We start from the raw sequence: 72,089 nt of genomic DNA, 5'->3' as shown, positions 1-72,089 counted from the left end.
CCCGGCGCCCATGGAAGAGCAGGCCGTCGGTGAAGCACCACGGCTCCTCCAACTCTCCCGCTGCCAGCTGCTGCTGAAGGAGGAGGGCGTCAGCCGCGGTTGCCGTAGCCCGGTGAATGTCAGTGAAGATGCCGAAGGTCGGCCCCGAGCGGATGCACAGTACAGCCCCCGCGGAATCGACAGTGGCGGGGTCGGGGTCGGCGTCACGGCGGGACAAGGCGTCGGCCATGGTATTAAGACGACCCGGGCGATACTCGACGGAGAAGTCGAAGCTGAAGAGCTTGCTGATCCATTGGTGCTGCGGCACGGTTGAGAACCTCTGGTCCAGCAAGAACTTGAGACTGTAGTGGTCTGTGTGAATCCGGAAGGACTGGCCCCACAGATAGGGCCGCCAGTGGCGCACCGCCTGCACCAAGCCAATGAGCTCCCGCTCGTACGCCGCGAGCTTAAGATGGCGCGGAGCAAAAGGCCGGCTGAAGAAGGTGAGAGGGCCATCGCCTTGATGAAGCACGATGCCGAACCCGGTGCCCGAGGCGTCACAATCCACCACAAACGGGAGGTCAAAGTCCGGCATCTGAAGAACGGGGCCCGTCGTGAGGGCCCCCTTGAGGGCCTCGAATGCCGCCGTTGCCTCATCGTCCCTTGCGAAGGCGTCACGGCGCAACAAATGTGTGAGGGGCGTTGTGATGAGGCCGAACAACCGGATAAACTTCCGGTAGTAGACCGTGAGGCCGAGAAAACTTCGAAGAGCCCGCGGGGAGTGTGGCGTTGGCCAGGCTGCGACGGCCGTCACCTTGTCGGCATCCATAGCAACCCCGTCGGCCGAGATGATGTGGCCGAGGTAGGCGACTGAAGGTGTCCCGAACGAGCACTTCAAGCGCTTAAGATGAAGATGATGCACCCGAAGCTCGTTGAAGACGATGGCGACGTGCTGGAGGTGCTCCGCCCACGAGGCATTGTAGATAAGAATGTCATCAAAGAAAACGAGCACAAACCGACGTAAGTAAGGACAGAGGACGTCGTTCATCAGGGCCTGGAAGGTTGCCGGCGCGTTGGCGAGGCCAAAGGGCATCACGAAGAACTCGAAGTGGCCGTGGTGAGTCCGGAACGCTGTCTTGGCGATGTCATCGGGATGCATGCTCACCTGGTGGTACCCCGACCAGAGATCGAGCTTGGTGAAGAAGCATGCCCCATGTAGCTCGTCCAGGAGCTCATCGACCACCGGAATAGGAAACTTATCCTTGAGCGTGAGCGCATTAATGGCGCGGTAGTCGATGCAAAAGCGCCACGTGTCGTCCAACTTGTGGCCGAGGAGGACCGGCGCGGTGAAGGGCGACGTGGAGATCCGAATGATGCCTGCGACGAGCATGAGTGCACACTGCCGCTCAAACTCGTCCTTCTACAGCTGCAGATAGCGGTAAGGGCGAACCGCCACCGGTGGGGAGCCCGGCAGGAGATGAATACGGTGATCATACACCCGGGCCGGTGGCAGTCCCTGTGGCTCGTCGAAGAGGTCGATGTGCTGCTGCAGGAGGTGATCCAGTAGGGGATGCTCGGCCTCAGAGGTGGGCGTAGCCAGCTGGAGCTGCGGCATCGCCGGGGCGGCGCCCCCAATGCCGTCCCACCGGATGTGGCGGCCCAGTCGCCAGAAGGTCATTGCGAGAGCGTCAAAGTCCCAAAGGATGGGACGGAGGGTCCGAAGGAAGTCAACGCCAAGGATGAAGTCGAAGCAGCCCAAGTCGATGCCCGCACATGTGATAGAGAAGTGTTCGTCGCCGATGGTGATGGGGACGTCCCGGGTAAGTCCATGACACCGGAGATGATCGCCGTTGGCCACCGTGACCCGAAGTTGCTCCTCGCGCGTCGGCTGAAGTGCAAAGCGCCGCATGGTAGCCTCGGGCAGGAAGTTATGTGTGGAGCCTGTGTCCACCAAGGCCACCAAGCGCTCGCCGTGGATCATCACCGGCAACAGCATGGCCCGCTCGTCGTGGATGCCCGCGAGCGCGTGGAGAGAGACCACAAGGGCGGTCGCCGGGGAACCCGGGGGTCCGGTCTCAGCAGCCGCTGGGGGTGGCAGTGCAGCTGCCCCATCGGACGTGGCATCCTCCTCGATGTAGTCGACCGTCTCCAAGTAGAAGAGGCGCGGGGAGACATGGCTCAGCGTATAGGGCTCATCGCAGTTAAAGCAGAGGCCATGGCGCCGCCGCTCCATGTGCTTCACCGGAGAGAGACGACGGAAGGGTCGCGTCATGGCTGGTGTAGTAGTCGCGGAAGCGGTCGGAGGTGGCCGGCCTGGCGCCGGGTGTGGGTGGGTGGCTTGCCGGCCTCCTCGAGCCGGGGCGGCCGGTAGCATGGCCTGGGCGCGAGCCTCGAAGGCGTGGGCATAATACATGTCCGTCTGGAGATCCTGAGGGCCGCGAAGCTCCACGTCCACGCGGATGTGATCCGGAAGGCCACCGACAAAGAGGTCGGCCCGCTGCTGTGCCGTCACACCTGACGCATGGCATGCCAAGGCCTGGAAGCGGTCGACGAAGTCCTGCACCGTGGAGGTGAAGGGAAGGCGGCCGAGCTCCGCCAGTCGGCTCCCGCGCACCGGAGGCCCAAAGCAAAGGAGGCAAAGCTCGCGAAAACGCTCCCAAGGGGACATGGTGCCCTTGTAACATCCCGATTCTCGGAATGTTTAAGAAAAAATTCTCCAAAAATTAGGGTGAGAAAATTTTATTTGTTTTATTTGTTAATAAAGCTTAAATTGGACTTTTCTAATTTGGAGGATTTAATTTGATCTAATGCCAACCTAAATTAAAATTTGATTTTGCTTCTTTTCTTTTAGTTGGGCTTTATTTTCTTTTCATCGGCATATTAAAATGTGCGCCTTTGTTTTTCTTTGGTTTTTCTGAAATTCGTTTGATTCCTCGAGCTTCTTTTCCTTCTCTAGATTTCCTAAAAGGAAATCAATTTCTTTTCCTTTTCTCAATCTCGGGCCAAATTCCATCGGACCATTAGATACGTTCTACCATTTGAATTGTCCACCTATCTTACTCATACTTTCCATCCACGCATACATTGTTTCTGAGACAAATCCACCAATACATGCATCTGTACATCTCTCTTCTCTTCCCTGGATTCATCCAAATGTTTTTGTTTTCTTTCTCAAGTCACATGGGCCGAGCCCATCTATTTTTCCACTCTTATTTTCCTCCTGCCCTCCTTCCTTATGGGCTGGCCAAACTGGCCCATTCCTCGACCTAGCGAACCTCCTCTCCTTCCTGTACATTCACGTTCACAACTCAGGGAAGAGGAAACCCCAACAGCCACCACGCACATTGACTGATGCCTTCCTTTAATCCTTCTTGACTCATCCTTGCTTGGCCCATCACCTAGCGCCCCAAGCGTTTCTCCTTCCTCCACCCACGCACACGTTAATGCAAACCTACAGAAAAGGAAACGCTACAGGCATGATTGGTGACATTCCATAACTCCCATCAAATTTCAATCGTTTCTAGTTATGAAGATATGAGGGCCTGCCTCCCGACCTCCTCTCTCATTTCCTTCAGCGCTTCTGCCTTCTCCCTACCTCGTTCTCCCGAGAACTCTCAATAACACTCTGCAAAACGGTGCTCCATGGACACCGGTGTTCGACCCCAATGAAGGAGGCCATCCCCATCCGTTTCCTTGCGCCAGGAACTTCTCATCCATGCCATGAATCCATTCAGAGAAGAAAGAACGCGATCCGTCGACCTCACACGAAGAATTCCGCATGTCCACGTACACTGTTCATCAAGTTCGTCGCACCCTTCCATCAAACTCGGTGAGCCTCTATCAAATTCCTTTTGCACGTGTACTCGTCATCATCTACTCTATCCCGTAGACATCATCGTTCATCCTATCTATACCGTTGCTCGTGTCGATGCATGAATGGATGCAATTGACATGTCGGCGTATTTTTTTAGTTCCTCGGATGATCTTGTGTTCAAGATATGATTTGTTTCTCATGCCCATAGTAACTTCATGGTGGAGTTAGATCGCTAGTTTTATCAATAGGATTTTAGTATAAATTTTGTTATAGTGATTCTTGCCCAAGATTGAATGGGGTTTGTTAATCGGTTATTTTTTTGTATTAATTAATATGTTATTGTTCATTTATTTGCGTTATGCCTAGAAGTGTATCCTATTGGTTTCATAATTTTGTGTGTGGCAAATGATTTATTAGATTTATTTGTTTACCCATTATAGTTTTTGTTCTCGCAAGTAGATAATATTTATTTGTATTGTTATTGTCATGTGCTAGTCATGTCTATAGATTTCAATATAGTTTTGTATGGTTTCATCTATATAATTCATGCCTAATTGTAGTGTGTTGCTTGTTGTTTCGACTTGATATTTTGTTGTATTGTGTGTAGTCCTATTTTATGCACGCGTACAATATTTGGTGAACGTTTCACATGCCTAGGAATCACTCGTAGTTACTTTGCACTTTTAGTAGTAACATGTGTGTTACTAGATTTATTTGTAGGATTATTTAACTTACAAAATGTTTTACAAGTTGTTTCATGTGATATTTTTCTTTCGTGCGGTACATAGTATGATATGCATATGTATATGTTTTTGCAAAATATTACCATGAGTAGGTTTATGTAGAATTACTCTAACCTTTGCGTGATTATGCAATACCTAATGTTTTGATTATTTTCATTTTTGTTTGGAATGAACATATCTTAGATATTGATCATATATTCATTTTCGTCCATGTCGCATGTTCGTTTATTTGGTTTGAAATCATGGCATGCCTTTGATAGTTATTAGGCATCATTTGTAGGTGTTTTGCATACTTTTCTTTATGCTAGATGTCAAATACAATGTCTTGTTGTTTGGAAATGAGTGCATTATAGTTCGTTGCGTAGAATATAATTCCAAGTTGTTCCTCTTCTTTCTAAATGTTTGTTATCCACGATTTCATGGTTGGATGCTTTATGTCATTCATATTTGTATTGCTATATAGAATCATTCTGATGGAATAAAGCTAGTTTATTGCATATGATAATTATCATGTGTGTTTATTTATATCAGTCTATTACCATGCCATGTTAACAATTGCATAAAGTAGAATGTATGTTTGGTTGTTGTTGATCATTATAAATATTTGGATTCTATCTAAATATTTATTTGTGTTTAACTTTCTTTTCTTTTATCATACCATGTTCTTGGGATTGTATAAATAGATTGCATAACATGTGTGTAACGTCCCGTGTGTCTATGATGCCTAGGTTGTCCATTTATGTATTAGCAAGTCTAGGTTGTACTAGACAGAAATACATGTCTTCATGTTATTCATGCTAGTATAGCACATTGCTTGATGTGATTGATGCCATGACCTAGATGTGTACTTGCTTAGTATGCTTTTCCCTTTTGTTTATAAGTTACAACTAGCATGATAGTATTGTGTGCTAATGCCATTCTTGTTAGTTGTGTTCGTTGATATCAACTAAGTTATCTCATAGTTACACGTTGCATTTTATTAGTAGCATATTTTGGTATCTCGTGTGATGATATTCCATGCTTATGGGTATATATCTAGTCATTGCATTGTTATATGCCTAGACATCTTTCATGCAAGTGATGTTTCATGTCTTATTATACTACCATGTGTTATAGTTGTTTCAATAGTCCATCTCATGTTCAAGATATTTTACCTCTCATGTTAGTTGAGTTGTGCCTTCCAAATATGCTTAACGCGCATAGTTTGCTATGTTGTTTAAGCATGTGCGGGTAATCTTGTTACTAGTGGTCATTGGATATCTGTTCTTTCTTACTTAAAGAGCATGTACTACTTTAGTATCTTCTCATGATCAATTGTATGTTTGATGCTTGTGGTTTTAGTTAAGATCTCTTTATGATTCTTTATTCACATGCCTTGTATGATACGTGCCATATTATTGTATTGTTTATTTTCTTCCTAGTATTGTGTTGGCTCTTGATATAAGAGTACTTCTTAATATTACTTATGGATGATGTTTATACATTGCTTGTTGTTAACCATTATAAATATTTGGATTCCTCCAAATATTTATTCTTGGTTGATTACCACATTTAATCATATCATGTCTAGGATAGTTGTTCATCCACTTGTTTCATGTAGAGTTAGTCGAGTTGTGTAGTGGGCACTACTATTGGTTAGTAGCACAGTTCATACTAGAGCGTTAGTCTTGATCGCCAAGCCTTCCATAGTTGTGTCAACCTAAACCTTGTCACACGCTGATTCCTCTCTACTTACCTCCCTATCGTGCTATCTCATTTCAGAATCTCCATCTGATCGATATCTCGCTATCCATCCACTCTTAATTTGTTTTGGATGTTATTTGGATTTACTATTGTTTTGGTATTTATTTGTTTTCCATTTGCTATCGTTACGACGAGTAGGGAGTGGCGAGGCTGGACAAGGACAGAAACAGGTTACCGAAGAAGGACTCAACAACGAAGGCATGCCTCCTTATTTGATCATACTTATCCTATGTTTACAAAATTGCATTGTGTTTTATGGTTACTATATGCATGCTATTTTAATTCTCGTAGCTAGCGTGTCGATTGACACATTACCCTGATCCGCTTGTCGCCTATTCACTTGACACCCGAGTAGAATTATATAGTATTCTGGTAGAGTAGAAATGCTTAGCCATGCTTATTACCCTATAGGTGCTTTGTTGAAGGCCTTTTAGTCATTAACACTTGAAACTTATTTATTGAGCTCGCTAAGCTAGGCAAGTTGGCCTTGTTGATCTCCTCTACTCTCTTCTACTCTGGGTGAAACTTACCATCTGAATACTGGCGTGGGCGACAGCTGAATCAATGATTGAAGGAGCGATTGGCTGCCCTTCACAGGTTGAAGGGGGAAATCAGTCGTCCGTGCCGCTTAAGGCCTAATAAGTCTTGGATTTGAAGATTGTGATAACAGTACAACCACATGCTATATGGGCACTGGCTTGGTCAAGTAAGCTAGTCAGCCTTAGGTGTCGATGTCGCCGTACCGCAGATGGGATAGCTGCCTTGCGAGGAGTATCCTCGGCACAGATGGGAGGACCGGTTTGAGGACATACTCTCAGTTCCGTGCGCCAGACCCGGTGGGCATGTCACATCTTTGGGGGATCTAGTCCAAAGACCTCATCACAATCCCCCTGCCGGTACACCAAATGGAGTACTATACCAGCGGCCACTGGTGGCAACAAGTCGGGATTGTGTCGTGTGGGTAAAGTGAACGACCTCTGCAGAGTGTAAAACTATTCGAATAGCCGTGTCCACGGTCAAGGACAGCACATGAATCTTTCTCGATGTACAGGACCTGTCTTGCTTATTCCCTCTTTGCCCCTTTTCTTGGAACCTATGAAGAGTGTGAGTTGATCGAGGATCCTCACTTTGATGAAAGTTATTCTGGAGATAAAACTTGTTTTCATCAAAAACTGCTTTTATCCAACTGCTATATTTTTCAAACAAAATTAGCTTTTATGCAAATGAGCTATACAACCTTCCTTTGAAGCCACATGTAGCTATTAGGTCCTTCCCCGTGGGAGGCATGTTGAGTACGTAATGTACTCATGGCAATAATTTTGTTGACAACAGAGTTGCATGAAGGTGAAGGTGATGACTACGACTACTATGGCGATCCGTAGGAGTGAGGTCACGTGGACTACATCGACTGCCTGTGGCTGAGATGGAGTCTCTACGCATTGTACTTTTCCGTTGTTTTTCTTAATGTAATAAGTGTCATGAGACATTTATCTAGGTATGCTTTGCGGAAAGATATATTTAATATTGTAATACCTTTTATGCATTGTGCAATGATATCATTTCACTATGTTGTCAACAATGATACTGGGGTTGACAAATATACACAGGAGGGTCTGGAAGTTAATTCCAGGTTCTCACAGCCCTCGTCCTGTTCGATGGCGTAATACCAGGTCTGTGCCGCGCCGCAGAGATGGTACGAGGCAAGCCAAGTCCGCTCCGAGGCGAGGGTGCGCTGCCCGCGAAAGAACTGGTCGCACTGGTTGAGCCAGTTAAGGGGGTCCTCCGTGCCGTCATAGGTGGCGAAGTCAATCTTGGCGAACCGCGGCGGTGTCTGGGTCGGAGCGTCGTGTCGAGCTGGCTCGGAGGTGCGGAGCAGCGAGGCGGGTGGCGCCTGGTCGGGGGACTCCGGGTAGGGACCCGCGGAGCCGGACGGCCCGCCGAACTATGGAAACGGGGTCGGCTGCTCCGGAGCCGTAGTGTACACCGGCGATGGCGACGCCCCCGCCGCCCATGCTGGTAGTGGCGACGGAGAGGGCGGAAACCGGACCTGATGGATCGGTAGTCCCGCCGGTGAGGGCGCCCCTGAGTTGGGCAGGGGTGGCGCCGGTGGTTGCAGCGTCGGCTGCGGAGCGTGGGCGGCCGTGTCGGAGGGGCTATGGCCGAAGTGGACCCGCTGGGGTGCTCCGCCTGGAACGGCAGCAGCGGCAGCCGGTGCAGGTCGGCGCACCCCGGGTCGGCCATGGCAACGCCGTAGGCCCGGCCTGGAACGGCAGCAGCGGCTGCCCGCCGTATGCAGGCGTGCCCTGGGACGGCCACGACAGCGCGGGGTGGCCGTAGGCGGCGACCGGCGCAGCTGGCGGAGGTGCGTACGGCCCAGACATATACTGGTGGTACTGGTTGAGGTGGAGCCCTTGGATGGCCGTCACGAGACCCCGCAGCATGTTGGTCATCTGTTTCGGCGTGAAGACGGTGGTCGTCGGCGGCGCGGACGTGATGGGTGCTGGCGGCGGTTGATATGTCCATTTTGCGTCATGCTTTTATGTTAATATTTATTGCATTATGGGCTGTTATTTCACGTTATGTCACAATACTTATGGCTATTCTCTCTTATTTTACAAGGTTTACCATGAAGAGGGGGAATACCGGTAGCTGGAATTCTGGCTGGAAAAGGAGCAAATATTGGAGACCTATTCTGCGCAACTCCAAAAGTCCTGAAACTCCACGGAATATCTTAAAATAAATAAAGAAAAATCGTCGCCAAAGATGAAGGCCAGGGGGCCCACACCCTGCTCACGAGGGTGGGGGGCGCGCCCCTCCCCCCTGGGCGCGCCCCCCTACCTCGTGGGCCCCCTGGTGGCTCTCCGACGCCCATCTTCTCCTATATGAAGTCTTTCGATGAGAAAAAAATCATAAGCAACCTTTCGGGACGAGACTCCGCCGCCACGAGGCGGAACCTTGGCGGAACCAATCTAGGGCTCCGGCAGAGCTGTTCTGCCGGGGACACTTCCCTCTGGGAGGGGGAAATCATCACCATCGTCATCACCAACGCTCCTCTCATCGAGAGAGGGCAATCTCCATCAACATCTTCACCAGCACCATCTCATCTCCAAACCCTAGTTCATCTCTTGTATCCAATTCTTGTCTCTAAGTCCAGGATTGGTGCTAGTAGGTTGCTAGTAGTGTTGATTACTCCTTGTAGTTGATGCTAGTTGGTTTACTTGGTGGAAAATCATATGTTCAGATCCTTTATGCATACTATTACCCCTCTGATTATGAACATGAATATGCTTTGTGAGTAGTTATGTTTGTTCCTGGGGACACGGGAGAAGTCTTGCTATTAGTAGTCATGTGAATTTGGTATTCGTTCGATATTTTGATGAGATGTATGTTGTCTAACCTCTAGTGGTGTTATGTGAACGTCGACTACATAACACTTCACCATTATTTGGGCCTAGAGGAAGGCATTGGGAAGTAATAAGTAGATGATGGGTTTCTAGAGTGACAGAAGCTTAAACCCTAGTTTATGCGTTGCTTCATAAGGGGCTGATTTGGATCCATATGTTTCATGCTATGGTTAGGTTTACCTTAATACTTTTGTTGTAGTTGCGGATGCTTGCAATAGAGGTTAATCATAAGTGGGATGCTTGTTCAAGTAAGAACAACACCCAAGCACCGGTCCACCCACATATCAAATTATCAAAATACCGAACGCGAATCATATGAGCGTGATGAAAACTAGCTTGACGATATTCCCATGTGTCCTCGGGAGCTCTTTTCCTTATATAAGAATTTGTCCGGCTTGTCCTTTGCTACAAAAAGTATTGGGCCACCTTGCTGCACCTTATTTACTTTTGTTACTTGTTGCTCGTTATAATTTACCTTATCACAAAACTATCTGTTACCACTTATTTCAGTACTTGCAGAGAATACCTTGCTGAAAACCGCTTATCATTTCCTTCTACTCCTCGTTGGGTTCGACACTCTTACTTATCGAAAGGACTATGATAGATCCCCTATACTTGTGGGTCATCAGCGATGAGGAGCCCGCGGTGGTGACCGGGCCCGATAGCGTGGAGGCCCCGACGATGGTCATCGGGGCGGATGTCATCGGCGCGGAGGTGGAGACGGGCAGCAGCGGCGATGGTGTTGACGAAGGCATGATCGGACCCAAGTCTCTGGATACCAGATTGATAGAACCAGGGGTCCTACCGGACCTGCTCTGGAGGTTGTAGGGGAACGATGGAGTGGGACGAGGCGATGATCGGGCGCGCCGGCGGCTGGTGCCGTCGCGTTAGAGGGAGATGGCGGCGGCGGCTAGGGTTAGAGGCGGCTAGGATTCTGGCTTTTATGGGAGCCGGGCAATAGGGATAATAATATTCTTATTGCTTAATCTGAAAAAGAGTCTAACAACATATATTTATAACCTAGATAACTTGCACGTGAATTAAACTAAGATAACTTGTGGGCTAAGATTGCCCGGTGGGCCTTCTACGGCCATAAGCCATGCCGGTCATAACACCGCGAATATGTGATGTGTGTGATTTGAGGAGGTAATATCACTGGTAGTCACTAAACTTGCGTCGAATGTGCGGTTTAGTGCTAGATCTTTGAAAATATGTTTTTTTGGTCATACAACTTGTCATTTGGTTCAAATACAGTCACTCTGTTCCAGCGCGTGCGTATTCCGCATGCATGGGTCACACTGTCAGCGACCTGCATTGTTTCAGGGCGACAGACGCGCGGCTTTTTGCCCAAATACCCCTTGAATCCAGTTTATTTGTGGCCGCTGGTGTCTCTGTCTGTCAGGCGTACGGGCACTCGAGCAGAGAGAGATGATAGACATCGCAACAAAAGAGGTAGGTGGACAGAACTGAGCAGAATCCTCTCACTATCGAACTGGCTACAAGGTGCCTTGGGTTCGAATCCCATGCCACTATACTGAATTTTTGCATGAAACTGCAGCACAACTCTGTACTGGATTTTTGGATGAAACTACAGCACAACTCTGTACTGGATTTTTGGATGAAACTGCAGTACAGATCTACACTGAATTTTACATACAAAATGCAGTACAGTTTTGTACTGAATTTAACCATGAAATTATCACAAAGAATGCAGCTCAGTACTGAATTTTACAACAGAGATGCAGTACAGATTTGTACTGAATTTTACCAGGAACTTTCTACACACAGTGACCATCATCATGAACCAGACATATGCATACTGATTATTACCAGGCAGAGAGATAAATCCAAACAGAAAATATATAATTTGCAACAAGGAATCATCCATAATTAACAGGGAGAGATATAGCTCCAAAATACAAGTTCATTTGTCTTCCAACCCTAAACAGAACAAGGTCTTCTTTTTCATTTTTACCCCAGCAAAAGTAGTTCAGTCATGAACTATCCCAAAGAGAAATTCATTCATGAACTTCATCACTTGGTCATCTAAACTAGGGATGTGAGGCGGCACCCGACCTGTCCCGCTCCATACTCAAGATTAGGCAGACTTGGTTGTAGCTAGCCTGTGGTGGTTCTAGCTTAATTTGTGCTAACTCGGCACTCTGGCGGGCTCTGACGGGATGCCGCTCTGTACGCCTAATCTAAACTACAGAGAGAGGAAATTATGCATGTCATCTGTCCATAGGAGTTGGGTATGTAAAATTTTCCTATTTTAAGAATTGTAACAGAAACATCTTGTAAGTGAAAACAGAGTTATCATAAAAAGAGAACAAAGAGCAGCTTTGAATATAACCTGTCCACTGCAGAAATTCAGTCACCATGTTCTGCGCACAAATTCAGTTAACAAGTTAAGTGCCCAAATTCAGTTAACACTGTATCAGATAACAAATTCAGTTAATGCTAATAAAACAAATAATTATCACTTTCCCCCTAGCCATGATGTGCAGATAACATTTGAAGTTAACAAAATCAGTCACATAATGTGCAGCATATTTAGTTAACTGAATTTGCAAACATATTCAACATATGCAGTCTAACAAAAATTCAGTAAACATCTGGACCCCCAACCTTACTGAACAAATTGATCAACCACCGTCTTAAGAATATGTGCCTAAAACGATTGATCAATTGTTTTGATCTTATTTTTCACACATAAAGCTTCCTCGTTCTTAACCCCCAAAAAACCCTAGCTTGAATTGCAAAACAGGAGAACTAGATCCTACACATGTAATGCGTACGACAAAAATCGTTTACTCACAATGCGTACATGAATGAATTAATTGTGATCACGCCACCATACAGGAACCTACCTTGGCGATACACGGCACAGAAAAGACAGGGAGAGCAGAGGAGATAAGTGAGACAAAGAGAAGAGACTAACCATATGACAGCGCTGCTTCACCCGGACGTCGACGATGGTCACTGTGGCGCACCGCCTCCGACGCCTCTGTATCCGCGGAGATGAAGCGGTTAGGAGCGGCAACAAACAAATAAGATTCGAGGGGGGGTTGGACAAAAATCGCCCTGAAACAGTGCAGGTTGCTGACAGTGGACCTGTGCATGCCGAATACGCGTGCGCTGGAACAGAGTGACTGTATTTGAACCAAATGATAAGTTGTATGACAAAAAACGTATTTTCAAATATTTAGCACTAAAATGCACATTCGACACAAGTTTAGTGACTATCGATGATATTACCTCTTAGAATATTTATGTCCTCTTGCACGATTAATTTTCTAGTACCAATATAAAAGACTCAAAAAATACAGATCCAAATAACCATGTTAATCAAATATCTTGACCGCTATAATGACAAGCACTCAACATGTTTATAGTCTGTAATTAATATGTAATGCTACCTCTTGAGCACTACGTTGGTTTTTCCCGAAAAGGAAGGGATGATGCAGCAAAGTAGCGTAAGTATTTCCCTCAGTTTTTGAGAACCAAGGTATCAATCCAGTAGGAGGCTACGCGCCAGTCCCTCGTACCTGCACAAAACAAATAAATCCTCGCAACCAACGCGATAAGGGGTTGTCAATCCCTACACGGCCACTTACGAGAGTAAGATCTGATAGATATGATAAGATGATATTTTTGGTATTTTTCTGATAAATATGCAAAGTAAAATAAAAGCAAAGTAAAAAGCAAAGGAAATAACTAAGTATTGGAGATTAATATGATGAAGATAGACCCGGGGGCCATAGGTTTCACTAGTGCCTTCTCTCGAGAGCATAAGTATTCTACGGTGGGTGAACAAATTACTGTTGAGCAATTGACAGAATTGAGAATAGTTATGAGAATATCTAGGTATGATCATGTATATAGGCATCACGTCCGAGACAAGTAGACCGAATCCTGCCTGCATCTACTACTATTACTCCACTCATCGACCGCTATCCAGCATGCATCTAGACTATTAAGTAAATGAAAACAGAGTAACGCCTTAAGCAAGATGACATGATGTAGAGGGATAAACTCATGCAATATGATGAAAACCCCATCTTATTATCCTCGATGGCAACAATACAATGCGTGCCTTGCTGCCCCTACTGTCACTGGGAAAGGACACCACAAGATTGAACCCAAAGCTAAGCACTTCTCCCATTGCAAGAAAGATCAATCTAGTAGGCCAAACCAAACTGATAATTCGAAGAGACTTGCAAAGATAACCAATCATACATAAAAGAATTCAGAGAAGATTCAAATATTGTTCATAGATAGACTTGATCATAAACCCATAATTCATCGGTCTCAACAAACACACTGCAAAAGAAGATTACATCGAATAGATCTCCACAAGAGAGGGGGAGAACATTGTATTGAGATCCAAAAAGAGAGAAGAAGCCATCTAGCTACTAACTATGGACCTGTAGGTCTGAGGTAAACTACTCACACTTCATCGGAGGGGCTATGGTGATGATGTAGAAGCCCTCCGTGATCAATGCCCCCTCCGGCGGAGTTCCAGAATAGGCCCCAAGATGGGATCTCGTGGATATAGAAAGTTGCGGCGGTGGAATTAGGGTTTTGGCTCTGTATCTGATCGTTTGGGGGTACGTAGGTATATATAGGAGGAAGGAGTACGTCGGTGGAGCAACAGGGGGCCCACGAGGGTGGAGGGCGCGCCCCCTACCTCGTGGCCTCCTCTTTTGTTTCTTGACGTAGGGTCCAAGTACCCTGGATCACATTCAGTGAGAAAATCATGTTCCCGAAGGTTTCATTCTGTTTGGACTCCGTTTGATATTCCTTTTCTTCAAAACCCTGAAATAGGCAAAAAAACAGCAATTCTGGGCTAGGCCTCCGGTTAATTGGTTAGTCCCAAAAATAATATAAAAGTGGATAATAAATCCCAATAATGTCCAAAACAGTAGATAATATAGCATGGAGCAATCAAAAATATAGATACGTTGGAGACGTATCAAGCATCCCCAAGCTTAATTCCTGCTCGTCCTCGAGTAGGTAAATGATAAAAACAGAATTTTTGATGCGGAGTGCTACCTAGCATAATTTTAATGTAATTCTTCTTAATTGTGGTATGAATATTCAGATCCGAAAGATTCAATACAAAAGTTCATATTGACATAAAAATAATAATACTTCAAGCATACTAACAAAGCAATTATGTCTTCTCAAAGTAACATGGCCAAAGAAAGTTCATCCCTACAAAATCATATAGTTTAGTCATGCTCCATTTTCGTCACACAAGAATGCTCTCATCATGCACAGCCCCGATGACAAGCCAAACAATTGTTTCATACTTTAGTAATCTCAAACCTATAAACTTTCACACAATATATGAGCGCGAGCCATGGACATAGCACTATGGGTGGAATAGAATATAATGAGGGGGGTTATGTGGAGAAGACAAAAAGGAGAAAGTCTCACATCAACGAGGCTAATCAATGGGCTATGGAGATGCCCACCGATTGATATTAATGCAAGGAGTAGGGATTGCCATGCAACGGATGCACTAGAGCTATAAATGTATGAAAGCTCAACAAAAGAAACTAAGTGGGTGTGCATCCAACTTGCTTGCTCACGAATACCTAGGGCACTTGAGGAGGCCCATTGTTGGAATATACAAGCCAAGTTCTATAATGAAAATTCCCACTAGTATATGAAAGTGACAAAACAAGAGACTCTCTATCATGAAGATTACTGTGCTACTTTGAAGCACAAGTGTGGCAAAGGATAGTAGCATTGTTCCTTCTCTCTTTTTCTCTCATTTTTTATTTAGCCTTTTCTCTCTTTTTTTATATGGCCTTTCTCTTTTTTTATATAATTCCTCACTTGGGACAATGTTCTAGAAAATGATGATCATCACACTTCTATTTATTTTGCAACTCAATGATTACAATTCGATACTAGAACAAAAGATGACTCTATATGAATGCCTCCAGCGGTGTACCGAGATATGCAATGGACCAAGAGTGACATGTATGAAAAAAATTATGAACGGTGGCTTTGCCACAAATACTATGTCAACTACATGATCATGCTAAGAAATATGACAATAATGAATGTTTCATGATAAACGGAAGGGTGGAAAGTTGCATGGCAATATATCTCGGAATGGCTATGAAAATGCCATAATAGGTAGGTATGGTGGCTGTTTTGAGGAAGATATAAGGAGGTTTATGTGTGAAAGAGTGTATCATATCACGGGGTTTGGATGCACCGGCGAAGTTTGTGCCAACTCTCAATGTAAGAAAGGGCAATGCACGGTACTGAAGAGGCTAGCAAGGATGGAAGGGTGAGAGTGCGTATAATCCATGTACTCAACATTAGTCATAAAGAACTCACATACTTATTGCAAAAATCTACAAGTCATCAAAAACCTTGGCACTACGCGCATGCTCCTAGGGGGATAGATTGGTAGGAAAAGACCATCGCTCGTCCCCGACCGCCACTCATAAGGAGGACAATCAAATAACACCTCATGTTTCAAATTTGTTACATAATGTTTACCATACGTGCATGCTACGGGACTTGCAAACTTCAACACAAGCATTTCTCAATTTCACAACTACACAATTAGCACGACTTTGATATTATTACCTTCATATCTCAAAACAATCATCAAGCATCAAACTTCTCTTAGTATTCAAAACGCTCATAAGAATTTTTTTACTAATCTTGAATACCTAGCATATTAGGATTTAAAGCAAATTACCATGCTATTTAAGACTCTCAAAATAATCTAAGTGAAGCATGCGAGATCAATAGTTTCTATAAAACAAATCCACCACCGTGCTCTAAAAGATATAAGTGAAGTACTAGAGCAAAACTATATAACTCAAAAGATATAAGAAAAGCACATAGAGTATTCTAACAAATTCCTAATCATGTATGGCTCTCTCAAAAGGTGTGTACAGCTAGGATGATTGTGGTAAACTAAAAATTAAAGACTCAAATCATACAAGACACTCCAAGCAAAACACATATCATGTGGTGAATAAAAATATAGCTCCAAGTAAAGTTATCGATAGAAGTAGACGAAAGAGGGGATGCCTTCCAGGGCATCCCCAAGCTTTGGCTTTTAGGTGTCCTTAGATTATCTTGGGGGTGCCATGGGCATCCCCAAGCTTAGGGTATTGCCACTCCTTGTTCCATACTCCATCAAATCTTTACCAAAAACTTGAAAACTTCACAACACAAAACTCAAAGTAGAAAATCTCGTGAGCTCCATTAGCGAAAGAAAACAAAAGACCACTTTAAAGTACTGTAATTAACTCATTATTTATTTATATTGGTGTTAAACCTACTGTATTCCAACTTCTCTATGGTTTATAAACTATTTTACTAGCCATAGATTCATCAAAATAAGCAAACAACACACGAAAAACAGAATCTGTCAAAAACAGAACAGTCTGTAGTAATCTGTATCTAGCGCAAGATCTGGAACCCCAAAAATTCTAAAATAAATTTCTGGACGTGAGGAATTTATCTATTAATCATATGCAAAAAGAATTAACTAAATATAACTTTCCAAATAAAAATGGCAGCAGTTCTCGTGAGCGCTAAAGTTTCTGTTTTTTACAGCAAATTTAACAAGACTTTCCCCAAGTCTTCCCAACGGTTCTACTTGGCACAAACACTAATTAAACACAAAAAACACACAACCAAAACATATATTAGTTAAATTATTTATTTCTAAACAGGAGCAAAAATTAAGGAATAAAAATAAAATTGGGTTGCCTCCCAACAAGCGCTATCGTTTAACGCCCCTAGCTAGGCATAACAAGCAAGGATAGATCTAGGTATTGTCATCTTTGGTAGACAATCCATAAGTGGCTCTCATAATAGATTCATAAGGTAATTTAATTTTCTTTCTAGAAAAGTGTTCCATGCCTTTCCTTAACGGAAATTGGAATCTAATATTTCCTTCCTTCATATCAATAATTTCACCAATTGTTTTAAGGAAAGATCTACCAAGAATAATAGCACATGAAGGATTGTAATCTATGTCAAGAACAATAAAATCTATGGGCACATAATTACTATTTGCAACAATAAGAACATCATTAATTCTTCCCATATGTTTCTTAATAGTGGAATCCGCAAGGTGCAAGTTTAGAGAGCAATCATCAAAATCACGGAAACCTAACAAATCACACAAAGTCTTTGGAATCGTGGAAAAACTAGCACCCAAATCACATAAAGCATAGCATTCATGCTCTTTAATTTTAATTTTAATAGTTGGTTCCCACTCATCATAAAGTTTTCTAGGGATAGAAACTTCCAATTCAAGTTTTTCTTCATAAGATTGCATCAAGGCATCAACAATATGTTTAGTAAACGCTTTATTTTGACTATTAGAATGAGGAGAATTTAGCACGGATTGCAACAAGGAAATACAATCAATCAAAGAGCAATTTTCATAGTTAAATTTCTTAAAATCCATAATAGTGGGTTAGCAACATCTAGGGTTTTAATTTCTTCAATCCCACTTTTATCAATTTTAGCATCAAGATCAAAAAATTCCGGATTCTTGAAACACCTTCTAGGTAAAGGTGGATCATATGCAGTCCCATCATTACCAAGATTCATATTGCAAAACAAAGATTTAATAGGGGACACATCAATAACTTTTAGATCTTCATCTTTATTTTCATAGGAACTAGAAGAACACGCTCTTATAAAGGCATCTTTCTTAGCACGCATCCTAGCGGTTCTTTCTTTGCACTCATCAATGGAAATTCTCATGGCTTTGAGAGACTCATTGATATCATGCTTAGGTGGATTAGATCTTAGTTTCAAAGAATCAACATCAAGAGAAATTCTATCAACGTTCCTAGTCAACTCATCAATCTTAAGCAATTTTTCTTCCATCAAAGCATTGAAATTCTTTTGCGAGGTAATAAATTCTTGAATATTATATTCAAAATCAGAGGGCATCTTATTATAATTTCCATAAGAATTGTTGTAGGAATTACCATAATTATTAGAGGGATTACTAGGATAAGGCCCAGGATTGAAATTTCCTCTATACGCGTTGTTACCAAAATTGTTTCTACCAACAAAATTCACATCCATAGATTCATTATTATTCTCAACCAAAGTAGACAAGGGCATATCATTAGGATCGGAAGAAACACTCTTACTAGCAAATAATTTCATAAGTTCATCCATCTTTCCACACAAAACATTAATTTCTTCTATCGCATGCACCTTTTTATTACTAGATCTTTCAGTATGCCATTGAGAATAATTAACCATAATATTATCTAGGAGTTTAGTAGCTTCTCCTAAAGTGATTTCCATAAAAGTGCCTCCTGCGGCTGAATCTAAAATATTTCTAGAAGCAAAATTCAATCCGGCATAAATTTTTTGTATAATCATCCATAAATTCAAACCATGAGTAGGGCAATTATGTATCATTAATTTTATTCTCTCCCAAGCTTGTGCAACATGTTCATGATCAAGTTGCTTAAAAATCATAATATCGTTTCTAAGGGAGATGATCTTAGCGGGAGGAAAATACTTAGAGATAAAAGCATCTTTGCACTTATTCCATGAATCAATACTATTTTTAGGCAAAGACGAAAACCAAGCTTTAGCACGATCTCTAAGCGAAAAAGGAAATAGCTTCAATTTAACAATATCATTATCCATATCTTTCTTCTTTTGCATATCATACAAATCAACGAAGCTATTTAGATGGGTAGCGACATCTTCACTAGGAAGGCCGGAAAACGGATCTTTCATGACAAGATTCAGCAAAGCAGTATTAATTTCACAAGATTCAGCATTGGTAAGAGGAGCAATCAGAGTGCTAATAAAATCATTATTGTTGGTATTGGTGAAGTCACACAATTTAGTGTTATCTTGAGCCATCGTGACAAGCAAGCAAACTAACACACAAGCAAACAAAAAGCAAGCGGGCAAAAAGAGGCAAACGGGAAAGAGAAGGAGGATAGAGAGAGAGGGCGAATAAAACGGCAAGGGTGAAGTGAGGGAGAGGAAAATGAGAGGCAAATGGTAAATAATGTAATGCAGGAGATAAGGGTATGTGATGGATACTTGGTATATTGACTTTCGCGTAGACCTCCCCGGCAACGGCGCCATAAATCCTTCTTGCTACCTCTTGAGCACTGCGTTGGTTTTCCCCGAAGAGGAAGGGATGATGCAGCAAAGTAGCGTAAGTATTTCCCTCAGTTTTTGAGAACCAAGGTATCAATCCAGTAGGAGGCTACGCGTCAGTCCCTCGTACCTACACAAAACAAATAAATCCTCGCAATCAACGCGATAAGGGGTTGTCAATCCCTACACGGCCACTTACGAGGGTGAGATCTGATAGATATGATAAGATAATATTTTTGGTATTTTGTGATAAAGATGCAAAGTAAAATAAAAGCAAAGTAAAAAGCAAAGGAAATAACTAAGTATTGGGAGATTAATATGATGAAGATAGACCCGGGGGCCATAGGTTTCACTAGTGGCTTCTATCGAGAGCATAAGTATTCTAGGGTGGGTGAACAAATTACTGTTGAGCAATTGACAGAATTGAGCATAGTTATGAGAATATCTAGGTATGATCATGTATATAGGCATCACGTCCGAGACAAGTAGACCGACTCCTGCCTGCATCTACTACTATTACTCTACTCATTGACCGTTATCCAGCATGCATCTAGAGTATTAAGTTAATGAAAATAGAGTAACGCCTTAAACAAGATGACATGATGTAGAGGGATAAACTCATGCAATATGATGAAAACCCCATCTTGTTATCCTCGATGGCAACAATACAATACGTGCCTTGCTGCCCCTACTGTCACTGGGAAAGGACACCGCAAGATTGAACCCAAAGCTAAGCACTTCTCCCATTGCAAGAAAGATCAATCTAGTAGGCCAAACCAAACTGATAATTCGAAGAGACTTGCAAAGATAACCAATCATACATAAAATAATTCATAGAAAATTCAAATATTGTTCATAGATAGACTTGATCATAAACCCATAATTCATCGGTCTCAACAAACACAACGCAAAAAGAAGATTACATCGAATAGATCTCCACAAGAGAGGGCAGAACATTGTATTGAGATCAAAAAGAGAGAAGAAGCCATCTAGCTACTAACTATGGACCCGTAGGTCTGAGGTAAACTACTCACACTTCATCGGAGGGGCTATGGTGATGATGTAGAAGCCCTCCGTGATCGATGCCCCCTCCGGCGGAGCTCCGGAACAGGCCCTAAGATGGGATCTCGTGGGTACAGAAAGTTGCGGCGGTGGAATTAGAGTTTTGGCTCCGTATCTGATCGTTTGGGGGTACGTAGGTATATATAGGAGGAAGGAGTACGTCGGTGGAGCAACAGGGGGCCCACGAGGGTGGAGGGAACGCCTGGGGGGTAGGCGCGCCCCCCTACCTCGTGGCCTCCTCTTTTGTGTCTTGACATAGGGTCCAAGTCTCCCGGGTCTTGTTTGTTGAGAAAATCACGTTTCCGAAGGTTTCATTCCGTTTGATATTCCTTTTCTTCGAAACCCTAAAACAGGCAAAAAACCACAATTCTGAGCTGGGCCTCCGGTTAATAGGTTAGTCCCAAAAATAATATAAAAGTGGTTAATTTAGCCCAATAATGTCCAAAATAGTAGATAATATAGCATGGAGCAATCAAAAATTATAGATACGTTGGAGACGCATCATGTAACAAGTATCATGTTTAATATAATTATGCAATAAATTGCCAACCTAATATCCATGTATATTGCATGTACACATTTACTAGTAAGAGCATCTACAATGGGATCCTCCATGCCCATCCTAAATGCCTGGACGAGCTGCCCGTTCACTGTCCGGATCAAGAAACGCCACCCAACTGGGCTACCCATATCTAGGCTAAACGCTCGGACTGACCGACACTTCCCATATTCGGCCCATATTTGGGGCTGATATGGGGACACTAGGTGGCGCCCAGGTATGCCCACCACGTAGGCCTGACACGCTATGCCTGTGCCGCCCCACCACCGTTCCCACAAAACCCAACCCTCTCGGACAAACCCTAGTCACTCTTAGTCCACTCGCCCTCTTTGCTCCCCGCTCGTTTTCTCCACTTCTTTGAATCTCTCTGCCTCCACCACCGTGGCCAAGTCCAGCGATGAGTCTGGCAGCGTGTCCAATCTCATGGACTGGGGCGGCTTTGTGAAGGAGGACTCTGGCTCTTGCAGCGACGCGTCCGACGATGAGGAGCTCGCGCTCCGCATCGCCATCGTGTGGTCGTGGTTGGACACCAGCGGAAGCTCAAGCTCAGTGGCTTCCGCCGCCAGCTCCTCCAAGTCGCGCCGCCACAATGCGGGTCGGGCTCGCGCGTCTCGCTTTGCCTCGCTCTAGATCTAGAGTAGGGTGACCCCCTCCCCTTCCCCTCTGGCTCTGACACCGCCCGGGCAGCGCTGGGTGCTTGTGCTCGCGGCTCCAGTGCGCATGCGCATGCCGGAGTTGAAGGCGAATGCCGCCCTATGCGAGCGCTAGCAGGCAGCGGCGGCGACAGATCCCGGCTCCTCCCATCAGCACACATGCTCCGTGTCGGTGGGTTCGGAGGAGGCACTCCTCCGCGAGGTGATTCGGCGTTCGCTCACCACGGTAGAGACCGACGCATGGCACCTCCGGTGGAAGAACGCGAAGGCGCTCTGCCTCGGGCTCGAGGCTTCGAAGCGCCTCACAAGGGAGAAGCAGAGCGAAGCCGGCACGGCACGCCCGGGAGCAGAGTTGCGCCATACATCTCCTTCGCGTCGAAGAGCGACACCACCAGCTCGAACAATGACGATCCTCCCGCCATAGACATGTACACAGAGGAGATGGACCGCCGACAACAAGGGTCCGACAAAGAAGTGGTGATCTCGCCCTCCGCATTGTCTTTTTTATCTGTATATGTAGTTTAATCCAGTGAACTTTGTCTATTTTGGGTCCGATTAGTCTGTCGGATGAACTATCTATACCCGAATCTATCTATATCTTTTTGTTCGATAAACGCTCACAGTGTACTACCGATCAATGCGAGCAATCCGCGACGTATAGGTTCTCAGATACGTCAACTGTGGTTGTAGATGATGTAACTTGTAAAAATGGCCAAAAGAGTTATCGTGGGCTTGCAGCCGCTACAACAATCATAACCGCGACCATTATTGCACTGCACGTCCGGTGACCCATTGATTATGTCCACTTGGCGTCCCAGGTTCCCAATATTTAAATATTTTGCGACATTTGAAAACTTAACCGGGGTTCTTGCTCAGTGGTTCAACACAACAGCATGACGTTGCCCTCTATTTCGAACCCAAAATAATGATATTGGTTTCGGCTGGAATCATTATTTTCCTGATATACACAAGAGTACCGTGTGTACGTTTCAAAAGATAAAAATCCGTTTGGATGGTGCCGAGGAGTGTAGTGCACTGTAAGCGTTTTCCCGCTTTGTTTTTATATATTCGGTGCCAACATAAAGCAAAGGGGAGACCAATTTAGGGAAGTTGTTGCACGCAATGATTTCATCCATCCTCCCACGTATGTACAAAAGGAACATATGCATGTGTTGTTTTATACATTTATTATACGTACAGACACGTAAATCGTGCTACTAACACCAACAGCTGCTTTGTAGGCCAGATTTTGCGACGTTAATCTTGAAGAGCACTGCTGGCGAGTGCTCTCTTTTCTACCTTAGTTTTCTTTTCTTTTCTTTTTTTGACGGAAAAGGCAGGAGCGCTGCCCATTTTATTAAGATAGGAAAAAAGATAAAGTTATTTAGTATAACTACTACTAGATGTAATGCGCGTTTTATCGCACTGTTCCTTAGACTGTGTTTGATAGCAAAGTACTCCCTCTATCTACGAATATACCTTTTACCCTAAATCAAAATCTTAAAATTTTGACCAATTTTATAGAAAAGAGTAGTAGAATATATAACATCAAATTGATATATCATGAAAGTACATTACAAAACGAATCTAGTGATACTAATTTAATGTCATAAATGCTGCTATTTTTTCCTATAAAGTTAGTCAATATTTTAAAACTTTAACTTAAGACAAAAGCTAGATGTACATTTATTCATGGACGGAAGGAGTATTATATAAACCAAAGTATCAAAAACTGCAATAATTTTGTCTGTAGGTATGAGATAACATGGTTTTACCATAACAGAGTTTTTTTAAAGTATTTACAATACATAGCACATGTTTGGTTGTTGCCATAAAACACTGTATTGCAGCCTAGCCTTTGTGTTCAAACTTCAACCATTGATCAACTGTGGCTGAGAGAACAACAACAACAACAACAACAACAACAACAACAACAACAACAACAACAACAACAACAATAATAATAATAATAATAATAATAATAATAATAATAATAATAATAATAATAATAGTGCCATCACCACATACTTTGACATGGAACTGATGCATTGAGACACACCTAGCTAACATAGTAACCAAACCATCCCCATCTCCTAGTTATAATCCGTCTGCTGGCTGGAGCTGATTAACACGCTCAGCTAGCTAACATACGGGCCATGAGGAGCCCGGAGGGATACCAATCTGAATTGTCTGAATGGAAAACAGCAAAATCGCTATGGTATGACAGGTTTCAGACAAAACATGCGGGCTGTAGCAGCCGACGACAATGGAACAGCCGGCCGGCCAGACTCCAAGCAATCAACAACATCGGCTATGGCGACCACCGGCCAGTGCCAATTGTGATGCTAGGCGCACTCTTGCTCCCCCAGGCGCTGGGGTTTGTCGCTGGCGGACCACACACGGAGCTCCTCGTAACCTCCTGGCCTTCTCGTTAGCAACGACCGGACGGTGTCGAGGTTTTGAGGTTATGCGGCGCGGCGCCGTCCGCAGATACCAGCGGCATTCAGAGTGCAAAAAGGCATGGCCGTGCGGAGGAAGGGGCCGGTGGTCCGCGGGAAGAGGTGGGAGGAGGAGCGATGAGGGAGGATGAAGGGCAGAGTAATCACCTTTGATCTCTCCATTGCCGTCTCTTTCCTTCCCCATGGCCGCCGAGGAAGATTTCTCCAAAGACGAGAGGGTGGCAGCGGCATGGGCGTTGGAACGAGGCCAGAGCGAGTAGCGAGTTGTTGAGGAGAGTGCGGAAGGATAACGACACCAGTCCCTTTTTTTCACCTTCTCTGTTTTTTTTAAAACAGGTCTGGGGTTCTTTTTATTACTAGTAAGCATGCACATGCAACGCACGTTTTGACTAATATAAATAATAACAACCCATGCAAATTTATAAACTATATTGGATGTTGTACAGTTTCATCATAACTTCAAATATTGTGTCAACTAAAACTGATTTCCATCCTTTGTTTAGATCATACATAGTATTTGTAAAAATTCCACTGATGACATAAACAATAATAGGTATACTCATTTCATAATGCAATGCAACTTGTGTTGAGGACAAAAAATGGAAAACCTTTCTCATAAAAAGGTAATCCAGAAAACCTCTTGAACAGTCACAAAATCAAGACAACGAATGAATGAATAGGTCCTCTAATTTAGGATCAAGGCAATGTGGAGGTAGCTCCGGTAATACTTGTTCGGCTTCAGCTGCACCCAATTCTTCTTGTTTGTCCTCTTAACCAGCTATAAAGTGTACTCAACCACATCAGCGATGCGCCGACGCCACTATCTCATCATCTGCACCATCACCACGACAACCAGCACCAATACCTTTATGCTCTCCTTCATCCTTTTGTCACCAGCAAGAACATGTCCCCTGTCCAACCATGCCACACACCGCCCTTGGCATGCAGAGCCATGTCATGGTGGGATGCGCCCAATACTGATCCAGGCATGACCAAATAGGCGAGCCGAGTTCCAATGCTTCAGTTATGGGCATTTTACAACTGGAATATACATTTAAAAATATTTAAATTCTAGTGATAGCTAGATTAGAAATGTACTTGTCAAACTCCAGTGATACCCATCACTTCAAGAAAGAGACAGGGGTGTTCAATGAGGGAAAATGATTACATATAAAATTCAAGTATAAGCGTTGGCAATGGTACATTGTTCCTGGAGTGAGGCATACTGTGCCACTAAAATATTGATGTTAATAAAGCAGTTCAAATTATTCTGTGAGCAAATGTAATTTTTTGTACTCCTTCTAAATAGTACTCCTTCTGTGGCTCACCTCTTCTACAAGTGCCAATACACGTTGAGGCTCTGGGAAATGCTGAAAGTATGGCTACGATTGGATACCATGGATATTACTACTTGGCCGGGGGAGCGATCGATCAAGGATTGGTGGACAAGGATGTCTAGCGCAACGAGGGTGCATAGGAAAGCTATGGCCTCCCTCACAATGCTTGTTAGCTGGACTATATGGAATGAGAGGAACGCGAGGATTTTCCACAACAAGTTCAACCCACCCAGCATCCTATTTATCAACATAAAGAGCGAGGCTAAACTTTGGATCACCGCCGGGGCAAAAAATGTGGGTCTTTTGATGCCGGGAGAGTAATGACCATGATGTAATATTTTTCATTTTTTTTCTCTTTCACAATGTGTTGCAAACTCTTGTCCGTTTCCTTCTTAATTAATGGATGAGGCAAAGCTTTTGCCTCCGTTTCAAAAAAAAATGTAAGTCTTTTTAGAGATTCCACTATAGAGACAACATTCGGATGTATATAGTCGCCTTTTAGAGTATATGTTCACTCATTTTGCTCCATATGTAGTCTATAGTGGATTCTCTTAAAAGACTTATATTTAGGAACGGAGGGAGTACATCAAGGCAATGTCATTGTGGAGGCCAAGGCAGAGACACATCTATGAGCAGTTTTATTGTGCAGGTCAAGGGAGAGTATGACAACTTAGAATTTAAATGCATGACATAGAATCTTCCTTTTCATAAATAGCCATCTTTACTTTTCAAGTGTGTTGAATTGTCCATCAAATAATTTAGAATTTCCCACATTATTCATGGTTATCGAATCGGATTGTTTTATATCTCTCATAAGCAGACTACTTTAATATAAAGAAGCAACTACTGTAGTCCTATATGATTAACTTTAAGGAAGTGTCAAAAAAATTACACGGCAACAAACATGGCTTACGGGTTCAGGTGACATCTAAATAAAACTATTAGCAATTAGGGTATTCCAGTTCGGAAGAGCACAAGAAATAAGTTACTGGCTGTGATAATAGTCAGTGTCCTTACTCAGTTTCCATTCAAAGTTGTGCACCGTTCAATGATGCAGCTCTCTTTAAGCAGCAAAAAATATGATGATGTTCTGCTAAAGGAGTGTATGGAAAGCAAGAGCAAGATAGCCCTATATGATATATGAATTGAAGAGCGTAAAAGGGAAAAGTCATTTTTAGCGATCCATGATACTTAACTTAACTATTAGCACCTTTGAGTATCCAAAGTTCCAAACTTTCCCTCGAGATGTTGGACTCTCATCCAAGAGGGTGCATTCCAGTTTAAGATCACAGTGACAGATTTCCTGCATTTCAAGCATCAGTTCATGGGCAATTGTTTGTTTTCTGCATTGGTTTCCTTCGACAATTTTCAAAAGGAAAGTGTACCATGAAATGGCAGTAGCAGCCTTCAAAAGTAGTTGTTGAAAGAAATATCTCTTTTGTTGACAAGAAAAAAACATAGAAGTTAAATGATTACATCATTAGAGAATAAATAGAAGCACCTCAAATTAAATTTATTTTCTATTTATTAATAATGTAAGTGTTGTACATCAGCTGGAATCACCAAGTAATAAACATATCATAAAAATAAACTTTCAGCTGTTCGATCTGCATTAAGTCTGATGTACTACCTCCATTCCTAAATATAAGATGTTGGGGCAGTTTAACTGAGGTAGTATGTCTTGCTGAAAAATAACTGAAATACTCAGTGATTACTCTCGATTCAGCTCCAAAGTTCAGAGAAAAAATATGTGCTTGCAGTGAAATCTGAAATGTTGGAAGTCTGGCATGAAACATTACCGGTACAAGATGTATCTCATGCAGTAATCAAGGTAATCCCTCGCCGTGTTGTAAGCTCAATCTGAAGTTTACATTGGTGCACGTCGGCCTTATCAAGCGCAACAGATCTCATAGACAAACATAGTAGAGAAATGCAAGTTAAAGATCTATCAGTAGCAAACACGAAAGAAATCATATGAACAACTACATTCAGCCCCAGTCGGTAGTTTCCTAAGTTGACTCATCAAATAAAATTAGTTAGTAGGCACGCCCAACAACAAAGTACTGAAAGATCGAACCTTTGATGTAGAAATTGTGGTAACTCATCTTCTAGTTATTCTAGAAAGTCGGATGAACACCGTGAGCCACAGATACTTGGTGAGAACCGATCCACCTCTTCTCCGGCCTTTGCGGCCGCCGCAACAACGTTCCTGATGGGCCTTCTTCCTTAGCGCTCCTCCTATTGTAGTGACGCCTTCCCAAGATTGGAGGACCACAAGAATTTAAATTAGAAATTGATAGGAATATCCTCACAAATAGAGTGCTAAGAAACTATTAAAAATCCAATGAATTCGAATCCTACAAAGCACTCGACACGGGAGCGCTAACGTACCTTAATTAGCAGCAGCTTCGTGGGTGCAGATGTTGAGGAGCGGTGGGCGGCAGAGGCGGCTGTATTGTCTGTTCGGCGGCGGCGTACCTGGGGTGGCAGGGGAGGAACACCGAGGCTGCGACCTGCTCTCGCGTCCGTCAGAAGAGGATTGGCGGTGGCAGCGGCCTATGCAGCAGAGGAGGAGCTGCGGGGCCGCAGATAAGGGCAGGGAGGTTCGACGGAGGTGGCTATGGGGCGCCAACGACCTTGTGGGGCGAGGGTTGCCGGCGAGTGCTGGGCTGAGAGGCATCGGTGGCTGGTGAAGGAGTTGTTGTGGTCGTTGGCTGGTGAGGGTCGGTCGGCTCCAGAGCGGCGGCTCGGCGACCTGCGGGCCGCGGCGAAGGGCGGCGGCTCGGCGACCTGCGGCCCGCGCCCGGCTGCGGGAGGAACGGCGTGGGGGCACGAGGTCGTGCGGGAGGAACGGCGCGGGGGCGTGAGGTTGCGAGGTCGTGCGGGATGAACGGCATGGGGGCGTGAGGTCGTGCGGGGCCGGGCGAGAGGTCGTGGGAACGTTTTTTTAGCGATTCGAGCTTAATTGCGTGGCTTGTTGTGTTAAACATGCAACAATTACGGGCCATTAAATTTTGTGGATGGACCGATATAATTGCTTGATCTGCCCCTCTCTTCTTTTTATAGGGGTAGTAGATGGCATGCTGAGTAATTAAAGCGTAAAACGCGTTTAGTATGCTGGAGGGATGTAGACCATCAGATTGCAGGTTTTGATGGATAAGATGATCCGGTTCTCCGCCCTCTTTTTTTTTTATAGTGGTAGTAGATATAGAGAAAAAACTGCTGTTTGTCGAATACTACAATATTAAAACAACATTTGTTAGAGGCAATCAAACAGCTCATTGTAAATAAAACTTTAGCAATCTCAAAAGCTGCAGTATTCTCAAAATGTTTAGAAAAAACTTTACTATCAAACGGGGCCTTAGTTGTAGAATTAATTCTATTTTTCTGCCAATGATTATTATAGCAATTCATATTTCGCACATACAACGAAGGCGGTCGAGCAAACATGGACTGCAACGGCGCTATTGGGACTAACATGTAGAGCGATCCTTCTAGCTTTGGGCATAATGTTTAAATTTGCAAACATTTATTCAAATTTGTAAACATTTTTAGAAATTCACAAGAAGATTCCTGAATATATTTAGAAAAAAATGTTTTAATAGAAAAACTGAATGAAATAAGAAATAGGCTAAAAAAACTAAAAGGAAAAAATTGTCAATGCAAATGCGCATAACGCTACATGGGCGGGGCCTGCGTGTTTGCTCGAAATCATTTTTAAAAATAGACTGGAAGTATTTTAGTTGGTAAACCAACCAAAATAAAAAAGTGGTTGATAAACTGGACGAGAAAAATAATCGACAAGACAATATGCACAAGGCACTACATGGGTCGCAACCCTGTTGGCTACATAGTGTTGGAACCATGATCCAATCAGACCCGGGGTCCATTTCAAGGTAAAAACAATAGGGCTCTCCTAGACCTCTATTCCTAAGGAGCTTAGTAATTGTAAGGATATTATTACTAAAATAATGATGAAAATGTTATCACAAAAAATGAGAATGCAATGTGCCAGAGGGGGTAATATTGACCGGTGCGGCAACTACACATTGAACTGTGAAACTATTCTAAAGTAGATTGTTGCACTCAGGTCCATTCACACGCTATTATTTTATTGTGTTTTCTTCACAGCAAAAGACCTATCGGGGGGAAACCATCCATTTATAACAAGTACTCTTCCTTTAAAAAAGGACAGGTACTCTTGCCAAATTCGGTCCAAATGTATGATTATGTGCTTCATGTACAAAAATAAAAATTATAATTATAATTTTCTTTAAAAAAAGGTAGTCAACAGCGTGAGTGATTGATGGGCGTGGCCATTTAACTGCAACCTATTGTTGCATATTGTGCGGAGAAGTAACTATCTTCTTCCTGACCTGAATGCCAAAAAAGATGAAGAATTACAAAAGTCAGTGGCAACTAGCATCCATAGGATATGTTCCTGTTGCAATTCCAAAACTGATGATATGTAAGTTGCCCCCTCCGATCCACAATAAGTGTCATGGTTTTAGTTCAAGTCTAAACTAAAACCACAACACTTATTATGAATCTGAGAGAGTAGTCAGATTGAATTTAATTATAAATTACTTGTGAATGTTACATATCGTGACAAGTAATCCCTCGGTTCTAAATTACTTAGAGTTCTAACTTTTTCCTATATCAAATTTCTTTTAGCTTGACCAACTATTGTTGCAAATTGTGCTGACAAGTGATTATCTTCTTCCTCCCAAAACGGATTCTAAAAGCAGTGCAGAACTGCAAAAGACAGTGGCAGCTCGGCAACATACGGTAAGTGCAACTTCAAAAGTGATTATATCTAAGCTACTAAGTTGAATTCACTATGAATTAATTCTCAATATTCACAAAACCATCCCTCCATTCTAAATTACTTAAAGTTCTAATTTTGTCCTATGTCACATTTCTTGTATATAGATATATACCGCTCCCCCCATCTGCATATACAGGGCCTAATACATTTTTGAAGGTAGCCTTTGTCCAATAATAATGTTATTAGTATATGAGATGTATGATATAAAAATTATATCATTAGAAACTCCTTTCACATACGAAATCGATGGTATGCTTTATGCAACATGCATGTCATATGTTATTGTGCTAACCTATGATCAAAGATGACCTCGCAAAACGTATTAGGCCCTATATATGGATGGGGGGAGTACCTTTCTATTTTTGCGGGGGGGCGGAGGGAGTACCATCTATGAAACTGAATTAGTTTACTTATTCCCTATAGGATATATTTTCATTCAATATACATCAGCATTTCTTTTAATATTTGGTCAAGCTTGAGTAAAGTTTTAGCTTTTAGGACAACACTAAAATTTCAGGTAATTTGAATCGGAAGAAATAAAAGACGGATGGAGCTCAGCAACAAGAGAGCCCGGAGACATGCCAAATCCTTTCGGCGTGCAATTTAATTATTCATTGTAAAACTCAAACTATTTAAGCGAATCTCTCCTGCATTTAGAATAGCTCAAAGTTCACTATCAGATAGCAACGTGCCGACGTGATCAATCATACGCATTTGAACTCAAATTAGCAAGTACTCCGACGTGACATCCATCTGCTTTTCCTGTTGCCAGCCATTACTATACGGCGGCTTGCGGCGATCCCGCTGAAGTTTTATTGCTAACTTATAGACTTGTCTGCCCACTCTCACCCGCATCGCCTCAGAGATTTGGAAATTTAGTGAATGGAGCGCAGCTACTCGACAAATAATGCACGGCCACGGGCAGTCGTACGTCCCCACGAACATTTAACAAACGTTTCGGATCCGCTTCAGCCAGTGGGATAGATCCAAGCGATTCTGTTCTACGGTAGGCAGGACGGCCAATAATGCCACATTTTTTCGTCGCGCTATATGTTTTTTCTACACTCTTTTGTTTCAAAAAAAAATTCACCAAAGCGTACCACATTAATACAAAGATAATAGCATCAATTACACCCGATTTATGCAACAGCGTACTATTCACACCTAGTCAGAATATTGGGGATGCATACACCCAAAAAGATAATGGGAATCAGAAAAGAAACAAAGAAATCGGACGTGACTAACCACACGCAGCAACACTATTGTCTTGGACAACATAGGGATTACAAGAAATGTCTCCACAAGCAACACCTTTGACAAGTAAACACTACGTAGGCGCCGTATCTACCAATAGAGGGTTGATCGTTGGTCCTCACCCCAAAGAGCATGCCTATGCAATATCCAAAACAATACCTTCATCAAACATACCATGTGTACACACCGTCAATGCCTGATGCAACCGTTGAAAGTCAGACGTTGGGTTTCCAACCAAAAGTTCAAGATCTTGTACTATAGGTTCATGCCACTAATAGTGGGTTTTTAATATTTATCATACCACCAGAAATAGCTATTCTTAACCAGAGAATGTGGGTTCCAACCATTAGAATTTGTGTAAGTGCAAAATAATAAGAAAAATGTTGAACGATGACCATGACTATTATATGAGAAATAACTATTGTACATCATGTGACCAATAACCGCTCTTAGTTTTTTTAAAAAAAATCCCAAGTACAACATAAACAGGCGCTCACACAACGCCTATTGAAAAGGAGTGTCAACAAAATTTCAAGATTGAAGAAATCACCATAGTGTCGTCCAATCCCCGCTACCAATATTAGAATAATGTCCTCCCCATTCTATCCCTGTTACAACGATGAGCCTAGCGCTGACGGACACTATATGGAGGTGTGTTTTCGTCGGATCTTCTTGAATTCGATCGATGCTGGTCTTTGGTGGATCTTCTTGGATCCGCCTGTCATTCATTTTAGACGGTTCCGTTTGGATTTGGCCGACCCTCATCTTCATTGGTGTGTTTGCAGGTATGACCCCTCTGATCTACCCTTCTCATCTTTGGTGACGGTTGTTTTCTGGTTTGTTGCTCCTTTGCAGTAGCACGACGACTTCTTGAATGCCTACTACAATTTAATTTTTCTCACTTCAGTGAGGCACGGGCAATGATGGCCAGACGCTTTCGATGCGCTTCGTTGCTTGTAGTTACCGCAATGTGTTTCATGGATGCAGCTGTATTTTTTCTTTAACTTTTGGAGAACTTTTGTATTGTGTTGCATATTATTAATGGGTCAGAGGACTTCTTCGTGAAAAAGAAGAAATCACCTCGTTGCCTCCCATGAAGAAATATTCCGTCAGGCATGGCCTCTAAGCTAGAGGTTGGTCCCTGATGTGATATGGTACAATAATCCTCCTAACCACCGAATCAATTAGTGTAATAGCATTATGCACGCATATAAAGACAACAACGATCTATTGGTTACTTTTGAATTCTGGTCGTATTCAAATTGTTGACGCCTGGTGCTAGCCGGCGCAATTCTTGAACACTCGCCAAAGAAATCTAAAGCTTTGGGAAGGTTCATATACTCATACATTACCGTAAATATACCAAAAATAGATATTACTCAAAAGCATCATGTCTTCCTACGGTATAATTTCGAAAGTTTGGCAAAAGCTTGACTATTTAAACATGGTAGTAAGACACATGCGTTATTTACATATATATACAAAGAGCCATATAAGATATATCGGTTGATATATCACTTTTTTCTCAATTATATGTATGAAGCACATCCACTAAGTAGAATCGAGAATACCATCAAAGTACAAGCAAAAGAAAATAAAAAGAAACGAAAAGAAAAGGTGAGATTTCTTTTCGATATTTTCCCACCACTCGCTCGCTGCACACATCCATTATTTATGTACCTGGTTGAGCCCACACAGTTGATGGATCTCGAAGGGCCCTTATCTCTTGCCGGGCCGGCCAGCACGGCCCTGGCCCGCCCGCCCGACGGCCACCACCGGTCGGCGTACGACGAAGGCGCCCTCGGCGACGCCCATGGCGTTCTTGCAGCCGTACAGGTCCAGCAACCCTACCACCCCGCCAGTGGCGATGGACCACCGCCGCGGCCCGGCGCGGACGGCCGACGCCGGCTTCGGAGGAAACAGCGCGTCGATGTCGATGGCGTTGGTGCGCTCCCTGGTGCACTCTGCCAGCGCGGCGGCAAAGGGGTCGGCGGCGGCGGCGCCGGGAGCGCCCGGCGCCGATCGGTTGGCGCGGCGTCGGGAGGGCGGCGCGCGGATCGGCGGCGGGAGCGGGAGCGGCGGGGACGGGGAGGCGGCAGGGCCCGCGGCGCCGCGGAGGAAGGAGTGGCTCTTGGGGATGCCCGGGTGGTGCTCCCAGGAGAAGGGGATGGAGGTGGTGCGCGGGGAGGGCGACGGCGAGGAGGCGGCGGAGGAGGCCGTGGAGAAAGACGACGACGAGGAGGACGACGACGAGTGGGAGGCCGCGCGCTGGCGCCGGTGAGCCTGGGCCGGCCCCGTCGGCAGTGGTGGTTGCGTCCGGGTCGTCATGGGCACGAGAGAGGAAGCTGGTAGCTGGCTAGATGGTCGCTGAGTGTGGGCAAGGCGGGGACACAGCACAAGGGGCACATAAATACGTACGCTAAGTACTATGGTGGAACTATTAGCATTTGAGCCCCTTCTTTTTGTCAAAATTACATGTACGGCTGGTTTATTCGTTTGTCCTTTTTTATATATATCTCATTTCCTTTTTCCATTTCCCTCTTTCCTGGCTGCTAAGTGCCAAGGGAATGGGTCCTCCATTTTACTTTTTATTTGAAAAGTTGATTCGTTGTTATAAAATGATGAATCGAAGGCTGCTTAGAAGTTCGTTGAATTGCCGCGGATAGCGCCTCTGATTCCCAACTTGAAAACATTATTTCTTCAGAGTAGGCACGGCAGCACAATTTCAACTTGAAAACATTATATAACGTCCTCAAAAAGTTGGATTATAAACAAAGTAAAGCAGGGCCGGATGGAATCCATGCAGCTTCGTTTTTCTACAAAAATCAAATGAGGTCTATCCACACAAATTAAATTGCTGATGTATTTTATGGTTACGCGCACTAGTTAATTAGCACCAAACAAGGATACCGTGTTGGTTTGCAACTTTTCTTCTCTAGTGCTCTATTTCCTAAATCCCTCACGCGGGCCTTTAATTTCGGCGTCTCAGAAATAGTTTAATTTCGCCATCTTTGCGCTCAATCTGATTAGTAGGTACAATCTACCATATATGTTAAACATATATGGATGACTTGGCTTCTATTTCGAGCTAATGGACAAATTAACAATGTTATTATGTTAGTTAGTAATAAGTATGTACATGTGCTAGCAGATAGCTTAGCTTTGTTTTCAGCTAAAGAGAGAAATTAACAATGTGAATGCATACTCTTGTAAAGTCTTTGCTTCAATTGTACAGCACTGAAGTGATGTGGTGGGCTCGTATAAGATCGTACTGCACATAACGTATACGTACGCGATGTACGCTTTGGGCACGTATGCAGTGGGTGAAATGTGGCACGTACACGTATGTAATGGTTATCCGTAGAAGGGAGGACGAGTGAGATGCAAGGCCAGCTAGCAGCTGGCTGCCTTTCTTTCTTGCCATACACATTCAGAATCCGGTTTCCAGAAACCCACGGACGTACCATGCACGTACTGCATTCAGGGAGCTTTGTACCCTGAATCTTCCGCTCGCCGCTGCTTCTTCTCCTTACAGCGTGCCATTTATATTTGGAGGTGGAGGAGGTTGAAAGCAACGTAGAGCAGCCGTCACTCGGAGATGTTTGCAGGGAAAGAAAGAAAATTACTTACTACTACTTGTTTCATATCGTAAATATTTGCGGGGAAAATGGAAGCAAGAATTCACTGTACTGTTTATTTATTTTTTGAAAAACATATGAACTTTATTCAACTGATATAACGGATACATCGTTAGTGAGGAAAGGTACAAACTCATTCATAGGCTCCTCAAACAAATCAACAGTAGAAGAAAATCTTGCTAATCTAGCGAGCTCGTTCACAACTTTATTTGCTTCTCTATTACAATGTTCGAGTCTAGAAATAGGAAAATCACAAGCTAAGAAATAGCAATCAGCAAAAAAATTCGCCGCTACTCCTGCCGACCGTCCGCCATTATTCATGGTTTCAATGACCTCCACATTATCAGAATTTATAACGAGATGATTACATCCCGCCCGCTGCGCTAGGGATAGGCTGAATCTAAGAGCTCAAGCTTCTGTTGTTAGAACGTCCACACAATGATCTATTCTTCTTAAAAGAACCCGCGGTAAAGTTACCTTTATCGTTTCTTGGAACAACCCTCGCCATACCCTTAAGAAGGTCATGATCAAAAGAAGCATCAACATTAAGTTTCATAAATACCTCTGTTATAGTAGCCTTTGGAGATGATGCAACAACATAATTAGCCGAAGGAGTTTGTATCCCCGTTGAAATCTATTTGACATCTTGAATGCTCTCCTTATGCACTAGTTTGCGTCTTTCCCATCACAAATCCCAGAATGAAATGGCAATCATCTCCCGAATGTCAACCTCCAAGAATTCACTGTAGGAGTACTGTTGGTTGTGCATTGGGTGGATCGAAGATCAACCTCCAACAAGTGGAATGATGATGAAAGGTCCCTGAACACTCGCAAAAAAAAAGGCCCCCTGAACAAAAGGAACACATTTGATGCCCGGCCGCTGAACTGAATGGCCCATTCAATGTGTCTGTACGCGCAACATAATGATTCCTTACGCATGAGCGCCGTACGTATACTCATCACCTAATCGACTGTGCCTTACTGTATTTTCTCGTGCCGAATAGAGAGAACTTGGCTCCGGGTAGTGGACGACTGGACTGGACTGGACTGCTCGAGGGGAGATGGTGAGGCGTTGTGAGTCGGTTTTTGCTGCGGTTGGTGGCTGGATGTACGCGTGCGTGCCTGCCCCTGGGTGGTGGTAGATAGGATTGGAAGAGCGTGCGTGCGTGCGTGCCTTCGTTTCCAGTCTTCTTCCCGGGTCTTTTTTTTAGCCTCAGTCTCGCATGCCTTTTGCCCTCTCCCTGTCTCCCCCCGTTTCGTATGCAATGCCCATGGTTGACTTTGAGGCGTGTAAAGTGCATACTTACATAATGTAGTTGTCGTGACGATAGATGGTGTGCTTTGCATAACGGCGACATCGCGCCCTGCGATTGAGATCGAGTACGGCCCCGTTAGGTGCTCCTCCCTGGGCCTTGTCAGGTGTTCCGTTTCCCCCCCTTCCGTAACATAGTCGGTACGACGTCTCAAAGAAAAGAAAAAGATAGTCGATGCAAGAAATGGTTTCTCCGCGAAGACGCATGAACCCGACACTGTCCTGTCCAACATCGTCACTCACTGAACTCTGAACGAACCAGTTTGTCATACTATGTTTGTGGTCAATCTGGCCATGATCTCGCTCCCTCTTTCCTGGTTTTTTCACCGAAATCTCTTTCCCGGTTTTCAGGGAGAAAAACTATGCTCTTCTCCCATCCCGCACACTCGATTTGCGCATTCAAGGAAAGGAATGTGAAATTTACAGGGTTTCATATGTCAGATCAGCAGCACACTAAGTGAGCAATGCAGGCTACAAAATGTAGACTTAAACCCATTTCAGCATCTACTTCACGGGGGAATGGTATTTTTCCCGTGTGTGATTTTCGGCTCGAGGTACACAAGTGAGACATGATTTTGTGTTCTTTGTTGAGTTGTGATGGCTAAACTCGTAGTACAAACCAAACAGAGGAGCAGTGACAAGATTCTGGAGTACAAAAAATGGTTCCCACATCTCTCAACTGGCACAGTCAGCTGGCCAACCATGTTTGATTGTTACATACACCTACATAAAACAGGACGACGAACTGTTACCAGCTACCTGAACAAGTGAACAGAACAGGACAACTCCTAGACCAAGGTACGCACACAGCTTCAGCCTGACGTGTTGATTTGTGCTACCAGCTACCTGAACAAGTTTTGAGAATTTCTGTCGAATTTTCTGTTCATATGATCCTGAAGTGCAGAAACGCTGCCCTCGTGAGTTCGGTAGGCTCTCGTTTTCTGATAAACAGGTTGCATGCATGAATGCAAAGAGTTGATGTGAATCTGATCAGTTCAGTTCCCTGTCACTTGCACCTTTTTGTGGGAATTAAGGCATGTGCTGTTTAGCCTGAAGCAGCCTGTAGGACTGACGGAGCACGCACCTATTTGGGTTTCATGAATCATGATAACCACTGCTGACATCGACCCGACTACTAAATCAAAGTATTATAAACTGTAGATTAACTGGTAGTGCGTATGTATTTCCTCATTCCCGAATTACTTGTCTTAGATTTGTTTAACTATTGATGTATCTAAACATGTATAATTTGGGAGGAGGTAATACAATACTATTTAAGTTCAGTGTAAGTAACTACTTTTGTTAGCAAAATCCACTGCTACAATTAAAAAATTAACCATTGCAAGATGACAAATAACTAGATCGAGATCGTTCATCTGCACAAGAGAGAAGTCGAGGAAGAAAGTGGTGAGTGTTGTCTGGCCGACAGTCATGCATCCTAAAGTGTCAACCTCTGCATATCTTCTCGCCACAGAGATGAATCGTTTTGATAACAGCCCTATACTACTAGTACTACACTGCTACTCGTACTGCGTGTTACTGACGAGATACATGCTGGATCTTCACTGGATTGGCCTGGGCGAGGCAGCTTCTCCGTCCTTGTCCGAGATCGTTTTCAGTGCTCAAATTCGCGATCAATTGATCGGCGCTCATAGAGAACGAAAGCGATCACTGAGCTCTCACGAACAGTGAAGTTGGATTAGTGCAGCAAGCTACTCCTGTCAGGACGCTGAGATCACATGCAGTTGAGAAGTGACTTCTGGCTACAGGAGCACTAAATGCTTTGTAGCCTTAGGCTGAGGACCCGATTTGGATGTCATAACAGGAGGACTAACTAGGTTCGTGAAGTTCGTGACTTGGTGACACGTCCAGATTTTCAGCACTTTCTGCAAAGGCACTCAACTCTGGTTTTGCTTAACCATCAGGAATCGGCTCCCCTGTTCCATTCCATAGAAATGAAACCAAATGTTCAGACAATATTCGATAGGTGTTCAGAAATCATGCACTTTTACCCAAAGAACATGATGTGTTCCAAAATTCTTGGACCGTTGTCCTGGATACAATGGTTCCTTGGGCGCAGGTGTCGAAACTCCCTGATCGAAGCTAGTATTTTCAAGGGGATGCGTAGGCCCATGGGAGAAGTTCTTCAAGTCCAAGTGAAGTTACATGCGGGCTTCGTTGAGGAGGTTGTTCGAGTACGAATAAAAATTGATGTCAATATGAAGCTTACACGATTTGTTTCGAAAGATAGGAAGGGGTGGCACCAGGTGAAGTAGGAGAAGCTTTCTGATGTAAAAAGAAAACAGAAACGATAAGTACCGAATGTTCCTGTAGTCGGTGTGTGTTGGTTTAGTTTGTGCCGGCCTGCGTGTCTGGAACTGCTTATTGCCTGTGATGTTGTCTGCACTATCTTCTTCTGTGTTGGCTTTTGTTGGCCTTGGTGTGGTTGCTTTGAGACCTTGTGGTACGTTTGATGGCTTTATTAATTAGGCTAGTCATAGTGTAACTTAGCTAGTAACATAGCGCATTTTGAGAAAATTCTGCTTATGTGGCAAGTAATTAATGAGAGGTGGTAACATAAGGCTGGTCACATGGGGAGGAACTTAGAAGTAACATCACACACTCTAATACAACTTTGCTTATGTGTCACATATTTAATGAAGAGAGAGGTGCTTGTGGTAACTAGCTAAGTTACCGAAACATCACACACTCCAAGAAATAATGAGTCTATAACCTAATAAATACATTGTTGCATGACGCTACATAGATGTTCCTACCCACTATGGAGGTAGTAACATAGTCTAGGGAAGTGTGTAAGTTACTAGACTATGTTCTTGCCCATTGTGAACAGCCTAATACGTTACTATAACGTAACGATTTTCAATACAAGATGAGTCTATGAGCTAATAAATGAAGCCATCTACGATACTACTACTATGTTACTTTGCATTATGAAGGTAGTAACTTAGACTAGTGTCATATGCAGTCTAAGTTACTCCCCACTATGACCAGCCTTAGTGGTTGGGGGCACGTCCTTGGCGCGTCTCTTGAGGCGGGATTGTGTGCTCTAAGGCTAGTCATAGTGGGAGTAACTTAGCTAGTAACATAGCGCATTTTGAGAAAATTCTGCTTATGTGGCAAGTAATTAATGAGAGGTGGTAACATAATATGTTACTGTAACATAACGCTTTCCAAGATAAGATGAGTCTACGAGCTAATAAATGAAGCCATCAATGATACTACCACTATATTATTTTGCATTATGAAGATAGTAACTTAGACTAGTGTCATATGCATGACACTAGTCTAAGTTACTCCCCACTATGACCAGCCTAATCAAGTTGTTGTAGAGTATCTGTTAGTATTAATGTTAATGTTAATGTTAGGAGACAGGGAGCATATTCTTTGTGTATTGACCGTGCACAGGATAGGGCTGCAGATCGACTAGCCTTTTTGTGCAGAGTGGAGCATCAAACAGAGTTGTGGTTGCAGATCGCCCCAGATGCCCTCACTAGCCTATTGGCTACAGATTGTAATCCTATTACTTGATATATAAAGCTTCCTTTTCCACCACAAAAAAAACTAGCAAGATGCCCGTGCATTGCACGAAACATCAGGATGGATTTTTTTTACAAAACACCTGTTTGTGATTGACCCATGCGGGAGTAATCTCATGTGTAAAAACTAATGATATCTCAAGAAAGTTGAGAGATAAGGTGAGGAGGAGTAGGGTGTGGTGGTTGGACTGAGCGGAGGCACGGGGATGGACGACACCGCCAGCAGCCATCATGCCAGATTGTCCCAGGGGTTTCCTTTTTTAATTGCTCAACAATGAGGCTATGTGAGATAAAGATGAACGAAGGGAGGCCTTATCTGTGAATGTGGAGAGAGGTGCGGATATCTTTTTGCAAAATTGTCATAATTTGCTTTCTATCCATCAAATATAGATCGGGATGGTCTATATTGCAAGATGACAGACACACCATCATCACCAACTCGATTTTTTTAATAAAAATAGAGATATGCATACTTAATTGAAAATATAGACGGTCCAGAACTCATTTCTTGTACATGTTTGCAATATTATAGATGGAGCTGATGGGGTTCGCCGGCACAATAAAATCTCCGTAGTAAAGATGGACACATGGATAACACCGGCAATCGAATTATAACAAACATCCATTACACATAGAAAGAGCCATAGCTGTAATAGATGTTGAACTGTAGGTAAATTAAACCACAATATTGCTTTCATGATGGTATAAGCAGCTAGATTCTGAAAACTATATGAACTTGTCAAAGAAATTGTTAGATCCATGGAGTCTGATGACCTGATGCACATGCTGACTTTATAAACCTTTTCTTCCTCAATATTCTACAACAATGGTAGCAAAAGTGATTCTTAATGTTACACTGAAAAAAAACTTATATTGTTCAATTTTTTTTGAAAGGGGGTACTTTATTACTTAAATAATTTAAGCATTACAACCGATTCCTACATAACTAATATGCACACAGCAAAAACGGTACTCTCAAACAAATGAAAAAGAAAAAGGCGAAAAAAAAACATAAAGAGTCCGTATAACGCCTGAAGCGAAGGGGGGCCGATTCTAAGATCATGCTGCCACCCATGTTGTGTAAAAGTATCCCTCGTCGAAGCCTCCAATCATGTACACACCTTCGTAAATATCAATTCTTCGCACGTTGTAGAGAGGACCATAAACGAAGAGTCCCAGTACATCTGTAGATAACCTGCATTAGAGAAGTACTTTTATTGTTAAAAACCTTATCATTTCTGCATAGCCAAAGCGACCAAATAACGACAAACGCTCCCACCCTGAGAAGAGTTCTAAACCTGTGAAATCCCATGTAACCAACTGCAAAATACATTAACAACACTACAAGGAATATACAAGCCAGAAGCTATTTGGATAACTGACTATATAGAACGAGCATATTTGCATTGGAAGAATAAATATTTTATTGTCTCGTCATGGTGGCAAAAGAAATAAAAAATAACATATACTGTATCAACTCTAATGCACTGTGTCACTAATGAGTAGTGACTACAAAAGATCTAGGTGTAATGGATATTTATCTTTTGTCGCTTTGTATTAAATAGGCATATGGAAAATGAGAAAAGCTCATGTCACATGAGATTTAGAATCCTGAATTTGGGTTAGATAAGTAAAAGTCATACCATGCCCTAGAAACAAGGATTATAAATGTCGACGTCATTTCCACTAGATTTATAAAGTACTTCCATCCGGAGTGTAATTGGACTAGTTGCAAAACAGAATGAGCGGTCGGTTGCAACAATAATATTTGATTCATTCCAATTATCAACCAAGGTTCAATGTTTGAAGGAGTATTAAGAACAACAACTTCAAAACCTGCAAGTTAAATTGGTAGAGATTTGCACATAAAACAAAACAAATATACGAGAACCACATAAATGTAGGTCATAATGTTTAGCTCATTATCTACACCTAGTGGGCGAGAAGATGAAATCCGGCCGCCGTAGCACACCCTGGCTGAGGCGGTTGCCCGAACGACTAGGAATGTGGTTGTGGTGCTCCTACCGCTATTGGGAAGCTGCAGATCTTGGGCAGAGCCGCCCTCGTCATGTCGGCTGATAACCAAGAGCTTGGAAGAGCAACGGCTCGACCGTGGCCACACCAGTCACTTGGGGAAGGGGTGACAACTATTCGAGCTCGAAGGTGAGCCCTGGTGTTGTGGCAGCCATATCGGATGACAAAGGGGCGAGAAGCTGCCATAATCGATGCAAATCGAGCAACGACGGATGGACTCGACGGTGGGCACGGACATCCGGAGCTGCGGGAATGTGCGGTTGGGAGCTACGGGAATGGACGGTGGGGTGACGGTTGGGCCTGGAGGTTACAGCGGAGGTGGCGGTGGGTCAGGCGGAGAGGGAACTTCTGTGGAGTAGTTGGCTTTCATGACTGCCTTTTGGTTTTATGGCACCAAGTGTAGCAGCGCTGCAAATATGCAATAACTGAAGTGCAAAATTTATGGCTGTCCCACAAAATTGGCATCATCATTTATGGATAGCTGTTGGAGCAGTGTTCTTTTTTTTTGACCAAAGTGCCCTAAACAACAGTTCTTTTATCAATGTCTGTTGTTTTTTTCATGTAAAAATGTCTTTTTTTTTTCAATATCTGGTGCTGGAGATGCTCTAAAGACGCGCCGGTCCATCTCTGCCTGACGGTAAAATGAAATCTCTCCATCCACCGTTAGGCATGCCAGCGAGCGATCCGTGCCGTCAAAAATCGTCGCCTCCATGGCTAGACTTTTCCCCTTCTTCCGTTATCCTTTCTTCCTCCTCCGTCCGACCCATATACTGTAACTAAAATCTCTTCTGTACCACCGCTGTGCCCTAGGGCCGCCGCCGTCCGACCCCGCCGCCCGTCCCCGGCCGCTCCCGTTCCATCGCGCCTCCCCCCGCCCGTCCCCCCGCCGGCGTCTCCGCCCCGTCCGCAGCCTTGAACATTGGTTTTAAAGGTACGAGCTTTCTAGTCATCCAGTGCCTGCTCTTAATCCCAAACCAACCTCCACAAATTTTGGGTGTTCACCCGCCGCAACGTCTAGATCCACCCCTTATTTTCCATGGCTCATAAGATTAGATTTTTCTTTCCTTCGGCGCGCGAGATCGGTCTCAGTCCACGCCTCACGCCGTAGGCCTTGCAAGCCAGCGTGCAGATTCAGTTTTCCTCTAAAAAATGGGGGTTGGGGAGGGTTGGTGTGCCGCTGGATGGGCTCTTTCTGGCGTTAGTGAATTACGTGCTTGTACTGAATACTGTTACTTCTTATACCACTGGAATGGCTCTTTCTCTCGTTAATAGGGTTGTGCTAATATTTGCAGGGCAGTGCTTAAGAAGGTGTGGAGCAAAATCTTTTCAGTCACTATCGAGTTGTCTGGTGTTTTTATCACTCAAAGTAAAGTAATTTTATCCGGCCTGTAGAGCTGCTCAAATATGGAGGACAGCCAGGTATTAGTTCATGCGGAAGACAGTCAGGCTTTAGTTCATGCCGAAGACAGCCGGGCTTTAGTTCATGCGGAAGACAGTCGGGCTTTAGTTAATGCGGAAGACACCCAGGCTTTAGTTCAGGCCGAGGACAATCAGGTTTTAGTTCAGGTGGAAGATGGCGATGTTCTAGTTGAGGGGGATGAAGACCAGATTTTACTCGAGCCAGAGAAGGACCCTGTACCGCGTGAGCAATTCCTTTTCATTGGTCAAGAGTTTACCAATGTTGACACTTGCCGGAGTGCCATCAAGGATATGGCTGTTGCTCTGCATTTCCAGCTCCGCGTCGTGAAATCAGATCGTAGCCGATTCATTGCCAAATGCAACACAGAAGGATGCCCGTGGCGTGTGCATGTGGCCAAGTGCCACGGTGTTCCAACTTTCACGGTCCGGACATTGCAAGGAGAGCACACATGTGAGGGTGTTCAGGACCTACATCATCAGCAGGCTACTGTTAACTGGGTGGCTAGGTCTGTTGAGGCAAGGCTAAGAGATAATCCGCAGATTAAGCCAAAAGAGATATTGCAGGATATTCGGGACCAGCATGGGGTTGCTGTGTCTTATATGCAGGCATGGCGCGGAAAGGAGAGAAGCATGGCTGCTGTTCATGGTACCCTTGAGGATGGATATCGCCTTCTTCCTGCATACTGTGACCAGATTGGAAAGACAAATCCTGGTAGCGTTGCAGTATACAAAGGGGCTGGGCCAGAGAATTCCTTCCAACGGCTCTTTGTTTCATTTCATGCATCTATTTATGGTTTCTTAAATGCGTGTAGACCCCTTTTGGAAATTGACAAGGCAGATCTAAAGGGCAAGTATCTTGGGACATTGCTATGTGCTTCGGCTGTTGATGCTGATCACATGATGTTCCCTGTAGCATTTGGTGTTGTTGATTCTGAAAGTGATGAGAACTGGATGTGGTTTATTTCAGAACTGAGGAAGATGCTTGGTGTTAACACAGATAAGATGCCTGTCTTCACAATAATCTCTGAGAGACAACCACAGGTGGTTGAAGCGGTCGAGGTCAACTTCCCAACTGCTTTTCATGGATTTTGCTTGAGATACGTGAGTGAGAATTTCCGCGAGGAGTTCAAGAGTCCTAAACTTCTGAACCTTTTCTGGAGTGCCGTTTATGCTCTCACAACAGCAGAATTTGATTCAAAGGTAAAAGATATGATGCAAGTTCAAGATGTCATGCCATGGTTCCAGAATTTTCCACCAAACCTCTGGGCAGTTGCTTACTTTGAGGGTATCAGATATGGCCATTTTAGTCTTGCGATAACTGAGATATTATATAACTGGGCCCTGGAGTGTCATGAGCTTCCCATTGTGCAAACTGTTGAATACATCAGGCACCAACTAACCTGCTGGTTTACTGAACGTCAGAACTTGGCCCTATCCCTTAACTCAGTTCTTGTTCCATCTGCTGAGAAACTTATTTCTGAATCCATTTCTGATTCAAGATGTTATCAAGTACTCAGAGCAAACAAGGTGGAGTTTGAGATCGTGTCATCTGAGCGAACAAACATTGTGGATACTCAAACCAGGTTCTGCTCGTGCCGTCGCTGGCAAATTTATGGTATTCCATGTGCACATGCTGCTGCTGCACTACTTTCATGTGGTGAAGATCCTCGCCTGTATGCACATGATTGCTTTAGTGTAATGAAGTATAGGGAAACTTACTCTCAGCGGATCTATCCAATTCCAGACAGGATCCACTGGAGCAATTCGTCCTCTGGGCCGCGAGGCCTATACAAATCAGACATGATACTTCGCCCACCAAAGATCCGAAGGCCTCCTGGCCGTCCCAAAATGAAGATTCTCAAGATGGAAAGCTTGAAACGGCCGAAACGGATCGTTCAGTGTGGCCGGTGTCATCTTCTTGGGCATTCTCAGAAAAAGTGTTCATTACGAAGCTGACATATATTTCTATCCATCTCCCTTCTTTTATGTCCAATAGTACTAGCTTTCAGCAGTTCCCTTGTTGGCATTTGGCAAGATAGGCAAAGTTCTTTCTGTTTCTTCAGATTAGAGAGTACTATCATGTATCCGGCGATGATTATAGGTCATTTTTCTGCACATATTTTCATGTAACACGGGGCCGGCTATCTCCCCTGTGACAGCTTCTCATTAGTTATTTGTTATTCAAGTAGATAGAAGAAATTGTGCTGGTTATTGTTGGTGTTGAGAGGCTGTAAGCGAGGACTGACTTCTTAGAACCATGAACAGTTAAAATAATTATTATAACTGTTCCCTGTTTTTAGGTGCAAAATCTAGAAGAGTTTGTAAGGGAGGTTGCTAGCGTTAGTGCATATGTATGAATTTATGCTCAGACTTGTGAGGACCCTTCCCTGTTTCTTCCTGTACATGTCTGCTTTTTATGACTGCAAAGTTGCATGGATACTCTCATACAGTACATGAAAAAGTTAAAATAATTATAGTATATGTGTTTGTTTAGCATAACAAATTGTGCCGCGGGTGTCCTGTTTTTGGAAGTGACCATGTATGTTTTGGGAGAAGGCTGCAGATGATATTTTTCTTTACAGGTATTTTTTGTACTAAAGAAATTACCCTGCTTATATATTATTATTCAGTAATGATTGATTTGTGGACGTTAGTATCATCTGCCCAATTAAGCCTGCTACAGCGTTGGTATCTTCAGTCCTATATGCTTGTTTGACAGTTTGGGAATGCCACGTTTAGCTGCAAATGATATGGTTCACCCGGGCCGGTGGGTTCGTTCACCTTCAAGATTTGGGAAAGAAACGCATATAGAAGAACACGGTAATCATATCAGTAGAATGAAAGTTATTAGAGGTCATGTCAAGTAGGAGGTGTACAATTTTTGGAAAACGTAACTGTAATTTCTAACTATGCATAGACTGGGATGGGGACGACTAGATGAGCATATTGAATACACAAAGGGGCAGATTGGTGCACATAGCTCCCCCTTTTTTTGCATGGTGGTGCACATAGCTCCTGCCTGCGGCGCTGACCACTTCGTGTCTTTTAGATGAGCATATTGAATACACAAAGGGGCAGATTGGTGCACATAGCTCCCCCTTTTTTTGCATGGTGGTGCACATAGCTCCTGCCTGCGGCGCTGACCACTTCGTGTCTTTTATACGCAGTTTTTTTTCTATATTTTTGTAAGGAAAAAAGTTCATTTTACTACCTTGAAAAAAGTTGATAGTTCATTTTACTACCTTGAAAAAAGTTGGTAGTTGCTTTGGTTGATTATGAGGAAAACATCTCGTCTGAGGGGGTTATAGTATGAGTTGATTATCTCTACTATTTATTAAAGGGGGATCGAACGTCGTGATGGTTCGACCCCCCTTCTATCGTCAGCTATCGAAAGTCCTCCCACCGCTTCTTCCATCCCCGCCCGAAAAAAAAGGTCAAAAAACCACAGCCCACGAACGCACGATCCCACGCCCACCCAGCCTCCTCGCCTCTCGCACCCCATGGCTCCCGATCCCGTCTCTCTTCCGGCTCCTGAGAAAAAATGTCTCCTGCTGTCGCCTCCTCGTCCAGCCCGCGGTCGCGGTCCAGGCCGTCGGCGGCGGGATCCAGTCCCATGAAGAAATTGTCTACTCCTTCCTCTTATCTGTACCATTCTAGATCGCGTCCAACCATCGGCGAGCTTGGCAGCGGTGCAGAAGGAGGGCGTCAGTACATCGGCGCTAGAGTACTGGCCCTGGGGGTGGTGTGCCCCTGTCTCGGCCCCCTGCTGCGATCTTGAGAGCCATCATGCCGTCGGCGCCCATCGCGAACAATTAAGGCTCCTCCGTTGGGGTAGTGGTTGTAGAGGCTGGTGAAGAGCCTCAGCCGTGATGAGGATGATGTCGCATGGCGGGGGCGGGAGCTGAACCATGGGGAGGGTTCCTAGGAGCCGTTGGCCGGGAGCGGCCGCCAAAGGGGTCACGCGCGGGGCGGGAGTGCAAGCACGGGTATGGGTCCGAGAGTCGCCGGCTGCCCACGAAGACATCGTGGCGGTGCTCCATGGTGCGAAAGAGCTAGATGAGGCAGCGGCAGTCTGCCATGGATGATGTGGGGGCGTGGTATGGGGATGGATTTTGGGGGATCTAGCTGCTGATTGGTTCATCGACTAACTGAAACTAAGTATAGTTTCTCTCTGGTTTGTGTTTCTCTGTGGTACACTCATGTTGTAATTGGCAGGACCAAATTGGCAGCGACAAAGCACGAGCTACCAACCTTCTCTGCTCTCCTGCTACAACAAGGTACCAAATTGAAGCTGTCACCGCGACCCCAATCCCCTCTCACGTGCAGTATGATGGACACCCACAAGGCTGAGAAGTCAGCGCAATAGAGCTTATGCAGGCGGATGCTAATCCGCAATCAAGAGAAGATGACTGGTACACTCGTGGCTCATCTTATTTTGTAATTGATTGTTTTGTTAATTTTTTCCCCATGCGAACCGTATTAGAGGTACTACGGCCAACATGGTCCATGCTGCTAAGGCCATGGTGGAGAACGTCAGCACCATTGTGCCTGTTGTGCACTTTGTGTTGCCCATATGACACTATGTCTCCCTTTGCTGACATCTCTGTTGCATGATATTGACTGAATTCATAGGCAACTCTTCACCAATCCCATTGTATGTTTTTCATATATCTAGATTCAGTTGGTTGATGCTGACAGACACGTTTCATAGGCAACTCGACCAAATAGAATCATTATCACAGCACCGCTCTTTGATTTATTTTCATTGTTCAATCCCCTATTGACTTGCTATCAGGTCCTAATTTCTAAAAGATGATTCTATTTTAGTTATGTTTTGTATTGTACTATCAAAATAAACAAGTTTATTTATGGCTTATGGTGAAGGATAGAAGATATGCAGGGAACAATTACTCTGAATATTGTTTCGGTTATGATAATTGCAAAATAGAGGAGTTACATATAGAAGAGTAGAATCAGTTTCTTATTTTACCTTTACTGTGGACCGTTAAAGAGCACTTTAAGTTTCTTATTTAGGTTGTGCACCTTAACCCTGAATGTTATGGAATAATGTTGAAATTACCTAACTGAATTGCAATCATGTTTTGGCTTTCATGCAGGCTGATGCAGTGCTGATGGGAGGTAGATGACCACGGTGGAGATGGTGGAGAGGAGCAGAAAATGCGTGGTAAACTTGCTCCATTGTGCTTGCACTCAAGGTGCGTCTATGCCAACAGCGGTACGTGTGTCTAAAAAAGCAGGGGGTTGGGGGAAACCAATCAACAGGTGAGTTAGATCCTTTTTAGTTCCAGGCCACCATTTTACGGCAGAGAAGAGTAGCAAAACTCATGGTATTGTTGCTGTTAACAGAAACATGCATTTTCTGTTAATATTTATACGCACTAACGATTGCATGGATTTTTTTTGTGCAGTCCTAATGTAAGAATTGAAGCAATAGCCCCTTTCATGTTCTATTTTTTCTCTTTTCAAATATCACATTTTCTATCAGCGTACATATATATGCAAAGTGTGGTTATTACAATTATTACAGGTTGTTTGATTATTACTCCCTCCGTTCCTAAATACTTGTCTTTCTAGGCATTTCAACAAATGACTACATACAGAGCAAAATGAGTGAATCTACACTCTAAAATATGTCTACATACATCCGTATGTAGTAGTCATTTGAAATGTCTAGAAAGACAAATATTTAAGAACGGAGGGAGTAGATAGCAATCTGTGGTAGTAATTGCACTTCTGCCAAGTACAGAGTAATGACTAAAACAAGCATCAATTGTGTAAATTATTGATTAATCTTGTCTGGTCGTAGGGTTCCTAATCGACGTTATCAGATATCTTATTCCGTCGCCTCTGCTTACTTTCACCCTAAGCGAGAAGACTATTTCAAAAATTATTCCAGTATTATAGAGCTTCTTATATTTTTCTTCCTTTGGGCATAGACAAGCATTCACAATGAATACTATTATATGCAGTACATGTCTGTAGTTAGCATGGATCATCTGGTTAGTAGACAAAAGTTCAGGTTTCAGTGTTAATTTCCTAAGTGTATCATCATTACCGATGATTGGTTACCAAAGGGCACCCCACTTTTGTACTAATAACATGATTATCTTACAGTTTTGCTAAAGCACATCTAGATGTGCCATAAGTATTGCACATCTAAGTCCTATATCGTTGATTTTACATCAAGATTCGTGTGAATATTTTCCTTTTCTTTTTTCTTTTTCATCTTTATGTTTGATTCACTCACTTAGATGTGCAATAACTAGAGCATATCTAGATGTGTCCTAGACATACTCATTATCTTAATACAAAGATTTTTTTTTCAAATGAGCCACAGAGCCAAATGAAAATTCCACGAACGAATTGAGGGTGGAAAATGTCAACCTTATTTCTTCAGGGGATGGAGTGGAGATTGAGAAACATAGCTAGATGTGAGAAACGGGGAAACTTTGATGTACATACATAACTTTGATGTGAGAAATGGGAAACATAGCTATGTTGTATGGAAACATAGCTAGATGTACATACATTTACCCCGTGGACAATTGAGAAACATAGCTAGATGGGAGAAACAATGACAAGTATATTGTATGAAAAAGAAAACATAAGCCAATATTTTATGGGAGTGGTGCTCTAAGCAGAGAGGTTGTTAGGGCTTCGGGAGGGCGACGACCCTCTCTTGAACTGATGATGAGGGAGAGCAAGGCTGATTGTGCATTCAACAATGATGGTGAGACAACTAGCAAGGTTGAGTCGGCGGTGGAGATCGATGATGATGGTGAATGAGATGTAAGTTTGTTGTTCCGTGGCAACGCACGGGCACTCAACTAGTGCTACTAAGACGATGATAATGGGTCAAATGGCCTCAAACTACCCACTGACCTCGCCTTATAAAGGAGGCGAGGTCTAGGGTTACAAGTTAACTTAACCAACCTAGAGCCTTGATCGCCTGACTAATCCTTGGCGTTCATGCCAGGATGAACAACCTTCTTGAAGTCCAACCTTGTAACGTGCGAGGGGCCCTTGCCATATCCTAGATACTTGGGTCCTGAGGACGGCCTATTGAAATGCCTCCCAATCGATGGGCCACCCCGGTATAGTACACTGACATCTGTGTTGACTTGGGTTTTAGTTATGTTCTTGTGGTTTTTCTTCATCGTGCCGAGGTGTTGCTAGAGATGGTATTTATTCTGAGAGGAGAGCGGAGCTGTATCATGGGTGGTTCGGCTGTTCTTTTGCATTTTGGCCTCGGTGTCAGCCGGTGGTTGTTGTAAGAGCACCTTAGAAGCTCGTATTCTGCACTGAAACCACATAATTGCTACTATAACGTTTACATGGGCCCAACCACTAAGCTCTCGCTCGCTCAGCTCGGCTCCCGGCTCCAGTCGCCCATTTAATTTTTCTAGCTCGCTCCACAACTATATGATAAAAAACCGGCTATTTTAAAGTTCATTAACATCTTATTTTTAAAGTTCATTAAATCAAAAGATGTTAATGGATTTTAATGATCTAAGACTTTCAAAAACGCTGCAAATTAAAAAATGTATTCTAAAAAAATGATCACAGAAAATGTTCACGGATTTGAAATTTAGTAATGTTCACAAACTTCAAAACTGTTCGTGAATTTTTAAAATATTCACGAATTTTTCCCACCAATTTTTCCAGCCGTGATGAGGATGATGTCGCATGGCGGGGGCGGGAGCTGAACCATGGGGAGGGTTCCTAGGAGCCGTTGGCCGGGAGCGGCCGCCAAAGGGGTCACGCGCGGGACAGGAGTGCGAGCACGGGTATGGGTCCGAGAGTCGCCGGCTGCCCACGAAGACATCGTGGCGGTGCTCCATGGTGCGAAAGAGCTAGATGAGGCAGCGGCAGTCTGCCATGGATGATGTGAGGGCGTGGTATGGGGATGGATTTTGGGGGATCTAGCTGCTGATTGGTTCATCGACTAACTGAAACTAAGTATAGTTTCTCTCTGGTTTGTGTTTCTCTGTGGTACACTCATGTTGTAATTGGCAGGACCAAATTGGCAGCGACAAAGCACGAGCTACCAACCTTCTCTGCTCTCCTGCTACAACAAGGTACCAAATTGAAGCTGTCACCGCGACCCCAATCCCCTCTCACGTGCAGTATGATGGACACCCACAAGGCTGACAAGTCAGCGCAATAGAGCTTATGCAGGCGGACGCTAATCCGCAATCAAGAGAAGATGACTGGTACACTCGTGGCTCATCTTACTTTGTAATTGATTGTTTTGTTAATTTTTCCCCATGCGAACCGTATTAGAGGTACTACGGCCAACATGGTCCATGCTGCTAAGGCCATGGTGGAGAACGTCAGCACCATTGTGCCTGTTATGCACTTTGTGTTGCCCATATGAGACTATGTCTCCCTTTGCTGACATCTCTGTTGCATTATATTGACTGAATTCATAGGCAACTCTTCACCAATCCCATTGTATGTTTTTCATATATCTAGATTCAGTTGGTCGATGCTGACAGACACGTTTCATAGGCAACTTGACCAAATAGAATCATTAGCACAGCACCGCTCTTTGATTTATTTTCATTGTTCAATCCCCTATTGACTTGCTATCAGGTCCTAATTTCTAAAAGATGATTCTATTTTAGTTATGTTTTGTATTGTACTATCAAAATAAACAAGTTTATTTATGGCTTATGGTGAAGGATAGAAGATATGCAGGGAACAATTACTCTGAATATTGTTTCGGTTATGATAATTGCAAAATAGAGGAGTTACATATAGAAGAGTAGAATCAGTTTCTTATTTTACCTTTACTGTGGACCGTTAAAGAGCACTTTAAGTTTCTTATTTAGGTTGTGCACCTTAACCCTGAATGTTATGGAATAATGTTGAAATTACCTAACTGAATTGCAATCATGTTTTGGCTTTCATGCAGGCTGATGCAGTGCTGATGGGAGGTAGATGACCACGGTGGAGATGGTGGAGAGGAGCAGAAAATGCGTGGTAAACTTGCTCCATTGTGCTTGCACTCAAGGTGTGTCTATGCCAACAGCGGTACGTGTGTCTAAAAAGCAGGGGGCTGGGGGAAACCAATCAACAAGTGAGTTAGATCCTTTTTAGTTCCAGGCCACCATTTTACGGCAGAGAAGAGTAGCAAAACTCATGGTATTGTTGTTGTTAACAGAAACATGCATTTTCTGTTAATATTTGTACGCACTAACGATTGCATGGATTTTTTTGTGCAGTCCTAATGTAAGAATTGAAGCAATAGCCCCTTTCATGTTCTATTTTTTCTCTTTTCAAATATCACATTTTCTATCAGCATACATATATATATGCAAAGTGTGGTTATTACAATTATTACAGGTTGTTTGGTTATTAGATAGCAATCTGTGGTAGTAATTGCACTTCTGCCAAGTACAGAGTAATGACTAGAACAAGCATCAATTGTGTAAATTATTGATTAATCTTGTCTGGTCGTAGGGTTCCTAATCGACGTTATCAGGTATCTTATTCTGTCGCCTCTGCTTACTTTCACCCTAAGCGAGAAGACTAGTTCAAAAATTATTCCAGTATTATAGAGCTTCTTATATTTTTCTTCCTTTGGGCATAGACAAGCATTCACGATGAATACTATTATATGCAGTACATGTCTGTAGTTAGCATGGATCATCTGGTTAGTAGACAAAAGTTCAGGTTTCAGTGTTAATTTCCTAAGTGTATCATCATTACCGATGATTGGTTACCAAAGGGCACCCCCACTTTTGTACTAATAACATGATTATCTTACAGTTTTGCTAAAGCACATCTAGATGTGCCATAAGTATTGCACATCTAAGTCCTATATCGTTGATTTTACATCAAGATTCGTGTGAATATTTTCCTTTTCTTTTTTCTTTTTCATCTTTATGTTTGATTCACTCACTTAGATGTGCAATAACTAGAGCATATCTAGATGTGCCCTAGACATACTCATTATCTTAATACAAAGATTTTTTTTCAAATGAGCCACAGAGCCAAATGAAAATTCCACGAACGAATTGAGGGTGGAAAATGTCAACCCTATTTCTTCAGGGGATGGAGTGGAGGTTGAGAAACATAGCTAGATGTGAGAAACGGAGAAACTTGCTGGGGAACACAGTAATTTCAAAATTTTTCCTACGCACACGCAAGATCATGGTGATGTATAGCAACGAGAGGGGAGAGTGTTGTCTACGTACCCACGCAGACCGACTGCGGAAGCGTTGACGCACCGTAGAGGAAGTAGTCGTACGTCTTCCCGATCCGACCGATCCAAGCACCGTTACTCCGGCACCTCCGAGTTCTTAGCACACGTACAGCTCGATGACGATCCCCGGGCTCCGATCCAGCAAAGCGTCGGGGAGGAGTTCCGTCAGCACGACGGCGTGGTGACGATCTTGATGTTCTACCGTCGCAGGGCTTCGCCTAAGCACTGCTACAATATAATCGAGGTGGAATATGGTGGCAGGGGGCACCGCACACGGCTAAGGAACGATCTCAATGATAAACTTGTATGTCCTAGGGTGCCCCCCTGCCTCCGTATATAAAGGAGCCAAGGGGGAGTGGGCGGCCGGTCAAGGAGGGCGCGCCAAGGGAGTCCTACTCCCTCTGGGAGTAGGATTCCCCCCCCCCCCCAATCCTAGTTGGAATAGGATTCCTCGAGGGGGGAAAGAGAGAGAGGGGGCCGGCCACCTCTCCTTGTCCTAATAGGACTAGGGGAGGGGGGAGGCACGCGGCCCACCTTGGGCTGCCCCTTTCTCCTTTCCACTAAAGCCCACTAAGGCCCATATAGCTCCCGGGGGGTTCCGGTAACCTCCCGGTACTCCGGTAAAATCCCGATTTCACCCGGAACACTTTCGATATCCAAACATAGGCTTCCAATATATCAATCTTTATGTCTCGACCATTTCGAGACTCCTCGTCATGTCTGTGATCACATCCGGGACTCCGAACTAACTTCGGTACATCAAAATGCATAAACTCATAATAACTGTCATCGTAACGTTAAGCGTGCGGACCCTACGGTTCGAGAATAATGCAGACATGACTGAGACACATCTCCGGTCAATAACCAATAGCGGGACCTGGATGCCCATATTGGCTCCTACATATTCTACGAAGATCTTTATCGGTCAGACCGCATAACAACATACGTTGTTCCCTTTGTCATCGGTATGTTACTTGCCCGAGATTCGATCGTCGGTATCCAATACCTAGTTCAATCTCGTTACCGGCAAGTCTCTTTACTCGTTCCGTAATACATCATCTTGCAACTAACTCATTGGCTGCAATGCTTGCAAGGCTTATGTGATGTGCATTACCGAGAGGGCCCAGAGATACCTCTCCGACAATCGCAGTGACAAATCCTAATCTCGAAATACGCCAACCCAACATCTACCTTTGGAGACACCTGTAGAGCTCCTTTATAATCACCCAGTTACGTTGTGACGTTTGGTAGCACACAAAGTGTTCCTCCGGTAAACGGGAGTTGCATAATATCATAGTCATAGGAACATGTATAAGTCATGAAGAAAGCAATAGCAACATACTAAACGATCGGGTGCTAAGCTAATGAAATGGGTCATGTCAATCAGATCATTCAACTAATGATGTGACCTCGTTAATCAAATAACAACACCTTGTTTATGGTTAGGAAACATAACCATCTTTGATTAACGAGCTAGTCAAGTAGAGGCATACTAGTGACACTAAGTTTGTCTATGTATTCACACATGTATTATGTTTCCGGTTAATACAATTCTAGCATGAATAATAAACATTTATCATGATATAAGGAAATAAATAATAACTTTATTATTGCCTCTAGGGCATATTTTCTTCAAAACTTTGATGTACATACATAACTTTGATGTGAGAAATGGGAAACATAGCTATGTTGTATGGAAACATAGCTAGATGTACATACATTTACCCCGTGGACAATTGAAAAACATAGCTAGATGGGAGAAACAATGACAAGTATATTGTATGGAAAAGAAAACATAAGCCAATATTTTATGGGAGTGGTGCTCTAAGCAGAGAGGTTGTTAGGGCTCCGGGAGGGTGACGACCCTCTCTTGAACTGATGATGAGGGAGAGCAAGGCTGATTGTGCATTCAACAATGATGGTGAGACAACTAGCAAGGTTGAGTCGGCGGTGGAGATCAATGATGATGGTGAATGAGATGTAAGTTTGTTGTTCCGTGACAACGCACGGGCACTCAACTAGTGCTATTAAGACGATGATAATGGGTCAAATGGCCTCAAACTACCCACTGACCTCGCCTTATAAAGGAGGCGAGGTCTAGGGTTACAAGTTAACTTAACCAACCTAGAGCCTTGATCGCCTGACTAATCCTTGGCGTTCATGCCAGGATGAACAACCTTCTTGAAGTCCAACCTTGTAACGTGCGAGGGGCCCTTGCCATATCCTAGATACTTGGGTCCTGAGGACGGCCTATTGAAATGCCTCCTAATCGATGGGCCAACCCGGTATGGTACACTGACATCTGTGTTGACTTAGGTTTTAGTTATGTTCTTGTGGTTTTTCTTCATCGTGCCGAGGTGTTGCTAGAGATGGTATTTATTCTAAGAGGAGAGCGGAGCTGTATCATGGGTGGTTCGGCTGTTCTTCTGCATTTTGGCCTCGGTGTCAGCCGGTGGTTGTTGTAAGAGCACCTTAGAAGCTCGTATTCTGCACTGAAACCACATAATTGCTACTATAACGTTTACATGGGCCCAACCACTACGCTCTCGCTCGCTCAGCTCGGCTCCCGACTCCAGTCGCCCATTTAATTTTTCCAGCTCGCTCCACAATTATATGATAAAAAACCGGCTATTTTAAAGTTCATTAACATCTTATTTTTAAAGTTCATTAAATCAAAAGATGTTAATGGATTTTAATGATCCAAGACTTTCAAAAACGCTGCAAATTAAAAAATGTATTCTAAAAAAATGATCAAGAATTTTAAAATATTCATGTATTTCAGAAAATGTTCACGGATTTGAAATTTAGTAATGTTCACAAACTTCAAAACTGTTCGTGAATTTTTAAAATATTCACGAATTTTTCCCACCAATTAAGAAATTGATCAGGGATTTTAAAAAGTTCACAAATTTTAGTGTGAAAAATAAATTTAAGGGTAGAAAAGAAAAGAAAACCAGAAAATAATAAAAGGAAAAAAAAGAAACAGGAACCCTCTACCAACGATACACACCTTTACAGTAGGGCCTGAGCGACCCCACAACCCTCAACGCACAAGGAAGTTCCAAATCTAGAGAGCCTAGTGATTCTCGAAAAAAGAAATCTGGAGAGCCTAGTATCTTTTTATTATTAACTGTGTGGTAGCGCAAACAAATGACGTATGACAAGCACTGCTTCTAGTTCCGCGGAGCTGACAACGTGGCTATGCGTTTTGGTTAGTTCTCCGGCTCCAGTTCCGATCAATAAAAGTTGGACAACCTCGGCTTCGTTGGGAGCGTGTGGGATTTGTGTTCTCGACTCTATCTGGCTGGATCTGGGATGTTATTTTTTTCGATAAAGGGAAAGATCTGAGATGTTCTACAGGCCTTCTTTGATGTTTTATTCTCCGGAGCGACGATTCGCTATGTAAACTGTGGCCACCCGCGGCTTGGTCTATATCGGCGATTTTTCGACCGCTGCTTCTACAAGCTTTTGCATTTCAACAAGTTCGCTCCCCGAAGACGGAGACCCTGATGCGACAATGAGCATGTAGGGTCATCTGGGTCAAGGAATTGAGGTGCCAAATTCACATATAATGGATTCCGAAGAGTTAATTTAGGCTCGCACAACCTACAAATAATGTCGGTTTTTTTTTTGTTAAAAAACATTGAAGGGTCGATTGGAGCTGTAGAAATTTGCTTGGGGAGAGCAGAGCACCCGCCCAAATGCCGTATGCCGATTTGTGGCTCGGTCGGTCGCGCGGCGAAGCAAAGCACCCGCAACGCGCGGCCGCCGCACCACCTCGTGGCCCCGATGGAAGCCGCACCACCCACCCCACCCGCGCACGCGCATGCAATGCATGACGATCGACGCCCCGACGCCCACCGCCGCGAGCACCGCCCATGGCCGGCTTCCTCCAGCGCCACGTCCTCCCGCCCTTCCGCCGCCCGCCGCTCCCCTTCTTCCGCCACGGCGCCTCCTCCTCCAACCAGCCCCCGGGCCGCCGGCCATGGACGCCCAGCCGCATCCTCGACCCCGGGGACGACGTCGTCCTTAACTGGAACCGCCTCTTCCTCGTCACCTGCATGGTCGGCCTCTTCGTCGACCCCATGTACTTCTACCTCCTCTACGCCAAGACGCAGGCGTGCGTCAAGATGAACATGGGCATCGGCGTCGCCGTCACCGCCGTGCGCACCGTCGCCGACCTCTTCTACCTCGCGCACATGATCCTCAAGTTCCGCACCGCCTTCGTCGCGCCCAGCTCGCGCGTCTTCGGGCGCGGCGAGCTCGTCAGGGACCCCGACCAGATCGCCATCCGGTACCTCAAGAACGACTTCATCATCGATCTCGCCGCCATGCTCCCGATTCCCCAGGCATGCCTCCGTCCCTCCCTCCTTCTCCCTATCTCTCCATCGTCAATGCACGTATCCACAGCGACGCATTTCTTTTTCAAATCCGGCAATCTTTGTACCTATGTTGCTCGTCGCATGTGTCAAATTTCAGAAATGTCATTACAGTGTGATGAATTTTGACGTGATACAGTCAATCAATCCTGTGTTCCTTGTGAAGGACATGATTAATGTGCATGCAACGACAGTGATTCAGACCTTGATACAGCTTCCCTGATCAAATATTGTGTTAGTTATATAGCTCAAATGCATAAGCAGGAATGTTTCAGAGAGTCAAACACAATAGCTAGCTAGCTAGCTAGCTAATTTGATGCGTTCGGCAATAGTCACATACTGAATACTACTACTAGTACGTGATAATTAAGCTGAGCAGGCCGATCGTTGCAGATCATTATCTGGTTTGTGATACCAGCTGTGAGCACCACCTCAGCAAACCACACCAACAACACGCTGTCGATGATCGTGCTGATCCAGTACATACCCAGAGTGTTCCTCATCATATCCCTCAACTCCAAGATCGTCAAGTCCAGTGGAGTGGTCACAAGAACTGCCTGGGCAGGGGCCGCCTACAACCTGCTTCTCTACACGCTGGCCAGCCATGTATGTATGCATGCATGCACGCCGTCGTCTTTTGTGTTCCTCGTTCCATTTCGAACAGAACAGAGCAATAGATTCACATGGTGGGTGTATGTTATGTAGGTTCTGGGAGCCCTGTGGTACCTGCTGTCCATAGAGAGGCAGTACACCTGCTGGGTGGACCAATGCACAAGCGATAATGGCACTGACCCCAGGGTGCCCATATGTGACATGAGCTATCTGGACTGCAAATCGCTCGAGGATCCTGTTCGGATGAAGTGGCACGCGGCTAGCAACATCACTAAGCAGTGCGGACTTCCCGGGGCGAGATTTGAGTACGGGTTGTTCGAGGATGCTCTGAAGCTTGATATCGTCGATGCGTCCTTCTTCGAGAAGTATCTCTACTGCCTCTGGTGGGGTTTCCGGAACCTGAGGTGTGCATACATGTATATAAAGATGCAGTTCTTCTGATGTCTGAACTGAGTATGCGATCATTATAAATAAACACATGATGATGCAAGGATAACTGAATTTGTGTTTGTTTTCTGCAAGTTCTTATGGACAGAACTTGCAGAACAGCACCTACGCAGGGGAGACTATATTCTGCATCCTGATCTGCATCATGGGCCTTGTTTTCTTCTCACATCTCATTGGAAACATGCAGGTATTTATTTATTTGTTATCATGAAATTGGATGCTCATTTTTCATGTTTCAGAAACTGTCCTAAAGCTGTGGTTATTGCCCAAATCAACATAGTGCAGAAAATTCTCAAACTTATGCTTTCATGTGCAAGAATTATTATCACCAGAAACTGTTCGCACCATTATGTTCACATACATTGTTCCATCTTGGCCTTTTGTTTCGCAGACGTACTTGCAGTCGATGACGGTGAGGCTGGAGGAGTGGCGGGTGAAGCGGCGCGACATCGAGGAGTGGATGCGTCACCGGCAGCTTCCCCTGGAGCTCCAGGAGCGCGTCCGGAGGTTCTTCCAGTACAAGTGGCTGGCCACCAGGGGCGTCGACGAGGAATCCATCCTCCAGTCGCTGCCCCTCGACCTCCGCCGCGAGATCCAGCGCCACCTCTGCCTCGCCCTCGTCCGGCGGGTACGTTGCCATATGCCATTTGCTCTTCGCCGCCGGTACGGTAAGGTGACTCCGACGCTGAACGTCGGCATTGATCGTGGTCTTGCTTGCAGGTGCCCTTCTTCTCGCAGATGGACGAGCAGCTGCTGGACGCCATCTGCGAGCGGCTGGTGTCGTCGCTGAGCACCAAGGACGCGTACATCGTGCGGGAGGGCGACCCCGTGAGCGAGATGCTCTTCATCATCCGTGGCGAGCTGGAGAGCTCGACGACGGACGGCGGCCGGACCAACTTCTTCAGCTCCATCACGCTCCGGCCGGGGGACTTCTGCGGCGAGGAGCTGCTGACGTGGGCGCTGATGCCCAACCCGAGCCTCAACTTCCCGCAGTCCACGCGCACGGTGCGGTCGGTGACGGAGGTGGAGGCGTTCGCGCTGCGCGCCGAGGACCTCAAGTACGTGGCCAACCAGTTCAAGCGCCTCCACAGCAAGCGGCTGCAGCACGCGTTCCGGTACTACTCCCACCAGTGGCGGAGCTGGGGCGCGTGCTTCGTGCAGGGCGCCTGGAGGCGGTACAAGAAGAGGAAGCTCGCCAGGGAGCTCATGAAGCAGGAGGGGCTCCTCTACGACGGCCAGGGCGACGCCGGCGACGACGACGGGCAGGGCGGGGCCGGCGCCATCGCCGGCGCCGACGCCAGCACGCCGCTGCTCGGCGAGTACAAGGGCGGCGCTGGCGCGGCGGCGTCGTCGTCCGCGGAGGGCGGCGACGGCGGCGGCACGCACCTGGGCGCCACGTTCCTGGCATCCAAGTTCGCCAAGAACACCAAGAAGGGCGCGCACCAGAAGAGCATGTCGCAGCGGATCGACGACGTGTCCACCATGAAGTTCCCCAAGCTGGCCAAGCCGGACGAGCCGGATTTCTCTTTGCACTCCGAGGACACGCTGTAAAAAGGAACACCGAACACGATACGTACACTGCGTGCAGCCGAAACCACTACCGTTTCTTCTCTTGTTCGGTTGTTCCTCCTCCTCTTCCTTTGTTGGGTCACTAAACGCTGGTCAGGATCATGAAAGGGTTGCTGCGTAGATAGATGGAGCTGGAGTCGCATGTTGTACTGTACACTAGTGCTGATTTAGTAAAGTTGATCTTACTTGAGAAACACTTACCAATGTAAGTCTACTGCAGCGATCCTGCCTGAATGTGAAAAGCTGACCAGACATGTTGTGAGAGGTAAGAACATCTACGACAAAGGCCCTTATACGTCTGCGCACGCATCTGAACACGCCACAGTGACCGGGCACATATCAAAAGTCCGTCTCCACAACATGCTTCCTCAAACAAAATCCTCAAATCTATACTAGTTTCATGCAACGTGAAATTACATACGTAGTTAAATACACATGTTATCGGACTATCAAAATTTGACATGTTCTACTAGCTATGATAGTGAAAGAAGTTCATCCACGACTACCCTTGCCCCCTTGTCGTCTTGGTTGGTCGAAGATGCAAAACGGATCAAGGCAATCTGCTCACTCTCGGAGCTGTCCAATCCGTCACGGTCCTTGTCGGTGTCAAAACCGGCGGATCTCGGATAGGGGGTCCTGAACTGTGCATCTAGGCCGGATGGTAACAGAAGACAGGGGACACGATGTTTTACCCAGGTTCGGGCCCACTTGATGGAGGTAAAACCCTACGTCCCGCCTGATTGATATTGATGATATGGGTAGTACAAGAGTAGATCTACCACGAGATCAGAGAGGCTAAACCCTAGAAGCTAACTTATGGTATGATTGTGTGTTATGGTTGTTGTCCTACGGACTAAAACCCTTTAGTTTATATAGACACCGGAGAGGGTTAGGGTTACACAAAGGTCGGTTACAAAGGAGGAGATATCCATATCCGTATTGCCTAGCTTGCCTTACACGCCAAGTAGAGTCCCATCCGGACACGAGACGGAGTCTTCAATCTTGTATCTTCATAGTCCAACAGTCCGGCCAAAGGATATAGTCCGGCTGTCCGGAGACCCCCTAATCCAGGACTCCCTCAGTAGCCCCTGAACCAGGCTTCAATGACGATGAGTCCGGCGCGCAGTATTGTCTTCGGCATTGCAAGGCGGGTTTCTTCTTCGAATACATCACAGAAGAATTTGAATACGAGGATAGTGTCCGACCCTGCAAAATAAGATCCACATTCCACCGTAGAGAGAATAATATTTTCGCATATCTAATTTGCTGGCTTGTTTTGGCAGCATGACGTTATGTCATGGCCCGGTGATTATTCGAACTGTTTCCTTTAACCAGCCCCGCACATAATGCGAGGCAGTTTTTCGACACGTCTTGTCAAAGCAGAGATCGTGTCCCCTTATTACGGGATTCTCATCAATACGGGCGTGTGTAACCCAACCGCGCCATCAATTACGGCGCTTGGGGGATAAGCGAGTTTTACCAGACAAGTGGGAACTCTTAGCTTCGTCCGCCCATATAAAGGGATAAGGATTCACCTTCCTATCCACGCCTTCTTCCTCCTTTGCTCATCCGTTTTCGCACACTCGAGCTCTAGCGCCCAAGTCCACACTTCCCACCTCAACCTTCTCCAACCATGTCCGGAGCGGGAGGCAGGTGGATGGTCTCCTCCGTCACGGAGGGAGACATCAAGAAGCTGCGCGGAGCCGGATACTTAGCCGCGAACATCGCGCATCGGCTGCCCGCTGCGGGGCAGATCGTCCCTACCCCGGAACCTCACGAGAGGGTAGTTTTCCTTCACCACTTCCTTCGCGGACTAGGGTTTCCCCTCCATCCATTCGTCCGTGGTCTCATGTTCTACTACGGGCTGGACTTTCATGATCTGACCGAACTTCATCCTCAATATTTCGGCGTTCATCATTGTGTGTGAGGCTTTCCTCTGCATCCGGCCCCACTTCGGCCTGTGGTTAAACACTACTAGAAAAAGGCCTACTAATGGCGCACCGGTTTTGCCTACTAATGGCGCACTACCGGTGCGCCATTAGTATCACGCCACTAGAATTTTTTACTAATGGCGCACCACTGGTGCGCCATTAGTATCTGGTATGCTAATGGCGCACCAGGAAGTGCGTCATTAGTATGTAACACCATGCGCCATTAGTATGCCTCCCGTGGGGCCATATGTAACCATCTGCTTTGTCATACTAATGGCGCACTATGTCTTTATGCGCCATTAGTATCCTTTGGCGTACTAATGGCGCACCTTGTGGTGATGCGCCATTAGTATGAATATTTGTTTTTTTTACTTTTCTGATTTTTGCACAGGTTACAAAATATATTATTTGACAGAATATAGACAGTAGCACACAACAACAGCAGATTCATCGAACACAATAGAAGATTAGTCTCCGAATACAATTCATTATATTAGTCTCCGAATTCAAAAGACCGAACAAAGATAAAACATTACAAGTCTCGAGACCGCGAGTATCGAGTTTGTCTTCACATTACAAGTCGATATCAATCATCTAAACTACCATCACATAGAAGAGAGCTGCGGTCATCACGATGAGCATCATCGCGATCAAATTGGTCTTCATCCGGTTCCTCCAACGCTCCCTCCTCTCTCCCGCTAGATAGTGGGCGTATCTAGATTCGGCCTCCGCCCTAGTGGTGTACCCTTTGTAACTGTTACCGCTGAAACGGTGAACCTGTCTCCGACACTCCTCCCAGTCGTCGTAGACTCCAGGAACCTTACCCTTGTACACGACATACAACGGCATCTCTATGCACAAGCCAAACAACAGACAATACATACATAAGCAATATATAAGTATGCAACAAAAGGATCGGAAGAGAAAAGCAAGACATTAATAGCACGATTCATGGTCCTACTAATAAATAGCATCGATTACATCTAAGTTGAACGACTGTCCAAACCAAAGAGACATACAATTCATTAAAGTTTAATTACAACATGAGCCAATCAATGTTTCAGAACTACACATCACTACTTTCGACTCGACTCATGGACAGGAGCGTGGATGAAGCCGCCGTCTGTCGTGATGGTCATGAAATCGCGGGTGTTGTCAGCCTACATTTGTAGCATTCCGTCTACCTCAATGTTGGATGGTTGATATCTGAGGAAGAACTGCCCCGAGGTATGAAGGACATCTTGATGGATGATGTCCGCAAACTCCGACTGGATGCGAAAGAATTCTTGTCTGATGTCCGCGTCCTGGATTGCCGACAAGCTCGCGGCCCAATCTTTGAGATTATTTGGTAGCAGAAGGTGATGATGGTCCCTTACGATCGCCCGCATGTGATGGAGGGCGTAGTAGGCATCCTTCTGACCGCCAGGTGGCTGCTTGACGCAGCAGAACGTCGTATTGTGGGCGAACACGTGCTTGCCGTACTTACGAACTGCCCTGATGATGGTGCCTCCAGATTTGGCGTAGCCAGGGAGAACATCATCAAGAACTTTCTTGATATTTGTGTAGTCTATCTTGGAGTTACGGTTCGGGTCGAAATACGTGGCCATGGAATATTTCGGGCTTAAGAGGATGAGTGTGCAATGTGTGTCACTGCACAGAACACGGAATGTTAGAAAAAAAAGAACGATCGAAATCTAAGAAATCATATGTTACGGGGCGGTTAAGGGATGACTTACTTGGGAAAGTAAGGCACAAGGAAGTTATCCTTATCTGGGTTTACCAGAATGACGTCTTTGAGGTGTGAACTCGCGACTTGGCGGTCCCCAGCCCTGCTCAAGAGCTTGGCACGCATGTAGAAGGGGTCAACGATCACGATGTCCGGGGTCTTGCCTCTAATGATCCGCATCTCCATACTCAGCGAAAACAGCCGAACGAAGGTGTAGTGCAGCGGATGAAGGTTGAACATAGCAAAGATGTCATCAAACCGCAGGACGATCGTACCCCCGATGGCGCCATCCACAAAGCCCTTGCCCTCTGGCACCTTGGCCACGAAAACCGGGTATGCCACATCATTCTCTCTGAGACGCCGCTTCTCCAAAGAAAGAACACTGTCGTGCAGACTCCGCATAGCACCGGTTGCAGCATTGAGCATATTTGTCGGTAGCATCGCCCTACCCGCCACATGCACCCTCCTCGAGATATCCTTAGGTGAAGGTGGCCCGTCCTGAGCACGGATCGTACTCGGTGCCGGCTGGCTCGCACCGGCGGCCTTTTTAGTCGGCCGTTTCCGGCCCTTCTTCTTAATCTGCTGTAATGGGACCGAGTTCTGCTCACAGACCGCCTTCTTGAGCGTGTTGGGGCTGATAATATTTGGCACCTCCGCTATCTGAGGCTCGATGAAGGCGGCAGCTGGAGGCGTCTCCTGAGAACTGAACGCCAGACGACGCCTGTTGCAATTGGATTTCTCCGCCGTACCAGCTAGATCGCGATCGTCTTGTTTGGGTTCTTGAGAAGGAGGCCCGCAGAACTCGTCACTGTACCCATGTTCGGCAAAGTACTTATCGACGTTGGTAAATGTACCATCGTCGTTGTCGTCGTCGTCCGGATCCTGTGCCATATGCATGTCCGGATCCTGTGCCATAGGGATGTCCGGCATGTCCAGTAGCGTTGCGGCCTTCTTGCCATGACTTGGCGCTGGCACGACTGGCGGTCTTGTTTGTGGGGTGGTGTCCCCCGCCCCCAAACGAATCTGACTCTTCGGCCAAAGCGGGGGCCAGCTTATGCAGGCGCTGAGGGTCATCTCATCTTCTTCGTCGGCCCCAGCAGGTCGAATCGGAGGTAACAGCTCATCGCAGCCTGGCAGCACCCGAACCACTTCAACCCTATACATTGTGGGTGGCATCGAATTACCGTGGAACACGGGGTTGCCCGGTTGAACGATTCTGCCCTTGGCGACATCGACCAACTCGCCGCCCACGAAGTGTAGGAGAGTGCAAGGAACGTTGGTGGCGCCCTGCGAAAACATGTAGGGCGTCAGGGATGCCCAGTCAAAGGCAAGGAGATGAAGTCCTCGGCCGAGAGGCTTAGTTACCGTGATGCCGTCGAGCTCGGCTAATGTCGAGGCACCGCCAACGGCGGGCGTGCAACTGACGGAGGGGCCGCTTGCTGGCGAGGTGCCGGCCGGCGTACACCCGGGTGCATTAAGCTCCAATGCCGGCGTCGGAGACACCAATACCGCCGCCGCCGGATACACCAATGGCGCCGCCGCCGTAGACACCAATACCGCCGCCGCCGGAGACACCAATGGAGCCGCCTGCGCGTTGTGTGAGTTGCTGGCCGTGAAGCTGGGAATCGGGGGCGGCCCCTGTTGGCCACCCGCAATCCACGTCGTTATCCCATGAATCAAGGTAGGCATAATGCCGGTAAGCGTCGATCCCAGTTGTTGTTGCACTTGCTCTTGGACCATCTCCGGAATCCGCGCCACTTGCGCCTTGAGTGCTTCAACCTCGCGCGACTGGCTTTCCGAGCTGGTCTTTTTCTCCTTTTGCCCACCAGCGCCATAGTATGACGACCATTTTGTGGACAAGCCTTTGCCGGCCACACGACCAGCTGACGTCGGCTTATTGAGCTTATCCCTATTTTTCATTACGTCCAATGTCCTATTCAAAGGGGTGTCGAAAGGGGAGCTCTGAGACGACCCCGCGCTACTGCTTTCTTTGTCCTGCGGAAGGAACGTGAACCATTTAGAAATATTGGGGATTAATTAGAATGCAACCATATGGAGCTAATTACGCGGGGGTGTATTCCTTACCAGAACAAGCTCAAGCTCCTTGGTCTTCGGATCCGTGGTAAGCTCCTTTGTTACCGGGTCCTCCTTGTACCGGGCCCTGAGAAAGTTCCTGGTCTGCTTGTCACTGTATTTCTCGAAGCGGGGCGGTAGGCCTTGCTCGGCACGCTCCGCGTCCTCCTTGTCCCATACAGGCTCCGCCACTCTGTAACCGCCGGGACCGAGTTGGTGGACCCCTATGTTCAACTGCCGCATTTCTTTCCCCCACTGACTTGATTCGGAGGTTGCGGGGCTCTCGCACTTGATCTTGAACTCCTTGTAGTCATCTTCGCTCATCAAAGGATATTTCACCTTGATCTTCTCATAACTATCACCTTTGTCAATCATTGCCTTCACCGTGCTTTTCCAAGTAGACAGGGCCGTGCTCATCGTCGTGAGGGCGGCACCGTTCACTTTATTACCCGAGAGGCGTGTGTTTGCGAACTCAGCGGGGAACTTGTATCGTTCGTGCAGCTTCGTGAAGAGGAGGCTGCGCAAATTTCCTCGGTCCTCATGCCTTAGGTTCTTGGTGTTGATCGAGGCGGTGCTCCGGAGAATGCACCCGAGCTGAATCGAGTACCCCTTGACTACGTGTTTGGGCACCGTCGGATGCCCGTCGGAGTTGCCTCTTCGGTTGGTTGCCATCTGTGCGTGCGCCGCCATCATCAGTGGTGGCATCCGCGGCGCCATCATCAGTGGTGTCATCCCCGACGCCACTAGGGGTTGTGTAGTCAGGATCGGTGTCTTCCGCGGCGTCCCCATAGCGGTGAGGTTCTTCCTCCAACTCTTGGGACAGCTCCCAGAATTGCTTGCCGCCCGAACCGCCGGCCTCATCGTTGTGGGCCATGTTTCGCTCTAAATAGGAAAAAAGTTTGGTCAAAAAGTTGGTTATTGTCAAGGAACAATATCATGGTCTCATCATTTAGGGTTTGTCGACACCGAGGCATCCTAAAAGCTAAGCTTTTATCATTTAGGGCTTGTCGACGCCGAGGCACCCTAAAAGCCTAAGCGTACATCATTTAGGTTCTCATCGACACCGAGGCACCCTAAAAGCCAAGGTTTCATCATTTAGGGTTTGTCGACGCCGAGGCACCCTAAATGCTAAATTTTCATCATTTAGGGTTTATCGATGCCGAGGCACCCTAGGTTGGGCCTAATCACTTGGCACTAATCAGTTGGCTCTATTGCCACCTATGTTGGGTTTATCATCTAGGGTTTATCGATGCTGAGGAGAATTTCTAAGTTGGGCCTAATCACTTGGATCTATTGCCACCTATGGTTTAATGCAGCAAGAATAAAGGGGCAGTTGATCCTACTTAATTAAGTACTAAGATACCCCGGCCCATGCATTAGTAGCAAGTACCTCATATGTCCGATTTTTAGCAAAGTCATGCTAAAATTCACGGAAAATTTCAGCATGACCTTTGCTGAAAATAGGACATATGGAGTACCCGAATTTGCCGGAACGGAAGTTAATCGACATTCCGGCAAACTCAAGGGCCTCTCGGGGTACCTGCAAAATCATCACGACACGAAGGGCCTCTCAAGGGCCTCAAGCAGCAGCGGCGTCTCCCAGGACCCCATTTTTTTGCTAAATTTCTTTGAGCAACAATCAGAGCAGAAAATTCAGCATATTTCTATACAATTTGTTTTGGTATATATCAGGTTTTGGCTGCATTTGCAAATGCATTCCATGTACTGCAACCCTCGAGAATTCCTAGCATGAGGTTTGTCCATCACTTTTGGCTCACTTATTAATCTACTCATCCCATGTCAATATCCACATGCTATGTCATCTGATGTTCCTGAATCATTGTAGTTTAGGCACCATACAAGATTGTTAGTTCAATGTGCTTTATATCCTAGTTATACTACTGCAGGAAAGGAGGATCATCATACACATATATATGTATAGCAATTGACGGGAGCTTCATCAGTTTTAGTAACAACAATACATATATAGCAATTGGAAGCAAACAGATGTACACATAAGATAGAAATGTAGTGCTGAAAGTTTAATGCTTACAAAAGACTTGCTGAAATAGTGAAAAATATGGAGTCACCAAGCTGGCTAAGAAACTCCCAAAGTCCACTAGCAAATCCAAGATCTAATCCTGTTACACACATCATAACAATTTAAGATAATTAGGATAAGGATAGTAGGAAATGAAAAAGAAAGAGCTCAAAAAACAATCACAACAAAAAAATAATAAAAACCTAGTCCTAGAAGAAAATAAATCCTAAAAGAAAAGAAATCCTAAAATCTGGAGCAAGTCCTAGCAGTAGTAGTCCAACTAGATGGCCACCAATACTACTCCTATCTCTGTTTAGCATCATCCACACGATAGTCCTAACTCTGTGAATTTCAAAAATAAAATAGAAGTCATGTATATAGTTCAAAGTTTGAAACATAAGGCAAGATAGTCCCAATCTTTGAGACTTCTCTTATGGTATATATATACTGATTAATTACTGAATTTGAACATGTTGTATCACCTGCGGACTATTACGCGGTCGCGATGACGGAGCTGGGAGTGCATGGCAAGCAAAGAGGAGAAGGTGATGTGAGATAAATAATAATCATGAGCAAATTGCAGGGCATATGAGTTTGCCATTGGAATTTTGTTTGACACAGCTGAACAACAAAGAAGGTGTCGTAGAAGCAGCTGCTACTGCTAGCTCCACTACATACATACTAGCCACTCTAAAACTACATCAAAATCAATGGGAGATGTATTCATAAGCAAGTTAAGCCCTGGAAGGGCGCAAATGTACAGACAAGAACAAGGCATAACACATCAAAATCTTCATAAACAAGTCATATATCATAGGAGATCTATTAAGCCCTGGAACGGCGGAGACAGGGGCATGGAGAAACGCACCTTAGTGGAGAAGAACAGGGAGGGCCAAGAGGAGCGGGACGCAGAGATCTTAGGAGCAGATACCTCCACAGACGGTGAGGCCGCGATGGACGGAGGTGGAAGAAGGCACAGACGCCATAGAAGATGGAGGCGTCGGTGTCGTAGAGGCGCCGGAGATCTTGCCCTGCGAGACAGAGAAGGGGCCGTCAGCTGCGCAGGCGGGGGGCAAGGGGAGGAGGGTCGGGGGGCGTACGGTGCTGCGTCGCTGCTCGGGGCCGACGGCGAGGAGGAGTCCGGCGAGGGTCGGGGCGGCGGGGGTGGAGTCCGGTGAGGGTCGGGGCGGCAGCGTCGTGGGTCGGGGCAGCGCGCGTGTGGATCTGGTGGCGAGGATGAGAGGGTCGAAGGGGATCTGGCGAGGGAGAGGGAGGATAGCTAGGGGGAAGCTTACTAATGGCGCACCACACCTCGATGCGCCATTAGAAAACTTTTTTTAGATAGCAATGGCGCACCCCGCAGCGGTGCGCCATTAGAATGTTTTTTTATTACAGTTCGAGCACAGGTTATATTGCACCTAACCCAATCCACATCAGAACCCGCCCACTAGCCCGACTGGTCAGCATGTAGCACACACACTAGGAGGTCCTGGGTTCGATTCCCAGGCTCTGCAATATTTTTTTTTGCATTTTAAATGCTGTTTGATATTTATTTGTGTTTAAATATGTTCATACTTGTTTAAATCATAACAGTAATATTTTTTTTATAAAAACAGTAATAATTTTTTAAAAAATATGTTCAAATTTGTTACTTGAAAATATCATCGGCGGCGGCGGTGGAGCGGGGGAGGGTGCGGGGGGTGCCCGTTGGCGGCGGCGGAGCGGGGGAGGGTGCGGGGGGGGGGGGGGGGGGTGCTCGTCGGCGGCGGTGGAGGGAGATCGAGATCGAGTGTCCTCATGAATTCAAAAAGTGCCCGTGAAATTTAAAAATATTCATGATATCAAAAAGTGCCCATGAAATACAATCGAGAAATGAAGACTACGATTTAAATACAATCGATCTTAGCTAGTTATCTGTTCACAATCTTCTTGCCCTTCTTTTTCGCAAATGGAGTTTTTTTGTGGAACGGACGTCCTTTAGGTAGGGTGGTCCTGCTTCTTCTTGTGGTGTGTGCTGCTACTTCATCGTCGTCGTCATGTTCGATCTTCGGGTCGCCGTACTTGTCGAAGTCTTGCTCATTGGCTACTCCATCCATTCCGATGATCTTCCTTTTGCCTCTCCTCACGACAACACGACTGGGCTTTGCCGGGTCGGTAATGAAGAAGCATTGGTCCACTTGGGAAGCCAGTACCCATGGCTCATTTTTCACGGTGACGTTTGCGCCCACGATCTTGGATTTGGCTTCAGGTATAACCATGGTGGTGAAATACTGGTCTTCTTTTAGGACGCTCTTGGCCCATCTGACACGGAACATCGGGACCTTCTCTCCAGCGTAGCTCAGCTCCCAGATCTCCTCGATCCTTCCATAGTATATGTCATTGTCATTACCGGTGTAGGATTCCATCGTTACCCTGGAGTTCTGATAACCATCGCTCTTCATGTCCTTGTTCTCGGTGTAGAATGTGTAGCCGTTGATATCGTACGCCTCATAGGTCATCAGGTTGTGCTCGGCGCCCTGTGACAAGGCGAATATGAGTTGTTCTTCCGCGGAAGAATCCTCATGTAAAGGGTACGACAGAAGCTTCTGCTTGAACCAGCGCGTGAAACATGAGTTGTGCTCTTTGATTATATCTCCGTCCGTCCTTTGTTGGCCTCGGTCATTGTACGTCTTCTCAATAAAGGTTTTGTGCTCTACCACCCAAGGATCGACCACGTCTATGTGTTGTAGCGCGACTAGGTTTGCTCTTTCAAAGTTGGTGAGTCGACCCTCGAAGTCGACATGCATTTCACGGCGACCCTCACGGTGACCCCATCTAGCGAGCCTGCCGAGGTGCCTGTTGACGGGCAGACCAACGGGGTTCTCGATGCCTAGATAATTCGTGCAGTAGGAGATGCACTCTTCGATCAGAAAGCCCCTGGCTATACTTCCCTCTGGACGTGACATGTTGCGAACGTATCCTTTGATGACACCATTCATCCTTTCGAACGGCATCATGCTGTGCAGGAATGTCGGCCCGAGTTGGATGATATCCTCCACGATATGGACCAGCAGATGCACCATAACGTCGAAGAATGCGGGCGGGAAGTACATCTCAAGCTCGCATAGTATCACCACGTCTAGCTCCTCTTTCAGCAGCCCCAGAT

General features: G+C 45.1%; 3 protein-coding genes and 1 long non-coding RNA gene across 4 annotated transcripts; 2 read left to right on the top strand and 2 right to left on the bottom strand.

The window, feature by feature from the left end:
• Nucleotides 1-25,096: 25,096 nt before the first annotated feature.
• On the bottom strand, nucleotides 25,097-28,139 carry LOC147974879 (uncharacterized). The gene is made up of 2 exons (XR_015600367.1): nucleotides 27,279-28,139; nucleotides 25,097-27,196 (listed from the first exon to the last, which is right to left on the bottom strand). It is a non-coding gene; the product is annotated as an uncharacterized LOC147974879 (long non-coding RNA).
• Nucleotides 28,140-33,381: 5,242 nt separating this feature from the next.
• Nucleotides 33,382-34,379, bottom strand: LOC125553588 (uncharacterized). The gene has a single exon (XM_048717355.2). It carries the CDS (start codon nucleotides 34,301-34,303, stop codon nucleotides 33,695-33,697), a length of 609 nt encoding a protein of 202 aa, XP_048573312.1. The 5' UTR covers nucleotides 34,304-34,379; the 3' UTR covers nucleotides 33,382-33,694.
• An 8,814-nt stretch (nucleotides 34,380-43,193) lies between these two features.
• Nucleotides 43,194-46,337, top strand: LOC125550765 (uncharacterized). The gene is made up of 2 exons (XM_048713845.1): nucleotides 43,194-43,447; nucleotides 43,809-46,337. Exon 2 carries the CDS (start codon nucleotides 43,921-43,923, stop codon nucleotides 45,889-45,891), a length of 1,971 nt encoding a protein of 656 aa, XP_048569802.1. The 5' UTR covers nucleotides 43,194-43,447; nucleotides 43,809-43,920; the 3' UTR covers nucleotides 45,892-46,337.
• An 11,671-nt stretch (nucleotides 46,338-58,008) lies between these two features.
• On the top strand, nucleotides 58,009-61,457 carry LOC125553587 (cyclic nucleotide-gated ion channel 18-like). The gene is made up of 6 exons (XM_048717353.2): nucleotides 58,009-58,515; nucleotides 58,939-59,151; nucleotides 59,251-59,561; nucleotides 59,680-59,791; nucleotides 59,996-60,232; nucleotides 60,325-61,457. Exons 1-6 carry the CDS (start codon nucleotides 58,045-58,047, stop codon nucleotides 61,153-61,155), a joined length of 2,175 nt encoding a protein of 724 aa, XP_048573310.2. The 5' UTR covers nucleotides 58,009-58,044; the 3' UTR covers nucleotides 61,156-61,457.
• Nucleotides 61,458-72,089: the final 10,632 nt, after the last annotated feature.

The sequence above is a fragment of the Triticum urartu genome, chromosome 4A, assembly GCF_056163025.1.
Source record: "Triticum urartu cultivar PI428250 chromosome 4A, HENAU_Tu73, whole genome shotgun sequence".
NCBI lineage: Eukaryota > Viridiplantae > Streptophyta > Magnoliopsida > Poales > Poaceae > Triticum > Triticum urartu.
Note: the sequence above shows the minus strand (reverse complement) of the source record. Positions and strands in the feature narration are given on the sequence as shown.

What these genes read in the sequence shown, in the direction of transcription:
- LOC125553588 (XM_048717355.2), bottom strand. Translation starts at nt 34,303, where the DNA reads ATGACGACCCGGACGCAACCACCACTGCCGACGGGGCCGGCCCAGGCT.
- LOC125550765 (XM_048713845.1), top strand. Translation starts at nt 43,921, where the DNA reads ATGGAGGACAGCCAGGTATTAGTTCATGCGGAAGACAGTCAGGCTTTA.
- LOC125553587 (XM_048717353.2), top strand. Translation starts at nt 58,045, where the DNA reads ATGGCCGGCTTCCTCCAGCGCCACGTCCTCCCGCCCTTCCGCCGCCCG. An exon ending in CCATGCTCCCGATTCCCCAG is followed by an intron (nt 58,516 to 58,938) that starts GCATGCCTCCGT and finishes CGATCGTTGCAG; the next exon opens with ATCATTATCTGGTTTGTGAT. An exon ending in TCTACACGCTGGCCAGCCAT is followed by an intron (nt 59,152 to 59,250) that starts GTATGTATGCAT and finishes TATGTTATGTAG; the next exon opens with GTTCTGGGAGCCCTGTGGTA.